Source organism: Macrotis lagotis, chromosome 7 (assembly GCF_037893015.1).
Source record: "Macrotis lagotis isolate mMagLag1 chromosome 7, bilby.v1.9.chrom.fasta, whole genome shotgun sequence".
NCBI classification, from domain to species: domain Eukaryota; kingdom Metazoa; phylum Chordata; class Mammalia; order Peramelemorphia; family Peramelidae; genus Macrotis; species Macrotis lagotis.
This window is the reverse complement of record NC_133664.1, coordinates 200,877,650-200,941,600: the sequence shown is the minus strand read 5'-3', so window position 1 is coordinate 200,941,600 and position 63,951 is coordinate 200,877,650. Positions and strand designations below refer to the sequence as shown.

The 63,951-nt window shown below is 40.8% G+C and overlaps 2 protein-coding genes across 3 annotated transcripts; one reads left to right on the top strand and one right to left on the bottom strand.

Moving 5' to 3' along the window:
* Nucleotides 1-12,011: 12,011 nt before the first annotated feature.
* On the top strand, nucleotides 12,012-29,200 carry VAMP1 (vesicle associated membrane protein 1). The gene is made up of 4 exons (XM_074194443.1): nucleotides 12,012-12,161; nucleotides 14,594-14,714; nucleotides 14,963-15,121; nucleotides 17,485-29,200. Coding segments are annotated over exons 1-4 (348 nt in total). The 5' UTR covers nucleotides 12,012-12,159; the 3' UTR covers nucleotides 17,551-29,200.
* CD27 (CD27 molecule) lies at nucleotides 21,422-25,887 on the bottom strand. Of its 2 annotated transcripts, XM_074194441.1 has the most exons (6): nucleotides 25,538-25,887; nucleotides 25,193-25,324; nucleotides 24,615-24,821; nucleotides 23,618-23,662; nucleotides 23,343-23,474; nucleotides 21,422-23,052 (listed from the first exon to the last, which is right to left on the bottom strand). In XM_074194441.1, exons 1-6 carry the CDS (start codon nucleotides 25,704-25,706, stop codon nucleotides 22,916-22,918), a joined length of 822 nt encoding a protein of 273 aa, XP_074050542.1. In that variant the 5' UTR covers nucleotides 25,707-25,887; the 3' UTR covers nucleotides 21,422-22,915. The 2 variants fall into 2 exon arrangements, with proteins under 2 accessions (XP_074050542.1, XP_074050543.1); XM_074194442.1 differs by lacking the exon at nucleotides 25,193-25,324.
* Nucleotides 29,201-63,951: the final 34,751 nt, after the last annotated feature.

Sequence of the window (63,951 nt, the reverse complement as noted above, 5' to 3'; positions counted from 1 at the left end):
TATCAAATTATAATTAAGGAAGTTACAGTTAATATGAGCTACATTTCTATCACCAATAACAATTTAGAATAGAATGCCTTTATCACTGGGGGGATTTATTTTTTACTTTTGTAAGGTGTTATGTGGGCTATAAAGAAGTTTAAGACCATGATTTCATGCCTTACTTTAGGGGATTTGCTATTCAGTCAAGAAAAAAATTTTCACTACAGAACATTGCATAGAATTTACCAAATAAGTATTATAGACAGGAAAAAGGAAGAAGGAAGGGAAGGTTTTTATGATGGAGGTAAAATACAAGCCAGTTTTTAAAGAGTTGAGCTGGAGAGGATTATAAAGAAGGAAAATAAGTGGGCAAAAGAGTGGAGACTAAGAATAGCAAATTTGTTAATTTCTTTCACCTGTATAATTCATTATTTTTTGTTACATGTCATAACTGAAAGACATGTTGCAGAATGAAAAGCCAGACTCCAGTCTGGAAGACATACTTGTTCTAATCCATTGTCATAACTGCCTTTGTGAACCTGGTCTGTCACCTACTGGCAGCTCTATAGCTTAAATTGTAAAAAGTGACATTTTAACATTAATAAAGGGGTTTTTCTCCTAGAGAGTTCTCTACTAATGAAAGCTAGGTTCCCAGTCAAAGAAACCAAACCAAAGACTTCTCCCAATTGGAAAGACTTCAGGTGCCACTAAATCTAGTTTTTTTCAGGTTTTTTTTTTTTGGCAAGGCAATAGGGTTAAGTGGCTTGCCCAAGGTCATAGTCCTCATGTCTGAGGTGGAATTTGAACTCAGGTCCTCCTGGCTTCAAGGCTGATGCTCTTTCCACTGCACCACCTAGATTCCCCACTAAATCTACTTTTACTTGAACAAGAATACCCTTCACAAAGTAAGAGACTAAATAAATTATCTCATGCTATCATCATGATAACCCATAAAGTAGACAAAATAGTTATTATTGCCCTTTGACGGGGCAGCTAGGTGGCATAGTGGATAAAACACTGGCCCTGGAGTCAGGAGTACCTGGGTTCAAATCTGGTCTCAGACTTAATAATTACCTAGCTGTGTGTCTAGTTCTGTGACCTTGGGCAAATCACTTAACCCCATTGCTTTAAATAAAAAAAAAAGAAAAAAATGTTGAGCAGGTTGATTTTAGAAAAACTTAGAAAGAGTTGTATGAAATAAGGAAGGGTGAAATGAACAGAACCATGAAATGTTAGGTACAATAACATTGATATCCTTCGAAAAATAACTGAAGAACTAAGTTTTTCTGAGTATTACAAATATTCAAATTGATTATAAAGGACACATGAAGGAAAGTGTTACAGAAAAGGAAAATACTTTCAGGGAAAGAATTAATGAAGTCTTTAACTGAACTGACTCTAACCTGGGTGTGACAAAGTAGATCAGAGATGAGAGTACCAGCAAATCAAGTAGCAGTTTATTAATTACTTTCTTGAAAGAAATAAATTTGTAAATCCTGGGATTACTCTATTCCTTGGAGTCCCATCTTGCTGTATGTCGAGTCAGCTGTTTTTATACATGCTCATGATTGGGAAAGAGGATCATAGAACAATCGGATTTGGGGCTTGGGTGCTCTTCCCAGGACAAGCCCATCATGCAGGAAAATACAACAGTTCTATCACTTGTGACCATGCAAGTAGGATCCCTGGGAGAGTAGCTGAGTTGATTGTATAGTTTTGGGTTAAAGAACAGAATATATATATAAAAATTGTGTTGTGTTGTGACTTCTGGACTCATCATGCTCTCATTAACAAATTTCCCCTCATATTAGACCTCTCACACTCCTATCTTGAGCTCAGTGAAATCTCACTTTCCCCAATTCTTTGCAGATCTGAAAGCAGTTTCATTTAAGAGCTGTTTGTCTATATACATATATATATATACATATATATATGTATATACACACACATGATTGACAAATGACTTCAGGCCCAAATCCTGCCTGGGAAAAGGGAGTTCTGAAAAATCCAAATTAATAGTATATTCATTACACATATGATATTGATCAACATGAAAATCACAATCCACTTGACATTGATAAATAGAAGTGTACATGGTATGGCTTTACATATTTATGAAATGATGGCTTTCTCAAGTGTGGGATGGGGAGGGAAAAAGGGAGAGAGCTTGGAAATTAAAATTAACAAAATTTAATTTAGTTTTAAAAAGAGAATAGTTGTAAAGACCTTTATATGTTTCATAAATACTACTTGTTATTTAAAGGAGGAATATATAACTGTAAATTAGACAATAGAATATTTATCATGACAGATCTTTGTATATTGGTTATTGAATCCCTCTTACTATTGATAAAAATGAAATGTGGTATAGTAGTAGAAAGACTAAGAAATCAGGAGTCAGACAAACATGGGTGCCAGGACTAGTTATGCCTTTAATTAGTGGAACTAGACAAAACATCTTTTTGTGCTTCAGGTTTCCTGATTTTTAAAATGAGATGGTATTTTTGCCTAGGATACTTCATTACAAGGCTGATTTCTAGTTACTTGTGTTTCCTAAGTGAAAATAGGTAAACTTCTTATCCCTTGTTTCCATTCATATCAACTCAATTCTTCATAGTCCCTAAATTACTCAGGGTTCCCCTTGTGTTGTGACTTCTGGACTCATCATGCTCTTATTAACAAATTTCCCCTCATTAGACCTCTCACACTCCTATCTTGAGCTCAGTGAAATCTCACTTTCCCCACTTCTTTGCAGATCTGAAAGCAGTTTCTTTCAAGAGCTGCTCTGATTTTTCCTTCTTTCCTAAATATACTAGGCTAGAAGGGGTGGTAGGCATACTCCTTGATTTGATATGACTATCCAGATCCTGGTTGCACACTTATTTTACCAAATTATTTTTTCTTAAGTTAAGTGGTTGATGAAGACCACAAGGCTTGCATTTATACCCTTCATCACCTTTGGTCTTTCCCTTCCTTTAGAAACCTTCCCTCAAAAGCTTCTTTTCACTTTCATAGCCTAACTTAGAAAAGGCCATTTACAAACATTTGCCTTTATTTCTCCACCTCATTCATTTCTCAACCCTTGTAATCTGTCTTCTGATTTCACTATGGGACTGAAACAGTTCTCTCCATTGCTAAATTTAATTACATTTTCTCAAAACTTCCTTCTTGACATCAGTTGCTTTTAATATTATTTTGTACTCTCTACCTCTAGATATTTTTTCTCCCTCAGTTTTTGTGGCTTTTCTCTCTCCTGATTTGCCAACAGTTAAGTACTGTTAACTCAATTGTGGATCTTCCCATAGGCAGTCTTATCTTCCCACTTTTGTTAAGTGATTTCATTAGCTTTCATGAATTCAATTATCATCTCTCTTCAAATGACTTCAAAGTCATATCTTTTTCTGAACTTTAGTTTTGTATCAGACAGCTAGGTGATTTAGTGGATAGAGTACTAATCCTGGAGTTAGAAAGTCTTGAGTTTACCTCTGTTTACCTGAATCTACTGGAGAAAGAAATGGCAAAACATTCTAGTTTCTTTGTCAAGAAAACCCCATTGATAAAATCCAGAGGTATTATGAAGAGTTGTACATATCTAAAAGACTAACAACCAAGTTATTTATCATCCACTGGTGTCCTTTATATATCTTTTTGGATATCTCAGTATATTTCATCTCAATTTATCTATAACAATTATCTTCCTAAACCCATTCCTCATAACTAACTTCTCAATGTCTAGGGCAGAGATTCTTGTCCCTCTCCCTCCCCCCCCCGCCCAAGTTCTCTAGAATTTAATTTATTTTTCCAATTACATGTAAAAATATTTTCAACATTCATTTTTATAAGGTTTTGAGTTGCAAATTTTTCTCCTTCCCTTTTTCCTCCCAAAGACAAAGTAATCTGATAAAACTTATACATATAGGATCATGTTAAATAAATTTCCTTATTAGTCACGTTGTGAAAAGGAATCAGAAAAACGAGAAAGAAAAAAAACCAAAAAAATTTAAGTGAAAATAGTATGCTTTGGTCTGCATTTGGTCTCCACAGTTCTTTCTCTGGATATGGTTGGCATCCTAAGTCTTTTGGAATTATCTTTGATCTTTAATGCTGATAAGAGCTATTACAAAATCTTGCTGTGTATACCATGTTCTCCTGGTTCTGCTCACTTCACTCAGCATTGGTTTATGTAAATCTTTCCAGGTTTTTCTGAAATTCATCTGGTGATGTTTTTTTTTTTTAGGTTTTTGCAAGGCAAATGGGGTTAAGTAGCTTGCCCAAGGCCACACAGCTAAGTAATTATTAAGTGTTTGAAGCTAGATTTGAACTCAGGTACTCCTGACTCCAGGGCCAGTGCTCTATCCACTGCGCCACCTAGCTGCCCCTGGTGATGATTTCTTATAGAACAATAGTATTCCATTACATTCATATAGTACAACTAGTTCAGACATTCTCCAGTTGGTGGACATTCCCTCATTTCCCAATTTTTTGCCATCACAAACAGAGCTGCTATAAATATTTTTGTACATGTGGATCCTTTCCCCTTTTTTTACAATCTCTTTGTTACAGACCTAGAAGTGGTATTGCTGGGTCAAAAGGTTCAGGAACTTTGGGCATAGTTCCAAATTGTTCACCAAAATGGTTAGATCAGTTCACAACTCCACCAATAGTGCATTAGTGTTAGGGAAGAGGTTCTTTTTTCTTTTTTTTTTAATTTTTAAAACCTTTTATTTTTTTCAGCTACATGCAATGGTGATTTTCAACAATCATTTTTTCCCCCAAGGTTTTCAGTTTTACATTTTTCTCCCTTCCTTCTTTCCTACCTTGCCCTGACAGAAAGCAATCTAATATAGGCCCTGCATGTATAACCATGCTAAACATATTAATCATGTTGTAAAAGAAGAATCAAATCCAAATGGAAGAAAAAAACCCCAAAATGACATAATTCCTAAGACAACTTTTAAAAATTGAAGATAGTAAGGCTTTGATCTGCATTTAAACTCCATAGTTCCTTCTCTGATATGAATGGTATTTTTCAACACTAGTCTTTTAGTATTTTCTTTGATAATTGTATTGCTGAAATGAACAAGTCCATCATAGTTGATCATCTCCCAATGTTGCTGTTAATGTGTACAATGTACTTCTGGTTCTGCTCACCTCACTCAGCATCAGTTCTCACAAATCTCCAGGCTAAAGTCCCATCCCTCATGATTTCTTATAGAGTATGTTCCATCACATTCACATAAGAGCTGCCATAAATAATTTTGTACATGTGTGTTTTTTACCCTTTTTCTTGATCTCTTTGGGATACAGACTTAGTAGTGGTATTGGATCAAGGAATATACATAGTTTTATGTAAGGCAGAGGTTCTTAACCTGGAACCTTTGAACTTTTTAATATTTTGATAACTATATGGCAATATAGTTGGGTTTTTTTTTTGTAATCCCACATATTTTATTCTGTGTATTTAAAAACATTGTTCTGAGAAAGTCCATAAGTTTTAGCAAACTACCAGAGTGATCTGTAACTCAAAAAAAGTTAAGAACTACTGGTCCAGGTACACCATTCTTCATAACTTCAAAGACAACCTTGACCCAATTCTGCCTCTGAAACATTTTCTTTTTATATCTGCCCCTCTTCATTCACAGAGCCACCACCCTGGTTAAAAGTCCTTATTTCCTCTCTCCTGGACTATTGCAGTTACCCCTTATTTGGTCTTCCTGCTTTCAGTATTTCCCCAGTCTATCTTCTATAAAGCTGCCAAATCCTCTTAAAGCACAGACTGCACTACGTGAATCTGACTCAAGAATTTTGATGGCTGCTACAACTTTTTCTTATTTAGCTTCCTCAATACCCTTTGAAGACATTAAGATTCTGAAGGGACACTTGTATCTTTTCCCCTTTCTCAGATCCTTCCAATTGCTCAGTTATATTCCCCTTTCTAGATTTCTCTCATGTCTGCATACCTTCCTGTAAGTTGTTTGCATTCTATCTCCCTTCTTTAGGCTGTGGACCTGAGAACAGGGACTTGTTTGTTTTCTTTTTTTTTTTTTTTTTTTGTATCCCCTTCACTTAGCACAAAGTCTGCAACATAAGTACTGGCTGACTTACTTTAGATTCTTAGGGGATTTCTCGAACATTATTAGATCTAGTGAAAATTTATAATTTTTTTAGAGATGAGCTATTGGGGAGTTGGGCAGCTGCTCCCATTCAGGCAGCTGTCTTGGCTAGAAACCTTTCCAGACTTGATAAAATATGTATTGTACAATTCCAGACAAACTGGCATACTTGCTGAGCCTCTAATTCAAAATTCTAGTTCCTACTTATGTACTCTTACTTGCTTACACTACTACTTAGTGCTTTTGACTGACCTTGCTACCTTTTGCAATCCCCAGTTTCCTTCAAATCGGAATCCAGGGAATATTGTCTGCATGAGGACTATCCCTCCTTGCCCATATTTGTATTTGTATCTGTGTGACAGTGGTGTAGGCTGACCATGCAATAGGTTGCTATCTCAAATGATCCTCTTGGTACTGTAGTAGCATTAAAAATCCAAGAGTTTGTGTGCTTGTTTTTGCAAGCCCTCAGAAAAGCAGGTTGTTCTTTCCAGTTCTAAATCTGTGATCTGACATTTTGCCCACCAGGAGGTGCTGCTCTCAAGCCACCAGCCAAGTAATTTATGCTGCTCCCCAAAGGCTGCCAGATCCCTACTGCCTACCAGATATTGCCCCTCCTACAAGTTCAACCTATTTCCCTAAGCCAACCTGAACTTTCTTGGCTCCCTTACCTATGGATTTAACAGTGAGTGATTCAGTGCTGCAACCTAGTGGTCTCCAAAGTGGGGCATGTACAAAATGATCCATGTAATTGGGGGAAGAAAACACATTATACACACACACACACACACACACACACACACACACACACACACAGATACAATCTAAAAAAAATTAGCTTTAATTGAATTTAATATATTAACACTTGGTCCATGTGTATCAGATGGCTGTTATGGAAGCTGAGGTATCCAGGAAACAAAGTTCACATCCAAAAGTACTCTTTGTATACCTCTAGTAAAGAGGTTGGTAGTGATTCCCTTACTCATTTGATTATTCAACATACTTTGTATTATAGTTTATGTACCTAACCAAAAAGATATATAGATCCCAACCATCACAAAATGGGGAGTTAACTTTAAAGAGATATCTGTAAAGAAAGAAACCTCAAATTGGTCATTTGAGCCCAGTTGAACAAGAAAAAATGGCAGAACTGACACTTTTTTCCTTCTACATTATGATGTAAAAAAAATTAAAAGAAATTAAATTAATTCAACATTATAAAAATCATTTGAAATTTGGATTTATGCCTCCTATAGTCGACAGTATGGGACAACTAGATGGTGAAATGGTTAGAGCAGTAGATCTGGTGCTCTAGGAAGATCTAACTTCAAATCTGACCTCAGACACTTAGCAACTCTATGGTACCCGGGCAAGTCACTCATCTCAATTTGCCTCAGTTTTCTCATTTGTAAAATGAGCTGAAGAAGGAAATGACAAAATCACTCTAGTATCTCTGCCAATAGAAATAGGATCATCTAAAAAATGACTAACAGTAGTAGTTTATAATTACCCTTGTCCTAAATGTATTTATATTTCCAGATATTAATTGATGACGTTATGCCACGATATTAGACATTTTTAAAGATTTTCATGCTTAAAATGTAGCCAGTATTAAAAACTCATAGGCCCACTAAAACTCTGTTAGAAAATTTTCTGAAATGTTTTGATATCTTCCAGATGAAGTTTCAGTGGGTTTTGAGCTTATTTGTTATATTATTAAAATAGAACAATTTTGATGAATTTGGCATTACAAACTGATTCAACATCAGGAAAGATGGAAATTTACTAGCCACATTTCAACCAAAAAATCTTTGCATAATTAGTAGATGGGATTGAAAAATTGAGTCATGATTTAGTGAGTACAGCCAAATGATGCATTTCTTCCATTTGGATCTAAGAATCTTTGTAATATGGTTTCTTTTTTAAACTAAGACAGTCATTAAAACGAATTACTGAAATAAGTATTGAAACAAGCTGAACTTACAAACAGATTTCTGAATGACCATATCACAGAATGTTAAACAAGAATTTTTAAAAAATATTTAATATTTATTTATTCTCATTTTGTACAAATAATGTTTTTTATACATTAATAAAATATTCTTGTTTAAGAGTAAACAAAATACCCCCTCCCCCCAAAAAATATAGACTCACTTGAGCAATAAAGTTAAGGAGAGAGAAAAAATTAAAATTAAAAAAATAATAGTAATAATTGTAGGTATGGCCAGGTGGTACAATGGATGGAGCACCAGTCCTGGAGCCAGGAGCACCTGAGCCCACATCCGGCCCCATGCACCCAACAATGACCCAGTCGTGTGACATGCAAGCCACCCCAACCCCACTGTCCTGCAAAAACCAAAAAAAGAAAAAAAAGAAAAAAAGACCCAAAATAAAATAAAATAGTAATAATAGTAGGGGTGGCTGGGTGGCAGACAGAGCACTGGCCCTTCAGCCTGGAGCACAACGGGTCCAAATCTGGCCTCAGACACCCAACAATCACCCTGCTATGCGGCCCCAGGCAGACCACCCAGCTCCATTTGCCCTGCACCCCCCCCCCAAAATAATAATAATAAAAAATGTGCTTCAGTCTTTGTTCCAACACCAACAACTCTGTCGCAGGTGGATCACATTCTTTATAAGTCCATCACAAAAGTTACTTCCATATTTTCCAACGTTGCCATTGCTGATCGCAACTCCCTCCTTTCGTACCTCTCTACTACCATGTACTATATTTTCTCTCTCCTTTCACTCTGACTCTGCTGTAGGGTAGCTGAGTGGCGCAGCAGACAGATCCCTGGTCCTGGGGCCAAGAGGCCCTGAGCCCCACTACCACCCCTTAGGCCCAGCATCCAACTGGACCTATGGTCCTGGACAGGCCATCCAATCCCAGCCCCTTGCAAGAGGTAAAAAAGAAAATGTGTTATATCTGACCACTCCCCCCCATCCATCCTCTCCTCCATCACTCACATTGCCCCCTTCCCCCTGTCCCCCCCTTCTTACTCCAGATGCCTATACCCCATTGAGTATATATGCTGTTTCCTCTCCTAGCCACCTCTGATGAGAGCAAAGATTCCCTCATTGCCCCTTGTCTTCCCCCTTCCATACCATTACAATAGCTCATTGTAATAAAGAAAAATCTTATTATATGAAATATCTTGGCCTATTCCCCCTCTCTTTTTTCTTTCTCCTATTACGTTTCCCTTTTTTCCTATTGACTCCATTTTTGCACCATATTTTATCTTCAAATTTTCTTTCTCCTGTGCTTCAACTATAAAAGCTCCTTCTACCTGCTCTGTTAACTGAGAAGGTTCATATGAGTATTATCAGTGTCATTTTTCTATACAGGAATACATGCAGTTCATCATCATTAAGTCTCTCATATTTTCCTCTTCTCCTCCACTCTCTATGCTTCACCTGAGTCCTGTATCTGAAGATCAAACCTTCTGTTTAGCTCTGGCCATTCCAACAGGAACATTTGAAATTCCCCTGGTTCATTGAAAGTCCATCTTTTTACCTGGAAGAGTACATTCAGTTTTGCTGGGTAGTTGATTCTTGGTTGCATTCTAAGCTCTTTTGCCTTTTGGTATATTATATTCCAAGCCCTACGAGCTTCCAATGTAGTTGTTGCTAAGTCCTGTGTGATCCTGACTGCAGCTCCATTATATTTGAACTGTGTCCTTCTGACTGCTTGTAATATTTTCTCTTTGACTTGGGAGTTCTGAAACTTGGCTATAATATTCCTAGGGGTTGTTTTTTTGGAATCTCTTTCTCGGGGGGATCGATGGGTTCTCTCCATTTCTATTTTGCCCTCTGCTTCTAGAATATCAGGGCAATTTTCCTGTAGTAATTCTTTGAAAATGATGTCAAGGCTCTTTTCCTGATCATGACTTTCAGGTATTCCAATTATTTTTAAATTATCTCTCCTAAATCTGTTTTCCATATCAGTTGTTTTTTTCAATGAGATGTTTCACATTTTCTTCTAATTTTTCATTTTTTGGGGTTTTGAAGTAATAAGTCCTGATGTCTGGTAAATTCATCAATCTCCCTGAGTTCTATTCTTTGTCTGAAGGATTTGTTCTCCTCAGAGAGTTTTCTTATCTCTTTTTCCATCTGGCCAATTTTGCTTTTTAAAGCATTCTTCTCCTCAATAACTTTTTGAACTGTTTTATCCATTTGACCTAAGCTGGTTTTTAGCATACTTTTTTCTTCAGAATTTTTTTTGGATTCCTTGACTAGGCTGCTGACTTCATTTTCATGTTTTTCCTGCATCTCTCTCATTTCTTTCCCCAGTTTTTCTTCTAACTCCCTCATTTGATTTTCAAAGTCTTTTTTGAGTTCTGTCATAGCCTGATCCCTATTTCTGTTTTTCTTGGAGTCTTTAAATGCAGGAGCTTGTGTTTCCTCATCTTCAGACTGAGTATATTGATCCTTCTTGGGATCACAGATCATGTATTTCTCAGTGGTGTTCTTCTTTTTTCTCTGCTTGCTCATTTTCGCAGCCTAATCCTGTTTTGGGGGTGTTTCCTGAGCTTTTGGGACACTCCCACAAGGGTTTCAGTGTGTGAGGCTCTGTCCTCCTTCCTGTGCCCCCCCTCTGCTATGGGGCTGAGGTGGAGGGCCCCCCCCCCCCGCTGTTCTATGGGGGGGCTAGACTGTGATCAGGGTCTGAATATGGTCAGAACCCCTGTTCCAGGGGCAGAGCACAGAGCTCAGCAGTCTCTCTCTTCACTCCCCTCCCTCAGCTCAATGGGCTCATGCCCTGGGGGCTCCTGCTTACGGGCTCTGCCTGCTTCTGTTTCCTGGATCTGGAATGCCGTGGCCATACTGCTTCCCCCTGAGGGCTGGACTTCATGTGCTCACTCTGGCAGAGGTCCCCCTCCCTTCCCCCAATTTGTTAAACCCAGAATTTTTAAAGAAATGATATTGCTCTCAACAAAAAACACTGTAATTTTTAGTGAACAAAAGTTTTTGTATGATTTATAAGTGAAATGTTATTTCAAAATATTATTTTATAAGTTATCTCATCTTCAATCCCTATTTTTGTTGTATACTTCATGGTAAGGGGCGGCTGGGTGGTGCAATGGATAAAGCACTGGCCTTGGAGTCAGGAGTACCTGGGTTCAAATCTGATCTCAGACACTTAATAATTACCTAGCTGTGTGGCCTTGGGCAAAATACTTGACCCTATTTGCCTTGGAAAAACCTAAAAAAAATAAAAAAAAAATAATAGTGTATATAAGACACAAAGTATCCTGGCTCCAAACTGTACTAAGATTTCTATGACACGTGCATTAACACTACAGAACCGCTGCTAGCGGGCCGGCATGCGGGCCAACACCTTCCCATGGGGACCGAGTATTAGCCCTCTGCACCCGGGTGGACTTGCGGCTGTCCTCCAAAACACTTGGCACTTCGCGGGGCCCTAGCTCACGGGAGCCCACCCTAGCATCCTTGTGCCGGGAGCCCACCCTAGCATCCTTGTGCCTTTTCATTGGCTGGCGGGCGCGGGGAGGGGTCTGAGGGGAGCAAGTACTTTTTTCGGTGACTGGTTGGCCGACTCCCGGGGGCCGTCCCATTGGTGGTCGAAACAAGCCGGCCTTCGGCTCTTTGAACTCTGGGGCCCATTGGTTATCGGCCTTTAACGAACCAGGAAACACGAGGGCTTGTTCCGCAGTCCGTGCGCTAATTGGCCGGGGACGGTGCGAGTCCCAAGCGTCGGGAGAAGAGGCCGGGGCGCAAAAAGAGCGGACGCCCGGGAAAGCGTTGCGATTGGCGGAGGCCGAGGGGCGGGGCCGGCAGCCTTTGGCGGGTCTCCGGGGCCGCGGGCCGCTGGGTCTCCGCCGGCCGCTGATTGGGCCCCTGCGCCTGCACGTCACCGGGGAAGGCGGGGCCCTCCCCCATAAATCCCGAAAGCCGGCGCTGAGGCTGCAGTAACTTCAGCTGCAGTTCGCGCTCGGCTCTCCGGAGAGCCGGAGGCCGCCCTCGCCGTCGCAGCGCCCCGCGCCCGCCGCCGCCGCCGCCGCCCCCAGGAGGACACGGACCCCTCCGCGCCCTCCCTACCGGAGAGATGTAAGTGGGGCCCGGGGAGGGGCGCGGAGCCCCTGGGCCGGTCCCACCCCCTCCCGGGCTCTGCAGGGGGTAAAATGGCGCATTGCAGCAGCGGCCTCGGGCCGCGCCGGCCGCCCTCGCCCCGTTAGCGCCCCCGGGCCCCCCCCGCCGGGGGGGCGGGTCTCGGGGGCCCCCGACGCCGGGCGTCCTCCCCTGGGGAGGAGGGGGCGCCCCAGGTGGGCAGGGGGCCGTGTGCAGCCGCCCGGCCCCGCCGGAGCCCGGTCTCCCCTCCGCTTCCTGCTGCCCCTCCATCCAGCGAGGGGGCGTGGGCCCTGCCTTGGCCCCGGGAGGGGTTGCCCCGCGGGGGGGGGGGGGCTGGCAGCGCCGCTGACAAATAGGCCTTGCCAGCGTCTCCCCGATCCTGCCTCCTCCCCGCCGCCCCGGGGCCGAGTCACCCCAGAGAATCTTAACCCCCCGCCTATCCGGTGGCCCCCACGTTACTAACTGTGCCCAGACAGACGGACTGGCAGGCAGGGCTCGGCAGCCTCCCCACTTACTGCCCCACGTTGTCAGGGATGGAAGCCTGCCTCGGCGCTAGCGTGCCCGCCGCTGACGGCCTCGGCCACTGGTGACGGGTCCACGCGGGGAAGCGTGTAAAACTCACCAGCAGTCAACCAGCCATTCATCCGCAGGGGAGGTGGGGGAGGAGTGTCCCAGCCTGGCAGGTCCCCACCTCAGTACTTCTCTTTATTGCATCTGGTTTCACTTGAATACAGGTCTTTAGATGATGCGGGATCATCTTAAACATTCCGACAGCCCTGGGATGCTCGTGATTTTTAGAGCCGGAGCGAGGGAACAGGGGCTTCTCTGATGAAACTTCCAGTTGGCAGAGCCATGTGGGACGTACTCAATGAGACGGGTCCTTGCTGGTGCAAAGCACAGAGCCATCTCTGACCTTAATGCTGTCATTGGTGCCACCATGCTGGCCCTCCTCCAAAACTAAAATGGCCAGCCTAGGATCCGTTGAATGTTTTAGTCTTATTTCATGGATCAGGTTACTTAGCCCAGGTAGCTTTCAAAACATGAGTCACTTTTTTACCTTTGCTTTAACTTCCCTTCTGCTTTAGGAGAAGGTGGATACAAACTTCCTTTGGAAATTTCTTTCCTTCTGTTCAGGAGATTCCTTAAATAGTAGGGGTGATTGGGAAGATATTTTTTTTTATCCTGCTGTGACTTGCTCCTAGAAGAACTTGGAAAAGAAGAATGGTTAGTTTTCAAAGGAGTTGTGCTGATTTCTAAAAGTTAACAAAGTAATCTGGTTTGAGGGACTCCTGTTTGAGGAGCTGATTGACCAAAGAATCTGGTTTGTAGTAGCTTTTTCATAGTCTGCTTTGCCTAATGAGATTTTTTTTTTGTCATAGTAGAATATAGGATTTCCCTTACATGTGAGGTATTGTAGGAATCTTACCCTTACATTTTGAAATAATAAAAACCATATTAGAAAGAATTTTTTTTCCTTTTATGAAAGAAACTTCATACCAGTTCTCTGATAATTTTTAAGGCAAATGACTTCATTTTGGTTGATATAAACAAAAGCCTGTTTAGAAGATTCTTGTGCTTGGGTCTCCAAATGTGTTTAAATTCATAGCATGAATTTGCCTTGGAATGATGGAAGATGTTGAAGGGAGCTTCCAAAGGCCCATACTTTTATCTAGAAAAGGGGCAACTAACCCATAATGCATGTGCTAGGACTGAGAATATGAGAGAGTCTGCAGTCTCATGACCCAGCAAGAAACACCTTCTTTTTACCTCTTCTACAAGGAAAGGTTCCTTCTGAACGAGCTTCCTCCATTTTGCCCATAGGCCTGTCTTTGGTAATTCTCCAAGTATTCTTACATTGAGCAGCCTCAGTGTTAGGAGCTACTGCGTAGAGCACAACCATGACAGGATCCTTTTGAACAGAGCCAGCTTGCTTTTTCCCCCTCCCTTTGTATTTGAAGAACATTGTCATCCACAAAAATACTTCTCTTTTCCCTCATCAAGACTTATACACCAAAAGACTAGTTTTTTCATTTCCTAGCCTAGAGTCATCTCCCCAATTCTAGGTGGTTTTTATAATTTAGCTAAAGTGTCAGAAAATAGTAACATCCTGGAAACATTTAAATTTGGTTCAGTATCAGAGAAAGAAATCCAGACCATCTTCCTTGATACTGCTCTTATTTTAGTATTTCCATGCTTTGGCCTGCCTATGAGGGCCTTACAAGTTCTAATATAGGGCCAATCTTTCTCCTTTTTGCTTCTTGTGAATTGCCTCCCTACTTTGAAGATTGTCTAGAAGTGGAGTAGCTTTTGAAAAGTGACAGCTTCTGCTTTGGGTTTGCTAAGCGGATAAGAAAATTCATATTTTGTTTCTTTTCATTTGCACTTGATTTATTTCCCTCCTATTTCAATAGGTCTGCTCCAGCACAGCCACCTACACCAGGGGCCCCAGAAGGGGGTGCCCCAGGTGGGGGGCCACCTCCCAACATGACCAGTAACAGGCGACTACAGCAAACACAGGCACAAGTGGAGGAGGTAGGTGAAGACTTTTTGGTCCCCCCCCCCCCCCCCCCCCCCCCCCCGCAAGTGATGCAAGTCATTGTCATTAATAAATTAAGATCTAGATTATGGGTTGAAGAGGCAATCTTCTTTAACACGTGATCAAACAAGAGTCTCAGAGTGCTTGTTTATCTATGCCATCAGTTAATGGCCGAACTAGAATGCAAATACTTTGACTTTTTAAAATCAGTGCTTCTTTCATTACATGTACTTTTCTTTCTCAGGTTGTAGATATCATGCGTGTGAATGTGGACAAGGTCCTGGAAAGGGATCAAAAGCTGTCTGAATTGGATGATCGTGCAGACGCCTTGCAGGCAGGGGCATCACAATTTGAGAGCAGTGCTGCCAAGCTAAAGAGGAAGTACTGGTGGAAAAATTGTAAGGTAAACTTTCTTGCTCATTCTCTTTCTTAATTTCTTGGGCCTATTATCAGTGTAATACTATGATTTAGGTTCTAACTTTTCACCTGTCTAGATGCAGGTTATATGCCCTTGAAGAACTGTTTTGAGAAAGTTTAGAAGAAGTTTTCAGAGCATCCCAATTTCTCCTATTGGTCCCAAAAAGTTACTGACTGACTCTATAGTAATCTCTTTGCTGTTCACTATGGTAATATAGTATATTCACTGGAATACAGTGAATTGAATTGGTGACTTGAGAATACATACTCTGAGGGAGATTTTGGGTGGTTGAAGTAGACATTTTGTTGTTGTTCAGTTGTTTTAAGTTCTAGCTAACACTTTTGACTCATTTGGGGTTTTCTTGCCAAAGATACTAGAGTGGTTTGCCATTCTCTTTTCCAGATCATTTTACAGATAAGGAAAACAGGGTTAGGACTCCCCCAGAGTCACACAGCTAGGAAGAGTCTGGGACCAGATTTGAACTCGGGAAAATGAGTCTTTCTGACTCCAGGCCTGGTATTTTTATGCACTTTGCCATATAACTTCTTGGGGGTGGGTAGATAGGGATAGGGAAGAGATACATCTCCCAAGGAGATTGGCTTTGGGGCTAATGGCCCCCACAGCTTTACTGGCAAATGCCATAAATAAGGCATCTCAGATTGGAATATATAGCCAACTTATTTCTTTCTTATTTCTTTTACTTACAGTGTGATTGATTGTTTAATTAACCCCTCTCTGGTCCTTGGTTTGCTTCTTTGCAAATGGTAGATAACTAATCCTTCTGTAAGAGCTCATTCTGTAATGCTTCAGAGTGCTTTGTTAATCTCAGTACTAGAGAATTATGAGCTCTTCCTGGTGCACTTCTGTATTGGGGCATTTTTGTTACTTTACTATGGCTTCTAAAAACTGTCCCTCAAATATTTTCATCAAATTATTCTAAATCATTCAACTTCCCCTTGAAAAAAACACTACCATCTTACATCCTCCCTGAAATTCCCAAGAAGACTCATTGAGGATCTCTTTTGTCTAAAATACTTTTTTTGTCTAAAATACTTTTGAAACAAAGGTCTACTTTATTTTTTTGTACTAGCTTACACCGTTGTTATTATTTTTATTTATTTTTAAATTTTTCTTTTTTTAGTTATAAAGATAGTTTTCAACATTCATTTTTTGTAAGATTGAATTTCACATTTTTCTTCCTTCCTCCCCTTCTCCTGTGACAGCCAGGTCATACATACAATCATATTAAACATTTTCATATTTATTTATACAATATATACATATTTATATTATTTTTAAAATATGCGTAGAAAGCTAGTCCAACTTTTACCCAAAAACTAATCCCCACTAGGACAAGAGAGAGCTATTCAGGGTGGCTAGGTGGTGCAGTGGATAAAGCATCGGCCCTGGAATCAGGAGTACCTGGGTTCAAATCCGGTCTCAGACATTTAATAATTACCTAGCTGTGTGGCCTTGGGCAAGCCACTTAACTCTGTTTGCCTTACAAAAAAACCCTAAAAAAAAAAGCTATTCTGATTATTGTCATATGCTTGCTTCATGAAACAAGACAGTTGGGGAGGGGGGAGAAAGGGAAGAGAGGTTAAGGTTTCATTTTCTTCTGTAGTGGACCAAGAAAGGAGAGATAGCAGTCACCCCTGGGACTTGATAAGCTGAAAGCTAGGAGAAATTGCCTTTCTGTTCATCAGGTTTTTGAAGGACTTTGATTGGTCGGTCAGTGGGATCCTGTTCTGGTTCTAGTACCTGCTACAGCAGGAGGTAAAGATGTGCTCTTGGACACATATCTTTATGAAAATATTCAGGCACCTGAGTTGTCTAAGTTGAGATCTAGATGCTTTCTCATGGAAACATTGTTATACATCATGGGTAGGGGAACATTTTCCCCTCAGAAACAAATTCCAAGTAAGTAGAGACTTAACAGTTTTAGGACTGCAACCTGATAGGGCCCTCCTGTATCAGTTACTTCAGAATGAACAAACTACCCCCAAATAACAATAAAAATGTACAAAGAAAAGTGAACCAGTATCACTGTTTGCAGTTGTAACCTCCATTTACAATTCTGTGGAGCCCAGAACCTCCATAGTTCAACCATAGTGTACAAAAGGGAAGGCATCCCAGGATCCAGCCTGGTCCAGTAGCTTCACCAAGCAGATATCCAAAGGAACCTTTATGTGACATAGTGAAGTCTTCTGGGAGTCCTGATGTTTCCACATTGCCTCAAAGAATGAATGGGGAATTCTTTCTGTTTGATGGTTTAAGAAAAGGCAATCCTGGATCCTTCTGTTATTCTGATCTAAGGGGCTTACCCCCCCTTACCTTTGTTTTCCCAGATGATGATCATGCTGGGAGCCATTTGTGCCATCATCGTGGTAATTATTGTAAGTAAGTATCATTGAAGTCACTGATGGGGGTGAACAGGTGGGAAAACCCCAGAATCTTCTCCTTTGTCTGCCTGGGGAACTGGAGGTACTCTGGGTGAGGTATGGACTCCTTTTGTGGGACAGAAAACCTGGTTTGGTGGGGTAGCAGTGGTGGGACCAAACAACAGGACATAGGCCCTCTTGGTGCTGGGAAAACCCTTCCTCAGGGAGGTTTTGGAGGGAGGCCAGTTCTCTTGTATTTGGAAGAAGGAGGGACCTTGATGCTGCTGTTAGAGGGAAACACTGGGGACAGGTCATCTGGGCCTGACAGACTTGAATGTCTAGTAACTGGGTTCACTTATCCTCTTGTTTCTCCTGTCTCTTTCTATCCGTGCTTTCCTGGTTCCCATCTGCAGTCTATTTTTTTACTTAACGTACCACCCCTTCTTCATTCCCTGCCCCCATCACAACTCATGTCCCTTTCCCACTGTTCACTCCCCCAGCAGACCCAGTCCATCCACCTTGTCCTTACCCAGGCGCCTTCATTTCCTCTTTAGTTGCTTTGGTTTGTACTTAAACCTCCCCACACTGGACATGCCGCTCATGGGGTGGCTGCATTCTCCCTCCAGGAAGCACAAGTAGCCATTGCTTGGCCCCTCCCCTTCAGAAAACACCTGTACCCAAAGAAGAGGAAAGGGAGTGAAGGTCAGCCAAGATCCAGAGAAAGCCCCCCCAGGTGGTAGCAGAGCCTAAAGGGGCTGAGGCAGCCTGGGGGAGGGCTTGGGGGAAGGGGGGGCAGGCTCTCCCCAGCCACTCCCCTTGCTCCTGCTGCAGCTAGCAGGGCAGAGAAGCCTGGCTGTTGTACAGCAGTATACCTTTATTGTGAAAAGAAGTTTTGGGGTAGGGGGCAATGTTAGGCGGGGTCTGGTCACACTTTTATAGTTAAACTCCCAGTGTGTTCCTGGGGCACAGTGCTTTTAGATGATTTCCCCTCCCTCCACTGCTGCTGCTGCTGCTGCTGCTGCTTGCAGTCCAACCCAGGATCTGCCGGTGCTTTCTGGTGCTACCATTCTGGTTACCACAGAATTGGTAGGTTTGGGAACTTTTTTTTGACTTAGAAAACATTGGGGTCTGTTTTTCTCCCTAAACGAACTGGTGCCTAGAGCCTGGTTAAGATGTCAGGTCAATTCTTGGTGGACAATGATAGTGTGTGAGCACCCATAACTATTTTTTTCAGTCAGAACTGGGGACTATTGGTTAATCTTAGTCATTTTAAAGAGACTGAAAAAAATGCTAGGAATTAGCTGAGGAGAAGGTGGGGTAAGGGGATGTCATTCAAGAGAAACAAGTCAGTCAAGCACTCCCATGTGTCTGACACTATGCTCTTGTCTTCTCAAGGAGTTCATTTCCTAATGGTGAAGCCAATAGATGAACAACTAAGTATCCATACAGTCTATACAAAATAGAAAGAAGGTAGTATCAGAGAGAAAGCACTGTAAGAGTGGAAGGAGAGGCAGAGGAGGGGGAGGAGAGAAGGAAGGAAGAAACGAATTAGGAGGAACAGGAAAACTTTCCTGATAAAGAAGGTCACAAGGTTTGGCTGGGATGAAATAGCATTTTTATAGAAGATGGTTCATTTCTCCTTTGCCTTTGATAGCAGGAAGATGTGGATTAGGAACTGGAAGGTCCTTGATATCTTGGGAAAGTGGTTTTTCAGCTCTGCCCCATTGTCATACCAAAGACGGGTGTGGCGAGAGGCCCAGTCTGGAACTGAGACTATTAGACTTTTCAGGGAAGTCTATTGTAGATGCCAAACCAGTGTCTTCCTGTTGTGCACGTCTGCTATAGCTATTAGCTGTGTGGCTGTGCTGAAATTTAGGTTTTCTTCCTCCAGAACTATCAATTTTGCCACCCTGACTACCATTCACTACTACTTCTCTCCAAAGTCCACACTTTTCTTGCCCCTTCATGCTAATTTTAACTCTTCTTCTGTAGTGCTGGGTTTATTGGCCCAGGCAGAGGGCTCATAACCATGTCCAGTTTTTTGACTGTACTATAGGGATTTCCTTCTAGCTTTATGACAGGATGCCAAATGAAACTCCTCCTGGGCAGGTGCAACAGTGACCTCTTCTCCTACCCCTATATATAGTCAAGCAAAGGGAGTATAGGGCTTGGGGCTGCATGTTCACCTTCCATGCACCATTTTATTTGCAAAAAAACCAAACAAACCACCTTTCCCCAATCCCCTGCCTACTTCCATATTCCCTTTGTCCTGCCCTATGGTGGGACTGAAGAGCTGGAAGGAAGCAATGAGTGTACCCTCCCAACATCTCCCCCGAGAAAGTCTCCACTATCTTCTGGGCGCCTTCCTCTCGGGGAGACACCGCTGGAGAAGAAGCACCACTGTCCTCGCTGCCTCTAGAGCCAGGAACAAACCAGCCCCCTGGGCTCACTCAGCCCCAGCCTCCTCATCACTTTAAGCGCTTTGTCAAAGGATCTTGTACTCTGGGTTTCTGTGGCTCAGAGCTCCCTTCAGTGCCAGAATAGATTCTCCAAGGTTGGCTCTCTTGGGGGCGGGGCGGGGGGAAGGAGAGGATCTCTTCCCTCCTACTTTTTTGCCCCATGACCTGATTCTGTCTCTTTGCTTTCACCCCCATGCATGGGCAAAAATGCTGTTTTACCCCCAGGACTTTGCAGCCAAATGAAGCTGATTTCCTCATGTTCCCTATCCCTTCCGGTTTGTCAAGAGCCGTTGTGGGGTTTTCACTGTGTCTGTTGTCCCTTTTCTGTCTTTCTTTCCTTCTGATCTCCTCCTTGTATAAAATAATAATTGTACTCCAAATAAGGCATGTAGCACATTTACCAATTTCGTGTACTCTGAAAAAAAAGAAACAATACAAATTCCTACCACCAACTGGATGGCTTCCAGGTGACTTGGCCTGAATTGGGGGCGGGACACAACTGTGGGACAGATTTCTCCATAGCTTAAAGCACTGGTGCTTCTGTACTGTTTGCTCTTCTGATTGAGATTAAAGATACCCTTGTATGTTGGCAATGGAACTGGTTTCCATTCTTGTGATCTCTCATTGTGAAATGCATGGCTGTCCAGCTTGAAGCAGGTGCCAGCTGGTGGAAGTGATAACAGGAAACTTGGCTTCCTTGACACTACCGAAACCACCTGCCATCTCTGTGAGGCCTGTGTTGTCTTCATTCCTGGACAGAAGCTTTTCCAGAACAAACTGGAAGGTGTACTCTGAAGAACACCCTCTATTCCATCATGCAGTTACCTAGTGCTTAACAAGTTACAGTCAAATAGATTAAAAACCTTTGGAAACAAGTGGAGAAATAGCTGCAAATGGGGAGGGGGAAACCAAGGAGGAGGGCAGCAGTGTTTCTAATCTATGGCTAGCTGAAAAATGCATTGTTGAGTTCTGAGAAAATCCTAACGTTAACACTGAATGGTCTTAAGCCTGAATTGAACTAAAAACCAAGCAGAAGGGGTTGTGGGCATTACATATGATGAACTGATGGGTAGATTTTAAGCGGCACATTAGGAGTCCTCTTCTAGCTCTAAAACTGACCTTAGGACTCTTCTGTGCTCTATGGTTTCTGGAAAGAAGTTGGACAAGATAGAAGAGACCTGTCTCCTGGAACTCTGAAGATGGTAAATGTGACATCTCCAGTACTTAACACTTTATTGTTTGCATTTGACCTTGGGGGAGTGTGTGGGTTGGGGCAAATTTAGTTTGTACTGTGAAATAGCCCCTTCAAGGGTGTCCCTAAGGATTCCCATATACCAAGTTCTGTTATATAGACGGATGAATTTTCCTGGTGATTCAAACTCCACCCTCACCAATAGTCATCCCTCTGGCCTATAAGGAGAACAGGAAATTTCTCAGATCACCTACTTTCTGTAGTTGGCAAGATGGCTAAGTAGCACTTCCCGGCATGGAGTGATATCAGGGAACTGGAAGACCCAAGTTCATATCCTAGTTCAGACACTTTTTAGTTGAAAAACATAGTCTTTGGGCCTCAACTAAAATAAAGGGATTAGACTTCATCACCTCTAACTACATTAATGATTCAAAAGTAATCACAAGAAGGAATGTTAGAAACTTGAGATTTGGATTTTATCAAAGTGTGGCTTAAGATTGGATATGGATATGGAAGGTAAACAATTTGATATAGGTTATACATATATAGTCATGCAAAATGTTTCCATAAGTTATGAAAGAAAAGTGTAGGACCCCACCCACCAATTCAGAAAGACTGTATAGAGAAGAATGTGGAGAACTGGATGGCAGTTGTGAACTTTTAGGGCTTTTGAAAGGGATTCTCAGCAGGGAGAGTTTTCAGGAAGGGGATTGGGTTTAAGATCACCTGATGAGTGGTCTTGAGTTTCTATCTTTGTTGGGGATGGGAATGAAGGGAGAAATCAATGGAACCATCTAGTGTGCCTGACCTGAGCAGGAGAAAGCCAACTTTACTGATGTCCTTTCCCAAGTCTGAGAATTTAAATAATACTCTTGCAGTTCACTTTGACTTGGGCAGTGATGCTACTTCCAATGCCTGTTTTCTTTCTCTGTCCTCCCCACCCCAAGTTTATTAGTGACTGCAGGGCATAGAAATTCAATAAATTGAAATTCAACAAATCTAGGCACTTTTTTTAGGGCTGTTAAATGTTTGACCAAATACAGCCCTCAAATGAGGTTATAAATATTCAAATAATGCTTGGCAGAAAAAAACTTCCCCACCCCTGGACTGAGAGAAATAAGGAATAGGCTCTACTAATACTGAAGGTCATAGTCCTAGGCTGTGATCTTAGGTGTTTTCCCCATTATCTCTGGGATACTTACATTATTAGATTTAGTTGTACATGTTCTACAGTCAGAACATGAATAAATTTCTACTCCGTTTTGGAGAAAGTGGCTTTGAGGAATGGTGGAAAGCAGCCTAGGAATTGATTCAGCTTTTCGTTTTGAAAGACTGGAGGCTGTGCATATTTATGTTGCTTTCTTAATTGGATGATTTTCTAGCTTGGAGAGAACAACAGTTGGGGCTTGCTTTTTTTCCTCAGCCAGTTTTATTTGAATATCACCCTCCACCTTACTAGGAAGGAACCCATCACAACTCCCAGGTGCAACAAGTGCTCTCTGCTTCTCACCACAATCTTCCTTTAGTCTTGCTACACCCTGACATCTGTTCTCATCCTTTTTCCTTGCCACCCTTCCCCATTGTTGGTAAAGTCTAATGAAGTTTCTAGGAAGGGTTTTTAGGGTAGGGATGATGGTGAGGTCTCCTAGGTAGGTCCTCAAATCTATACCCGTAGTAGTCATGCTAGGAGCCAGGCCAGGATAGAGAAGTATGCTGTCCTCTCAGAAACACCTTGGCTAAGTCTGACTTAGGGGTAAGAGGCAGGGTCTGGCTTTCGGTAATCTTCTTGGATAGGTACAGTGCTCCCCTCTTCCTGCTTTGGACAGCAGGGGCCTGGGTCTGTTCTTGATCCCGTTAGGCACACCTTGACTGGCTCTTTCTTGTCTGCAGATGGGAGACAGGACAGAAACAGAGTGATAACAAAAGGAAATACATGGACAAGAAGAGGGAAAGGGGAAGTGGGCAGATGAGAGAAAGAATGATAACTAAAAGATACGAGAAGACAAGAACTGGAAAACCCGAAAAGCTAAAAGGGGAGGGTGGCAGCAGGGTTTGGGTGGAAGGCAGAGGACATGGTGGGTAAAGCATTATTGAGTTGGAAATGAGGCAGGAACAGTACTATGGGAAAGAAACTGGACTGGAGACAGGCTTAGTACCTACTAGATGTTAAGTACCTTGTTCCTTTTTGAATTGGCAGTTTCTTTGTTTCAGGTTGAGCCAAGTCCCATAAATGAGGATAGTCAGAATCAGTCCACAGAAAATGAAGAGGATATAAATGCCGACCTGGTTGGATGAGGCTTTTTCTTCTGTAATAGGCAAAAGACTGAGGAGGTCCGTTGAAGGTCTCCCCCTCCAATGTTACTTCCCCTTGGTCCCCTACATTTTCAGATCAGATATCCAACTCCCCACCCAGGAATGGGGCATCTTTATGACTAGTGATGAAACTTACCTGGCCTTCGGGCACATCCTGTTGGGGCCCTAGTGTCAGCCTTCACTAGTGAGAAGAGACAAGAATGAAGAGCATCTGATGCCCAGTCCTGGATCCTGGCTCAATATCTTTTTTATCAGGTGGTTATTTTTTAAGGGGAAAGAGGATAGATGGGATGATGAAAGGGATTCTCTTCCCTTAATTTTCTTCCTCTCTAGATTTGACTTTTTTTTTTTTTAGGTTTTTGCAAGGCAAATGGGGTTAAGTGGCTTGCCCAAGGCCACACAGCTAGGTAATTATTAAGTGTCTGAGACCGGATTTGAACCCAGGTACTCCTGACTCCAGGGCCAGTGCTTTATCCACTGCACCACCTAGCCGCCCCTAGATTTGACTTTTGAGTCCAAAATTTATGGTCCTGTTTTGAAATATTTCTTAATTTTACTCATCCCACCCAAAAACCCCGCTTTGAGGAAATCTTCCTTCTGAGGCCCTCTTGAATTATGTACACACACATTTTTAAGCTCAGCTATGCACCCCCCTCACCATTTGACTCTTCCAACCCAATGTTCTTTCAACCAAAATTTATGTAAATATATAACATCAAAAAAGTAAAGTTTTCTTATTAGAATGTAAGCATGAAAAAGATTAGTGTATAAACAAAAAGGGACAAAAATACAAATGTAGATGTCACATCCTTATTGAAAACACAATTTTCTACTCTCCCTACCACTGATTCTTCCCTTCTAACACATTACAAGAAATACTTAAGCAAAATGACCAACAAGGTATTTTTAAATGAAGATATATGCAACATTCCTTTCTCTCCCCCTCCACCAGCCTCTCCCCCCTACCCCCAACACTAGTCTCCCAGTCTGTTCTCTTCTGGATCAACAAGATTAAAGGTAAGAATTTGAGTGGAGAAGGCTTTCAGGAAGAAGATGCTCCCACAGCATATGGCCCCTCCCATGCCTGCCCCATCTGGGAAACAATTGAGTCTCAGGATCAGGATGATACCTACCTGTGTAGTAAGCCGAGTAGGTGTTAGTAGGGTGTTGGTGAATGGTTGCAGGAGGTTGACGTGGATTTCTGATGGGATACTGGGGTGTGCTCAGCAGGTATAAAGGTTGGGGATCGCAGTTCGTACATTCCTTGTCTTGACACTGTTGCCCCTTGGGACAAGCACACTTTGTATTGCTTGTGATGTTGCATTTCTGAATTGAAAAGCCTAGGGAAGAATGAGCGTAAAGTAAGAGAGGGAGGGAAGGAGGGAGACCTCCCTTTCATAACATCCACTAATCTTTGCTAGAGCCCTAGGGACAGCTGAGATGAGATTCCAGTCTCAGAATCCCTGTTCCTATCATCCTGAATAGGTCTTAGAGCTCCATCCCACCAAACTTTCAAGTTCTTCCCCTTAACTGTTTCCTTCCCTCTCTAAATTTGTCTTCCAGCTGCTTCCTCAAAGTCCACCTGGGATTTCCAGGGTCTCCCTCCTCTCCATAGTCCCCCCACCTCCCATGCTTGTCAGAAGCCTCCTCCCCACTTCCTCATTCACTCTGCTTCTCCACATCCCCAACCCCATGCCCCTTTCAACCTCACCATTATTACAGATTCGACAGCTCTCACATTGACGCTGGGCATGGTGATCTGGGGTAAAGGAGACTCCAGGGATACAGGATTTACAGCGAGGGTCCTTCCCTTCACCATCACAGTCCCTTACTAGGTATGTGCCTGTGGAGGAGTCTGATGAGCTCTTAACACTATTCCCTACCCAGTTTGGGGTGGAACTGTCTCACTGATCCCAGGATCCCTCAATTAATCTGTTGAATTTTTTTTCTCTCTAAAATTTATGTTTTCTCACTGCAATTCTCTGCCCCCCCCCATTACCCTCATGTTCCTATTTATTTCTCTCTCCCCTCCTTCCCCTTTCTGGTTCCTTCTTACCTGGATTACACAGTCGGCAGCACCATGATCCTTGTTCCACTTGGTACTGTCCTTGTGGGCAGTGATGATTGGATATTACACCTGGTGAAAGTGCTACCAGGGTTCCCAGAACCCATAGCCACCAAGAAATGCCAGGAGCCATGCTTTCCATTCTTGGATACTCTGTCATCTCCAGGCTTAAACTGGTCGGTTAGCACCTCTAAGCTTTTTATCTGCCTGGGCTAAGGAGGAACTTGTCTGTTGCCCTTGCCTGAGCTCTCTTCAGCTTAGAGCCGGACTCCTGATGTGACTCACTTCTTTCTCATGCCCCCCGGAGCCCCCAACAGCCCTGGGCCCTGCAGAGTCTCCTCACCCCCTCCTTCCCCTTTTTCATGTGCTAACCAAAGTACTAACGGGCAGATCTGACATAAACACCTTGTGAGCTACTTCTTCTAAGACACTCCCTTCCTCTGCCACTAACACACACCCCCCTCATCCCCTTCTGTCTGAGTCTTAGACATATTCACTTGCATTTCTCACTTACAGAATTGCACATGGTTCCAGAATTATGGAGTTGGAAGAGGCCTTTTAACTAGAGACCATTCAGTGCAACCCATACCTTTACAGGTATCCCTTCTATTGTAACTGCAAGTGATCATTCAGCTTTCACTAGAAGGGTTTTCCTTCTTTAGAGATCACTGAGTCTTGAGGCAACCCGAGGAACTTTGGATACTTCCAAATGTCAGGAAATTTTCCCTCATAACAAAAATAATACAATCTTAGATTTAAAACAAGGAAGGACCTCAGACATTATCCAATACAACCTCCGTCATTTTACAGATGAGGAAACAAGCCCAAAGAAATTGTGATTTAACTAGAATTCACATGGCACTCTAAGGATTTGATAACCCTTGGTTATCCATTCTCTGTATTGCCTAAGACCACTGGGGCTTCTCAACCCCTTTTACAGACGGTGCCCTTCTAAAGAGAGTTTGTATTACTCACTCATGTCCCCCACCTAGGGCTTAGGTCATGGAAATAAATGAATTGGTCTCATTTCTACTCCCTCAGCCCTATTTAGTGTCCCTGAGCTTCCAATTCATGTATGGACATAGAACAAATTGAATTTAGTCCTTTGGCCCTATTACAAGGAATGTGAAAGAAAAAAATGGACTCATATTAAATTGGATAAATTGATTATTAAGGCACTAATGCAGTTGCTGTTCTAAATCCCCCCAGAAGAATCAGTCCTTGCCTCTAAAGAAACAAATGATGGCACTGTTATGAGAAGCCTATCTTCAGTAGTGATGAGAACCTTTGTGAAAGCAGATCCTTCTTTAGCCCCTTGTCTACTTCTCCTCTTATATGTACGTGCCTGTGCTCACACATACTCATTCTATTAGGTGTATATTTTATTATCTCTATATTAACATTGATTAATAGTGCCTTGAATATATATACTAAACATTTAATGCTGTTTGAAGTAAGGGAAATGTCTCTTTCCCCAGATCCACCATCTTCCATGCCTATTCATGGGCTGTTGAATGAAACTGGAGAAAATCATGAAACTCTGCTAAATAGGTCTAAATTTTTGTTACATGATCTCAATGGGTCCTCACTGTGGCAAGGCAATCCTTTATGTCTCCCTAAATCGATTCATTTTCAATTCCCCCCCAGGGTTCCAAACCTTTTAACTCCCCTTTGATCTTCTTCTGGCTCCCTCCCCAATCCTCTCTGAGAATCTTGCCTCATGGTTTACTGAAAGAAATTTTGGACTGTTCATGGAGAGCTCCCTCTTTGTCCCTCTTCCCAGTTCTTCATCTCACATTTCTCAGATGCCTTTCAGGACTATCTCCTCCTTCACCTGTGACTCACATGAAGAGGTAGCTCTTCTTCCGAAAGAGATCTCCATGTGCACAAGTGACCTTATTCTACCTTCTCCCTCTCAGCCTTACTCTTTCACTAATATTTAATATTTGTCTAATTACCTACAGCTTTCCTATCTTCTACAAACATGCTTGTTTCTCTCCCATCCTCAAAAAACCCCTACCTGGAAAAAGGAAGTTAGAACTGTGGATGGAGCAGCAGAGGAATCTGGACTCAGACACTGTGTGACCCTGGACAAGTCACTTAATCATGGCTATCTCAAAAAAAAAAAGGAAGAAAAAGAGAAAAAAAAAGAAATCCTTAACTTGGCTTGTCAGTTCCTCCAGAGTATCTTTGGCAAAATCTTCCTTTTCCCCACTGAACTCTGTAACTAGGTCATCTACAGGTAATCATTCCACTACTTCCTTTTCCTCTGTTCTCTTATAAACTATCTACTGTCTAGTAAAAGGGAAGAGAAAAGAATGAGCATTTATTTAGTGCCCCTTTAAAAATATTATCTCATTTGTCATAATGGTGGTATTATCCTCCATTTTACAGTTGAGGAAACTGAGATAAGGCAGAGGTTAAGTGACTTGCCCAAGGTCACACAACAAGACTAAGACTAGATTTGAATTTAGTTCTTCATGATTCCAGACTCATTATATTCCACCATTTAGCTTTAGTCTTATTCACCTGAAACTACTCCTTCCAGATTAAAAAAAAAAATCTTAGTCCCCAAATATAATGACTTTTTCTCAATCTTTATTCTTCTTGAATTTTTTGTAGCCTTTGATACACGATCATTCCTTTCTCCTAAATACTCCTTTTTTTGCAAAATTTTTTATGATACCACTTTTTTCCTGGTTCAACTACCTATATGCTCCTTCTTAGCCTCCTTAACCCAGTCTTCACCCAAGTTGTACTCAATAATTCTGGTGTCCCCCCTCCAGTTCTGTCCTGGGCTCTCTTCTTACTCTATATTATTTTGTTTTATAAGCTTATCAGCCCCCATGGATTCAATGATCATCTCTATGCATGTGATTCTAACCCCAGCCTCTTTCTCTTGACCTCTAGTCCTATCTCCAACTGAACTAGATGTCCCATAGACATATTAAATTCAACTTGTCTAAAACTAAAGTCATTGTCTTTCCTTCCAAACCCACCCTTCTTTCTGACTTACCCATTTTGTCTAGGGCAACACTATTTTTTCCAGGCACCCAGGTTCCCAATATAGTTGTCATCTTCACTTCTCACCCTCTCTTGCCCTCCCTCCATCCAATATTTGCCAAGTTGACAATTCTGCCCATGAAAGTATATGCCTCTTTCTTTTCTGGGCAATTGCAATAGCTATTCCTCCTCTACTCAGCAGTCAAATTGATCTTCCTAAAGTAGGATCTGATAGTGTCACTTGTCTCCTCCCTCCATTCAGTAAACTCCAGTGGCTCCCTATTGCTTCTAGGATCAAGTATAAAATCTTCTGCTTGGCTTTTAAAACCCTTTATAATGTGATCCCTTTCCTGCTTTTTTCATTCTTCTTATATCTTATTCTCTCCACTTACTCCAAGGTTCAGCGACATGTCCTTTTTGCTGTTCCTGGAACAAGATATTTCATTTCCTGACTCAGAGCATTTTTCACTAGCTGTTCTCTGAGCCTGAAATTCCTTCCCCCATGGATACTTGGAGATCATTCCCCCATCATGAGTCATTATATTCTTTTCTTACCTTTTTCTAATTCCCAAGGATAAAATTTGTTATTGGAGAGGTTTGGAGAAAAGAGCATGGGTCACTGTGGGTGCTGAGAGCAGTCTGCTCTCAATTGGAAATTTCAGCTAGCTCCCCAGCCAGATCTCTCTCTCTCTCTCTCTCTCTCTCTCTCTCTCTCTCTCTCTCTCTCTCTCTCTCTCTCCTCTCTCTCTCTCTCTCTCTCTCTCTCCCTCTGCTACTAGGGTCTATGGAAACCCCTATTCCCCCCCCCCCCCAAGGAAGGCATAGGGAACCTTCCTACTCCTATGCTTTGCAGTATAAAGACCTTGAAACTATTTCCCTACTTCTCTTAAAATGAGTCTATATTTCCATTCCCCCTCTCCAACCTATCAAGTCATATCCCCTGTGGTCTCAATATATCTGCTATATGTTTTTGTATCTTTTTTTTTTTGCTTGCTTTTTGCCTCTGTTCTTTTTATCCTTTTGCCTCTACCCACTGTGGCCCCTCATTAGTTCTGGCTTCCTTGAGTAGGCGGAGTTGGTGGTCACCTCTGTGAAATGATTTCAGAAGGTACTCAACCAATATTTCACTCAAAAAATTCTCCACAGCCCAAAGTGGTGCCTGAAAATCCATCATTAGTGATTCATATCTTGGGTCTTCAACTTGATTCAACTCAAAAAAAAAAACTCTTGCTTTGTATGTACTTGGTACTGAAAAACAAAGATGAATAATATTTCACATTATATATATGGCACTTTTTAACCTACGATCTGTGAACTTGAATTGGGAAAAATGCATCTTTATTTCAATATATTTGATTTCCTTTATAATCCCATGTCCTTTTGAATTTATTTAAAAAAAATTTTCTAAGGAGGGATTCATGGGTTTCAAAAGGCACCTAAAAGGGATCTATGATACTAAAAAGGTTAGGAATCCATACTCCTAGTGGTGTAGACTCTAGAGAGTCTACTAGGACTTTGCAGCTGGGAAGATCTGAGTTCAATAATCATTTAACTTTTTAGAGCTTTTAGCAATTCTGATGAAGGTACAATCTATAGTAGAGAGGAATCTCCTCATCCACAAGTTTTTTTTATGCCAAAGAAATCAGTGTTAACCCCTATCCCTAATCCTGTGAATTAGAAAGTGAGATTATTGTTATTTTACAGATGAGAAACTGGAGTAGTAGAATAATTTTTTTAAGTCACTTAAGTCACAGCCAGTAATTGTACAAACAAAGGATTCTTCTTCTTCAAGACCAGTGTCTTTTCTATTATATTAGTGCAATGTGGGTCTTTCTCAAGAAATGTAGAATCTTAAAGGGAAAACCCAAAGTATACATAAATATGTGCAATACAAAATAGAGTCAAGAGAAGATAAGAAAGGTAAAAAGTAGAGTATGGTGGGAACTTAAAGGATGAATCAGTTACTCCTGACTTGGGGGATCAATGGAATAAGTGTTGTTTAAGTCAAACTCTTTGTTGGGCACTATGGAGAATGCATATATAAATAAGGGTCCTAAATTTGAACATAAGTAGCAATGAGAAAATGTATGTATCATAGGTCTCTTGAGAGGTAGACAGATTCTGATTTTCATGGAAAATTTAATTTGGAAGGAATTGGGCTAGATTTGGTGACTGGTGTATAGGACTAGAGGAGGATCATGACTCAGACTGGGAAAAGCATATAGTTGAAGGAGAGCTCGGGAAAGCTGCTGAGAGGAAGGTGTGTTAGAGGGGTGGTGTGATAGGTCTGGGTGAACGGTATGGTCAAAAGCTTCATCCTGGTTCTCTTACCCTTCAGTATGGTGATGGCAGCAGCAGTAGGAGGTACTAGACCTAGGACTAGTCATATACATTGATGACTATGGGATCTAGATAGGGAGTAAACTACTTTCTCTCCTATCTACTATCTGACTCTGCCCAGTCTTTCAGTTTTCATGATATGTCCCTTAAAGAGTAGACCCTTCCCTTTTGTGCAGATGTTATCTTTGACTGTAATTAGAGTGTGCAGAGAGGGCTATTCTGAAGAGATTTTATGTTGCCCAAAATATATAAACTAAGATCTCACATTCTGGCTTAAGTGGTCAGGGAGAGCAAATTTTATTACATTTTGAACCCTTTGAACCAGAAGCAGGAGTATATTCAGTATGGCTCTGGGCCATTTACTTTCCAAAGCCCTAAAATTCTAATATATCCCTTCTCATGGAAATCATTAAGAGAGGGCATCTGTGGACTCCTAAAGTAAGGTCTTTCCCCTACCCTTACTAATCCTGGGAGAAGGAGAAAAAGGGAAAGGAAAGTAAGTGGTGATTAGAAGACAAAATTTTACCTCCAAACTGGCTCAGATGGTGGAGAGCTAAGTGATCTTTGACGATTCTGATCCCCACCCCCTTTTTGGTTGAAAAATGGAAGAAGAGATGGGTCTTCTCATGAAAAATTTCTTTAGTCATGTCCACTCTTTGTTGATTTTCTTGATTTTCTTGGCAAAGATACTGGAGGGATATGCCAATTTCTTCTCCACTGAATTAAGGTAAACAGAACTAGTAAGTATATGATGCTGGCTTTGAACTCAAGTCTTCCTGACTCCAGACTCAGCACCCTATCCACTGAGCTACCTCACTTCTCCTAAGTCTTCTCATTTTCTACCTAGATGCCTAATAATACAAATGGCAAAAATACAAAGTGTTACAAAAACTTCATAGAAAGAGAAGTCATTGCTGTTAGAATCTTGTTCTTCCCTCATCCTTTAATATAGTTTTGGATTTGTAGAATATAGTATAGTACAGTATAGGGTGGAGGATTTTAGTTCCACTCTTCTATCACATTTCAATATCTATTCTAACCCCACCTTCACTTTTTTTCATTCCTTGTGGTTTAGTCTTTATGTATTTTTAGTGTGGTGCTGAATCCTATTTGAATGGTGGAAACATCATATCTGTGTGTATTTACTCATCTTTTCCTTGGTTCAGAGAGGGAAGTTAGATAGTGATTAAGAGATGTGGGTAGAACTTTCAAAAATTTATCATTATCAGGAAAACTTGTGCTTCGCCAGCCTTTGAAAATCTTTGTAATAAGAGTAGGGGATCTCATACCAAACATGATCACATCACTAGATTTGGAAGGATCTTAGGAAATAGACTTATGAGTAAAATGTAGGCCTTGTTCACTCATGTATAGAGGGACTAAAAAAGACCCACACTGTAGTCCTGAAAATCCTACTTGGGGAGGAGAGTTGGAGTAATTGAGAGTCTGAAGAAGCATGTAGTGGCTTATAAGATACCCTAAGTAATTATTAACTCTTTCAGTCCTGTATCCACTATTATAAATTATAAATTATCAATTATCAATTATCCACTATTATGGAAAGAGGCATTCACCTTCACTTTCTTTTTAGTCTCATTCCATTCCATGACAACCCTTCTTTTAACCAAATTGGACATAATCATATCATGTTTACATATTGCACACATGTTTACAGTTTACATTTCCTTGTCTCAATTTTTCACTGGCATTTGTGAAGTCCTGTTTAGTTACAATCCACTCTATCCTATCTGAGTCTGTCTGGTAACTAACAATCCACTCATTAATAATGGGAAAGAGTGTTTTGCATAATTTGGGCATTAGGTCCACAATGGTAGAGGGTTGGGTGTTTACCACATGTGTCAGATGGTGGGGCCTCAAGTTCGTTTCTATGCAAAATGGTATGAACTTAATGCTTCTTGTGCATATGCAAGTAGGAAAAGAGGTGTTGATGAAGAAAAAATGGGGTAAGACCTTTGAAAGAGACTTGACTTTAAGTCTTTTTTTAAATATGTCAGCATAGGTTAGTTAAGCCTAGTCTAGGGCTTGAACATTCTCCCAAATAATTCATAATTTACTTGACTTGTTTTGGTGCTATTAATTCAGGATTTTGATCTTCCCAATTTTATGTGAACTAAAAAGATCATTCCTATTTAGAGCACATTTTTAAGAATGAAATCAAAGTAAATGGTATAGTATTAACTCTCCCAAATTCTCCCACTTCTAATGATCTGAAACTTCTACTTAGCAGGCTTTTTACTACAATAAAAACAAAATCAGCAATATTAGCTTTATTGCCATGCTTAGGAAGCTCTGAAATACTCTATCTTCTGTATTTTGCCAGAGGAACAGATATGCTCAGAGATCATTGCATAAATATATTGTCAGTAATTCTTGGACTCAAAAGTTAAAGGGGACTTTGGAAGTTTTGATTTGCTACAATCATCTCACAGTCTTACTTTATGGCAGGTGGCTACCTTCCCCACTGAGTCCTGTAGAGATGGCTTTGCTTCCTGGCCATCCTCCAAGTGAAAGTCTGATGAGTCAGAGGAATAATCAGTGGATGTTCTAAGGTCAGGAGCAGTCTTCTGGAAGTGACCATATCTCCACACCCTTCTTTTTTTTTTTAAGAAAGATTTTATTTATTTTGAGTTTTATAATTTTTTCCCCCATTCTTGCTTCCCTCCCCCCACCCCCACAGAAGGCAGTCTGTTAGTCTTTACATTGTTTCCATGGTATACATTAATCTCAGTTGAATGTGATGAGAGAGAAATTATATCCTTAAGGAAGAAAAATAAAGTATGAGATAGTAAAATTACATAATAAGATAACAGGTTTTTTTTTTCTAATTTGAAGGTAATAGTCTTTGGTTTTTGTTCAAAGTCCATAATTCTTTCTCTGGATACAGATGGTATTCTCCATTGTACCTAGCCCAAAATTTTCCCTGGTTGTTGCACTGATGGAATGAGCAAGTCCATCAAGGTTGATCATCACCCCTATGTTGCTGTTAGGATGTACAATGTTTTTCTGGTTCTACTCATCTTGCTCAGCATCAGTTCATGCAAATCCTTCCAGGCTTCCCTGAATTCCCATCCCTCCTGGTTTCTAATAGAACAACAGTGTTCCATGACCACAGTTCATTAAGCCATTCCCCAATTGAAGGACATTTACTTAATTTCCGATTCTTTGCCACCACAAACAGGGTTGCTATAAATATTTTTGTACAAGTGATGTTTTTACCCTTTTTCATAATCTCTTCAGGTCCATACTCTTTGTTTTTTCTTAAGGTTTTTGCAAGGCAAATGGGGTTAAGTGGCTTGCCCAAGACCACACAGCTAGGTAATTATTAAGTGTCTGAGACCGGATTTGACCCCAGGTACTCCTGACTCCAGGGCTGGTGCTTTATCCACTACGCCACCTAGCTGCCCCTCCATACTCTTCTTAACTTCCTCTCTTCCCTTAACTCCTCCATCAAACCTAAGAGGACAGATTGAAGGGAAAAGAGGGTGAAGGTAGTAAGACCTATGAGGAGGCTATTGTTATTGTATAAATAAGTAGCTGTCTGCCTCTCTATGATGAGGGAGTGGTAATAGGAAGAGAGAAAGCAGAAGATCTAAAAAGTTGCAGGGGTGGAATCAATAGGACCTAGTGGCGACTGATACAAAGAGGAATGAAGGACAGATGTAGAGTGAATATAGACAAAGATGGCAAAGTTAGATGGTTTAGAGGGAAAGACACACAGTGCTGGACATAGTGAATGGACATCCAGGTGGAGATGTGACCTGGAGCTAAGAGGAGAGTCTAGAGATATAAATTTGATAGTTATCTGAATGGTGGGAACCACAAAAGTGAATGGGATTGTAAAAAGGAGAAAGTATAGTGAGAGAAAAGAAAGGGTCCAAGGACAAACCCTTAGGGAATATGCACTTTTCTGGAAAAGAATTAGGAGCCAAAGAAAGAGAGAAGAAGTAGTTAAGAAAGGTCAGAGAAGAGCTTTGAGAAGTAGAGATGTCAGTAGAGAGTCAATCACCTTACCTTGTCTAGGGGACTATGCCTAGTTCACCTAGTCCCTGCCAAAAAAAAAAAAAAAAAAAAGCTCCTCTGCTTGGGGATTCCAAATGACTTTGGGGAGAAAAGAGAGAAAGAGACTTCCTTAAAACAGCTACCCTTCATCCAGTATTAATCCTTTCCATCCTGAGAAATGGATCCAATGGGGAGATTGAATGGTAAAATGTGTTAGATAGTATTCATTCTGTACTGAAAGATTGCTTAGCAGGAACAGGTAGACTTTGATGTTCAGGGTCTTTTGATGGATATTTTAATAAAGGTAGGAATATGGACCAAGAAGATGGAGGATCATAATCTTACATTCTTCACTTAGCCTTGTTGTTGCTGACCAGAGTTGAGAGGATCTTAGAAATAAAATAGGCTTTGTTCTAGCCTTCACATGGCTTTCATTGGGTTTTGTTGTCTATGCTCCCTGGAATTGGTTTGGGGGACACTGAATCAACAGGGTAAATGATTGTTACATGGAATTTCCACTCCCAAAATCTTATAGTTGTCTGAGACTACAAATTTCAAATAAGCTCCAAATACAGACACTGCATTTTAATCTCCTAATGCCTCAGGGCACTCTGCTTTTGTTTGCCATTTGCCAGTTTGGTGGTTTATGATCTTAGTTATGGCTAAAGAGTGGCAAGCCTGCTATTATGAAGATTTTTAGTCACTGAATCAGCAGACCCAAGCTGAACCGACCCTAAAGAGATTAAAGTTTAGAAATTGGTAGAAGAGAGAAGAAACTCATTGTCAGCAAGATCAGCAGACCTCCCAGCAGAGAGAACATAATTCTCAGGGTAACAACAGAGAGGATGCCTAGAGGAATGCCATGATAGCATCACTGGAGGACATTGACGTGAGGTGTGAGTTTTTCTGACTTTATGTGTTTTTTAATGTGAGCAGACAGGTTCCCAAGGTATGCTTTTTTATCCATGTTGTCTGGGAATATGTGTTCTCTGTCACTCTATAGCTGGTACTTGAGGGCAGTTAGGTGGTACAATGAATGGAGCACTAACCCTGGAGTCAGGAGGATCTGAGTTCAAATCCAATCTCAGACACTTGAAACTTACTAGCTGTATGACCTTGGGCAAGTCACTTAATCCTGATTGCCTCATATCCAAGTCCATCTTCAGTCATCCTGATTCATATCTGGCCACTGGATCTAGATGGTTCTGGAGGAGAAAGTGAGGCTGGTGACTTAGCACAGCATCTCTCACTCAAATCTAATTCATGTGCTTGTCATAGCATCACCTCCCTGATGTCATGGTCTTCTTCAAGAATATAGACAAACAGCAGCAGCTAGTACTTATCCACACATTCATCAATAAATCAATCAACATGGAAGTCTGAGGAAGTCTAGATAGAGATAGAGAAAGGCATAAAATGGAATTTGGGGTAATAGTATTTAAATTATACCAAAACTAAGCTGCCACTAAAAAAATCAGCAAACATTTATTAAGAGCTTATGAGGAGTCAGACATGGTTCTGAGTATACAAAGAGGAAAGTCAAATGGTTCTTGCTTGCTCCCAAGTAACTTGTATTTTATATATATATATATATATATATATATATATATATATATATATGTGTGTGTGTGTGTGTGTGTGTGTATACATATATATAATATAATATAATATATATTATATATGTAGCAACACATATGAAGTATTCAAAGAATAAATATGTACAGAATAAATATGAAAGAAATATAAGGCAGTTAAGAAAAATATAACTAATGAGAGAAAGCACTGGCAGTTAGGGAGAACAGAAAAGGTTTCCAGAAAATGATGCCTGAGTTATGTCTTGAGGGAAGTGAGTTCTATGAATTAGGATAGAGGCAGGAGGGAGCACATTCCAGACATGCTAGATAAGCCATACAAATAAATGTATGAAGACAGGAGGGAAAGTGTCCTAGTTGAGAAGCAGAGGGGGGAAGAGGAAGAGTGATATAAAATGAGATTGGAAAGATGGGTGGGGGCCAAATTGTCAAGGACTTTAGCAACCAGAAGTCTTTATAGTTGATCTTAGAGCCACTGGGAGTGTATTGAATAGGGAAGTGATGGATTTGTGCTTAAGTAAAATTGCTTTGGTAGGGGGCGGCTAGGTGGCGGAGTGGATAAAGCACCGGCCCTGGAGTCAGGAGTACCTGGGTTCAAATCTGGTCTCAGACACTTAATAATTAACTAGCTGTGTGACCTTGGGCAAGCCACTTAACCCCGTTTGCCTTGCAAAAAAAACCCCTAAAAAAATTGCTTTGGTAGGAGTATTCATTAGAATCAGGAGAGACTTGAACCTATTAAGGAGTCAGGAAGACCTAAAGAAGGGAGGGGAGGGCTTGGATGCAATAGATGGAGTAGAGGAGAAATTGTTTGAAAACTGAGAGGATATGCAGCATTGGGGAAAGAGTTCACAATGAGCCCCTCTATGCATGTACCCTTCTCTTGGTATATGTCCTTCCCCACTGATATACATGTGTGAGACAGCATAGCCCATGGAAGTTGACAGTAGGTTATCTGTTCTTATCTCTTTATTTACTTTTTTGTATGATCGGATATTATCCATTATAACTAATATGTCTTCTGACTTGTTTTAGTATAAGGCTGGTAGAGTCTCATGAGACATGGCTTTGAGTGAGTGCTGATCCATGGAGTATATCAAACTGAGGGTAGATTTTCTGGGGGCCTTCATGACAGCGAGGTCACCTTCTGTACTACAAAATAATTTCCACTGAGAATTGTGTATGACATATCTTTAGACATCCTGAAAGAACAGGATGTTGATGACACCAAACCAGAGTCAGCTAAATGCCAACGTTCTCATAAATGTGACACAGAGGAAGACCTTAGCAAACTGTTCAAAACATCCCTTCTCCCCAGGGCCCCCCTACCTGGTTTTTGGTTTTCAGATGTTTAGATCTCTCTTTTGCCCATTACCCACTCTTCCTTTTTGCTAGACTTATCTCTCGACATGTCATATCCGCCCAAAAAGATTAAGAACTCTTCAAGAACTGTTGCTAGGTAGTTTTTCATCTTTATTTCCCCAGCACCAAACAATGTTTATATGTAATGTGTAGTGTGTATAATGCATAGCATGTATGTAACATGTGGTGTGTAATGTGTAGACTGGTGAATATTTAGCACTGAAGTGTCTGTATGTAATGTGTACTGTGTATATAACATATAGTAAGTATGTAACATAATGTGTATAAAATATACAGCTTGACAAATATTTGCTGAACCTTTGATTTGAAATGGTCTTTGAAGTCAAAAGAAGAGAGATGTCATGATCAACAGTGTTATAGAATCATGGATCACCTATGAAGCACTGTGCTAAGCACTGGAATTCAAAGAAAGGCAAAAGACAGTTCCCATCTTCAAGAAGTTCACAATCTAATGGGAGAAAATATGCAAATAATTATTTACCATCAAGCTATAAACTGGATTCAATGGAATCATCACGGGATCATGCAGTAGTGTACAAATTATTAGGAACAAGCAGTAATGTTGATTCAGTTTTAGTTTCTGCTGATATTGGGCCTACTCCAGTATGATGTTGATCAGATGACATTGGACTGAGCTGGTACATACACATTTCATTGTTCTTTTTTGCTGTATTTTTAATTCTGTGGTTTTAAAGAATGGATATAACTCCAAGGAAATAATCAAATATAATTCTAAAGGAGCACATTTTTAGGGATTTTTAGTAATATTGCAGTAGTTGTTGGTGTGGAAAAATCAAGCCCCCCAAAGAAACAGAATTGGTTGTGCCAAAGCACAGAGACGGATAGAATTAACGTCAAACAATAATGTCAAGAACTGAAAAATTATTTCTATGAAATAGTTTATTTAGTTCTTGATATCAAGTAGAGACCTCTGAAAAGAACATGACAGCTGGAGGGGTTGTAATTGATTCCTTTGAAGTGCAGCATTGGTTTGAAATTGGAAGAATAATAACATAAGTTTTAAAAAGCTATTAACTATTGCTGGTGCAATGAGCAAGATGATAACACTATGCTGAAGATTGGAAAAAAATATTCATCCAGCTACATACTACATAAAAGACCCAGAGATGAAAAACTGCTTAGTGCTTGCTTTCAAGGAGTTTTTTTTTTTTAAGGTTTTTACAAGGCAATGAGGTTAAGTAGCTTGCCCAAGGCCACACAACTAGGTAATTATTAAGTGTCTGATGTTGGGTTTGAGCTCAGGTACTTCTGACTCCAGGGCTGGTGCTCTATCTACTGTGCCACCTAGCCACCACTTTCAAGGAGTTTTTAATCTATTTGGGAGGATATGACACTTTTGCATTCAAGGCTTGGATCCTTGAACTGGATCATTATTGGAATAATAATAATAATAATAATAATAATAATAATAGCTAATATTTGTAGAGCACTTACCATGGGCCTGGCACTGTGCTAAACATATTGCAATTCTAATCTCATTTAATCCTCACAACAACCTTAGGCGTTAGGTGTCATTATTATTATCTTCATTTTATAGTTGAGGAAACTGAGGCCAATAGAGGTGAAGTGACTTGCCCAGAGTTATGTAGTATCTGAGTTGAGATTTGAACTCAGATCTTTTTGACTCCAGACCTGGTGTGTACCATCCATTGAACTACCTTGCTGCCCAAAAGAGTTCAGATAGACCTACATATAGGGAATTTAGAGCTTTAAGGGACCTTAGAGGTAATGTATTTCCCAGTCCCTTCATTTTACAGATACCTAAACTGAAGTCCATATGAGATATATGACTTGTCCAAGATCATGCTGGTACTAAGTGGCAGAGATAGGATTCAAATTCAGGTTTTAGACTCCTAGAGTATAGCTCTTTTTCCATGGTACTATGCTGGCTCCCACCCAGATGAATAATGCTGTAATGTTAACAAATAAACTTTTAAATATGTCTTTGATTTGGTGATTAATTAGTAGGACTTTGTTGGGACCTGAGCATGTTCATAGGTAGCTAGGAAAAAACAATTAGCAAAGTAGATTAAAGATTAATGAGAGAAGGGATAACTGGACTAAGATCACAGAAGAAGGCTGGGGTGGGTTGGGGATAAGATGTCTTGGGAAGAACCTAAGAGCCATTAAAGCAAGGTGATATTTTTATCCCTGCAACCAGTAGAACGTAAGAACTTCAGATTAGAAAGACAGATTTGGGAAGTGTTAAGAAGTTGTTAAGGGTTAAGTTGGTTAAGAAAATGCAATCTAAGAACATGATTTCTATTTCTTGACCTTCTCTTAAGTGTAGAAAGGAAGGTTCTTCATCATGGGTTGAATGCAGCTAACAAGGCCTGGTAAGATTGTATTTAATTGATGATGTCATTAACATTCAGTTATCATCTCTGTGCTTATGATTCTCAAATCTACTTACTTAGCCCTAATCTCTCCTCTGACTTCCAGTCTCACTTCTCCCTTCTACCTGTTAGACATCTCAAACTGGATGTCCAGCAGATATCTTATTCAACATGGCCAAAAACGAACTCATTACCCTTTTCCTCAAACCCTCCCCCCTCCCCAACTTCCCTTTTGTTTAGGGCATCACCATCCTCCCAGTCTCCTAGATTCCTAGACTAGGAGTTACTCTAAACACCTCATTCTTTCTCACTGTTCCTGGGGCACCCCACCCCATAGCCAATCTGTGGCAATGTAGCCTTTAAAACATCTCTCTGATTCCGTCATTATCCTGGTGTAGACCCTTTATACCTGGACTATTGGAATAACTTGCTGGTGGGTCTTTCTCAGGCCATCTTCCACTCAGCTATCACAGTGATCTTCCTAAACTCTAATTTGATCGTGTCACTACCCTCTCCCCCCAGACCCTTATCTCAAGTCAAAGTCCCTATCCAGAATTCAGATAAAATCTTCAAGGCATTCAGAGCTCTTCATAACCTGAGCCCACCTTCACATACATTTTCAGTCTTCTTCCACAATGACATTGACTGTTTTATGAAGACACTATCTTTTGGTTTGAAACATTTCTACTCACTGGCTCCATCTCTTCCATGGAATGCTCTCCTTGCTCATCTCCACATCCTGATCCCCCGACTTCCTTCCAGTCCCAACTTCTACTACTGGAAACCTTTCTTGATCCTTCTGAATTCCAAAACCTTTCTTGTGTTGATTGTTCTCTAGTTTATACTGTATATCTTTTTTGTTCATAATTATTTGCATGGTTTCCTCTTTGAGGGCAGGAATTATCTTTTACTTTTCTTTGTGTCTCAAGTGCTAATACATAACTTGGGACATAGAAGGTGATTAATAGAAAAGATTTATGCTGAAAAGAAAGAAGATAGGAAAAAAACTTCCTATTTATAGCAACCAAAATAGATGCCGTAGAAAGGAATGACAATGTAAAAGAAAGAAGAGGCAATCAATTAACAAGTATTTATTAAGTTCTTGCCATGTCCCTAGCACCTTGCTAGGTAGGCTCTGAGGATAGAAGTACAAAGAAGGAAATCACCTTTCCTCACAATGTGCTTACCTTCTAATGAAGGACTAACAAGTACATATAAAAATACACACAGCAGTGTACACACATTCAGCATAAATGTAAAGTGAATAGATACAAAAATACAAAAATAGTAAATGCATGGTAGTTTAGAAAGGTCTTAGCAGATGGGGGGATCAGGGAATGATTCATGTGGAAGATGGCATCTAAGTTCTTTTTTAAAAAAAAATTTATTTAAGGCAATGGGGTTAAGAGTGATTTGCCCAAGGCCACACAGCTAGGCAGTTATTAAGTGTCTGAGGCTGGATTTGAATTTCAGGTCCTCCTGTCTCCAGGACCAGTGCTCTATTCACTGTGCCACCTAGCTGCCCCCACCTAAGTTACTTCTTTTTTTTCTGTTATTTATTTTATATTATTACAATTATCTTGTTATGAAAATAAACATAACCTCCCCCCCCCCAAGTAGATGAGAAACCTCAAGAATAGTGAGAGAGAAAAAAAATGTACCTCATTCTGTTTTCAGATTCCAATGGCTCTGTCTCTTGGATGAGTTGCCTTCTTTATCGTAAGTCCAAAGAAGTTGCTTCATAATTTTTCCAACAGTTGCTATTACTAGCTGTATTTCCCTCCATTCTATTCCTTCCCACTCTGATTTATTTTATTCTCTCTCTCTCCTTTCACCTTGTCCCTGTTCAAAAGTGTGTTGTATCTGAATACCCTCTCCCTTCCCTTTCTTCTATCACCTACTTCCTCCTTTTCTCCCCTGTTCTGCCTTACCCCATCCTTTTCCTCTCATTTTTCTCTAGGGTAAGATAGATTTCTATACCCTATTAAGTGTGTATGTTATTTCCTCTTTGAGCCATTTCTGATGAGAATGAAGGCTTACTCATTCCCCTTCACCTTCCCCTGTGTTCCACTCGATTGAAAAAAGCTTTTTCTTGACTCTTATGTGGAATAACTTAGCTCCATCTTCCTCTCCTTTCTCTTCCTCCCAGTACTTTCCTTTATCACCCATTGACTCCATTTTTTACTGTATTATACCATTATATTCAGCTCCTTTCTGTGTCTTGTCCATATATATATGTTCTTCTAACTGCTCTTATAAATGAGAAAGTTCATATGAGTTATCAATGTCTTCTTCCCATGCAGGTATACAGCAGTTCAACATCATTAAGTTCCTCATAGTTGGTCCTTCTCGGCCACCCCCTCTACCTAAGTTACTTCTTTTTTTTTTTTAGGTTTTTTTTTTTTTCAAGGCAAACGGGGTTAAGTGGCTTGCCCAAGGCTACACAGCTAGGTAATTATTAAGTGTCTGAGACCGGATTTGAACCCAGGTGCTCAAGGCCGGTGCTTTATCCACTATGCCACCTAGCTGCCCCCTAAGTTACTTCTTTTTTTTTTTTAAGGTTTTTTCCAAGGCAAACGGGGTTAAGTGGCTTGCCCAAGGCCACACAGCTAGGTAATTATTAAGTGTCTGAGACCAGATTTGAACCCAGGTACTCCTGACTCCAAGGCCGGTGCTTTATTCACTACACCACCTAGCTGCCCCCTAAGTTACTTCTTAAAGAAAAGGAGAGGCACTCTCTGAAGTGGAAGGTAGAGGGAATGCATTCTGGACATGGAAGATGGTCATTGCAAAGGCAAAGAGGTGGGATGTGGAGGAACAAAGAGACCATTTTGACTGGACTGCTGATGAATTTGGAATCAGAGGAACTGGGCTCAAAATGTCAACTCTGCTCCTTACAAACTGTGAACTCTCTAAATTCCATTTTGTAAAGGATGGGATAATATAATATCTAATTTCCTCCCCCCTCTGAATAGCACAGTCATAGACTTTCATCTCCCACTGGACAGCTGACACTAACTTAGGAACCCAGGAATTCTTGAATTATGAGGCAGCCACCAAGACTGGCAATATCCATTTCTCAGGATATTTCTCAGGCTTGTTGGTTGCTGGTTGCCAATTGTTGCTCAGGGAAGAAACAGAAAGGCAGAAGAGGGCAAACTCAGGCTCACCTAGACAAGTACAAGCTCAATGTGGACCACCATTGTTACTAAGTGGGGAGGGGAAAGGGAAGAACAGGGAATATCCTATTCTTTTTCTTGAAGTCCAAACTGATAGAGAAGAGAAAGAGGCAGGTATTTCTCTTCTGTTCCTTTGAGAGCCTGCTGAGTGGATGGTTCTTCCTAATTCAGTCCCCAGTCATCTTGAACACAACCCTAGTCACAAGGTCCTGGGGACCCATCAAGATAACCCTCTTTATCAAGAAGGATAGAGCACATATCCCACCACAGGGGGACAGAATGTTTGCCTAGCTCCTGGTCTACTCTTTTTTTTTTCTTTCTTTCTTTTATTTTATTTTTTTATTCTCATTTTGTACAATTTTTTTTACATTAATAAAATATTCTTGTTTAAGAGTAAATGAAATACCCCTCCCCCTGTGAATATAGACTTGCTTGAGCGATAAAGTAAAGGGGAGAGAAAAAAATTAAAATTAAAAAATTAGTAATAATTGTAGGTATGGCCAGATGGCGCAATGGACGAAGCACCAGCCCTGGAGCCATGAGCACCCGAGCCCACATCCAGCCCCATAGACCCAACAATCACCTAGCCATGTGACATGCAAGCCACCTGATCCCCACTGCCTTGCAAAAACCAAAAAGAAGAAAAAAAAGAGACCCAAAATAAAATAAAATAGTAATAATAATAGTAGGGATGGCTGGGTGGCGGACAGAGCATTGGCCCTTGAGCCAGGAGCACCCGGGTCCAAATCCGGCCTCAGACACCCAAAGATCACCACCCAAAGATCACCCTGCTATGTTCCTGGTCTACTCTTTCAACATTCTTCTCCCCAGTTAAATAGTTGATATCCCCAGGAAATTGGCTGGGGTTACATGTAGCACATTCAATGACATCTCTAAAGTTTTAGTATTGTGAGGAGCAGCAGAGACTCAAACAAACAATTTCTTTTCAAATTTCTTCCCCCATGCTTTATACTTTTCAGCCAAGTCCAAATGGCACTGTACTTAATGGGCTTCTGAATGTCATTCAAATTTTTCCAACAGTACATTCAGTACAGTTCTTTGACAATCTCAACATGAGTAATCTTTTGTGAGGGCACAGACCCAACATAAGTGGTGGGCCTGTAGATTTCACTCAAATACATATACAAATTTAACAAATTCAACAAGTAAACAACCTGTTGGCTCTTAGAAGGACCCAACTCAATCCTAAACAATAAAGAACAAAATTTAAATTAAAGAAGCAAAAACAAAAAAACAAAGAAAACCTCCTGCTAGAGGGAGTCTAATCCTAAGGGACTAATAAGGAAATGAGGACTTGTAGTTAATAAGAAGTTGCCCTCCCCTCTTCAGATGATAACCCAAATTATCCTACATAAAAATCTTCCCCTGGGACACATAGGACAACCCACAAATTTCTCCAGTGTACCCCCTGCAAAACCAGTGGGGCATTTAAATTGGAAATCTGAATTCATCTAATGATAGAATAAAGCAGGATAGTTTTAAAAAAAATTAAAACTCAGAAGAACATCTGATGTGGGGTTCCTGAAAAGGTATCAGTTACTTGGACTTGATTTGTGATCAATCCCAAATTCCAAGATCAGTCCCCAAGATGTTATCCATTGCCAGTGAGCCTCCACAAAGGGTCCTTCTGGATGGAGCCTTGAAACCATTTCAGAGACAACCTGTTCTGAGCTGAGCCAGACTTAAATTAATTCCTTGATGGCTCAGATTCAATATTGCAACAAAATGAGACACTTGGAGATCATTCAACAATAAACACAAGGAAGATATATTTACTTTGCCATAGCTGCAAGGAATTCCAACAAAGAAAGACATTGAATGAATTTAGTTTTTTGCCTGAGATCTATCAACTTACCCACTGATTAGTGTCAGAGGATGCTCCCACTTTGTACTGAGGTAATCAGAAAATTATGTCAACAGTCTGAACCTTATCCCCTGAGACATCTAGGACTGGGGATTAGTTTTAATACCTTTTAAGGAAAAATTAACCTAACTTGCATGGGGGGGGGAGAAATAGGATTGTAAGAAATAATTCATTTGAACCCCTACTCTATTCAATCAGAATTAATCAGTTTGCTATGATTCTAAAGGGAGTAGTGGTTATAAATTCTGTATGTTAGGCTCCAGAGCTTTGAACTGCAGATTGTAAGTTTACTTGTTTAATCATAGGACCTCTACCCTTATTTTTTCTTGTTATGGTGGAAGTGTCTTAATTACCATGGAAAGTCCCTTACTTATTTTTGTACTTTTTGGATCTACCTTGTCCAATATGAGCAAATAACCATTTTATGACCACTTAGTCAGTGGAGATTCTACGCCCAGCCCAAGACCCTCCTGCTGACAATACTGTTTCTTGCTGATGCACCATTTTTGACTCTCAAAGCAGAGTCGCTATCAACTCATGGGAGTCTGTATTTTGTGTAACCCCTTTAGAGTGTTCAGGTATCAAATCTTATAAAAATAAGGCCCTGGAAGAAGAAAACATCTCAGATCATGAGGAAGATCTGAAGTCTACTTCATTAGATGGGTCCAGAAACCCTTTTAATAAAATGTCATTGACTCAGAACTCTGCCTCAGTCTCTTTTATTAAATCCCCACATTATGGAGATATGTAGTTCCAGCCACACAATCTGACCCTAAAGAGAGGGGAGTCAGCCTCTCCTGAACTCTGTCTCATTATATTTCCTATGGTGAGAGTCTCTATAAAATGTGCTAGGAGGGAAGTAGTCTAAAATTTGTAGAATCAGCCTCCTCTTGTGGTCAATTGGCAAATTGCAGTTTTTTAGGAAAGCTGTTAATGTTTGGTCGTTTTTCAGGAGTGTCTCATTCTTTGCGACTCCATTTGAGTTGTTCTTGCCAAAGAGACTAGAATGGCTTGCCATTTTCTTTTCCAGCTCATTTTACAGATGTGGGAATTGAGGCAAACAGATTTAAGTGATACGTCTAATATCACCCACCTAGGAATTGTCTGAGGACAAATTTGAACTCAGGAAGATGAGTCTTCCTGACTCTAGGTTCAGCACACTGCCCAGAAGAAACCAAAGCAATTCTTACAAGACCTATGACTGATACTTTTGCCCATCGATACACCTGGTGGACAGCTCTTGTTTTGTACTTCCTTTTTGGATAATTTATAGTCACATCCTTCCTGGAGTTATGTTACATGCAACCTACAACCTGTGTCACAGCAATAGTTTATAACACAGTAGTTTATTAAAATAATCACTCCCAATCCTTAGAAATTCCTTTTCTTGCTCTCCTTTATAGATTTTAAAAATTCTTAAAAGTCTATATTTACTTTTGATCAAATAAACCACAGACCCCTCCTCCTCCTACCTGAGGTTTCTTCATTAGTATACAATTAGATATTGGAAAGTTGAGCATTAGAATAAAGTGAATAAAACATGAGTGTGAGTATAGGGTGTGTTCAAGGAAGATTAGTACATCTGGTAAGAGGGCTGCTTTCCATCTTTGATCTGAACCACCTAACTCTCATCTGTGACTCCAAGGAGCTGAGGTATACACTGTGGCCACACCCCAATAATCATTTGGACAGACAGGTTAAACAATGTTGAGGTTAACCAAGGGGGTCTCAGACCTGTTGGTGAGTTAGGATGGTGTCTACCCCAAGCATATAGTCTTCTACTGATGAAATGGGCAGATAAGAACAAATTGTTCCAAAGGCCATTAAGTCAGTCAAAGCAAGTGTTGAGGAGTGATTAGAACTTGGTTAGATACCAAAGACACCAAGGTCATCCAATGCATCTAGAGCCATACCAGTTGTCTTGACTTTGTTTTGCCGCTGGGCCATGATGACTTTGGGAGAGAGAATGAGACTGAGGGCTTTGTGAAATTCTGCCTTACTTAAATCCAATTTATGCACAAAAAAGACATCAGCCAAACCATTTTACTATTCCTATCTCAAAGTCCTGTGGTGATAGTCAGGTGCAGATACATTGTGATCTATAGTCCTCAGTACCTTGGCAGGCAGGGATCCCACCCTCCTGCTGAAACACAAAAAAGGTACAAAAACTAACTTGAAGAAGATTCTATTCATGGAATGAGCGCACACTCTTAGACAGCACAAGATCCAATAGAACCGAAAGATAACGTCTCATGTTGCAAAAGAACTCAGCAGGAGTCATATCCATATAACAGCCCTGAGTAAAAATAAGTCTGGGAAATGATGGCCAGTTTATTAAAGTCAAAGCTGGATACACATTTTCTGGAGTGGTCTCAGTAAAGGGGAGAGCTGTGAAGCTGGGGTGGATTTTGGAAAGTGTGGGAGAGAAGAGATATCAGACTTAATGCCAAACTGAAGGTCTACAGAGTTGGTGTGCTGTATTCATTTCCATATACCTGTGAAACCTGAACAGTACACCAGTGTCATGTCAGGAAAATGAATCACTTCCATTTAAATTGTCTTAGGAAGATTCTGAAGTTCATCTTGTAGAATAAGATACCAGACACTGAGATCCATTCTTTTTTTTTTTTTTTTTGTAAGGCAAACGGGGTTAAGTGGCTTGCCCAAGGCCACACGGCTAGGTAATTATTAAGTGTCTGAGACTGGATTTGAACCCAGGTACTCCTGACTCCAGGGCTGGTGCTTTATCCATTATGACACCTAGCCGCCCCTATGCCACCTAGCCACCCCTTGAGATCCATTCTTAAGGTAAACCAAGCATCCAAATGTTATAGAGTGCAACTCTGAATGCCAAACTTGCCAGAAGGATTATTTTATATTCATAGCAGCTCTTTTTTGTAGTGGCAGGGAACTGAAAATTGAGGGGATGCCCATCAATTGGGGAATGACTGAACAATTTATGGTATATGAATGTTATGGAGTACTCTTGTTCTGTAAGAATCTATAAGTACTCAGACTTTAGAGAAGCATGGAAAGAATTATATAACTGATGCTGAGCAAAGGGAGCAGAACCAAGAGAACATTGTACACTTTAACAACAACATTGTTGTTGTTGGATGCAGCTCCTCTCAGCAGTTCAGAGATCAAGAACAACCCTGGGAGACCTGTTGTGGACAATGCCATTCACATCCAGAAGAAAAAAAACACAGAATCTGAATGTATGCTATGTTTACTTTTCCAAAACTACTCATATGTTTCCTTCTTATCTCATGGTTTTCTTTCTTTTCCTTTAATCTTAATTCTTCTTACACAAAATGACTAATATGTAAATATGTTAACCACAAATATACAGGTACAACTTCTACCACAGTATTCATCATTAGGAGGAAGTGTGAGGGAAGGGAGGTTGGAAGAAAAACGTGTGACTTATAAATTTGCAAACAGATGAATACTGGAAAACTACCATAACATGTAATTAGAAAAGTAAAATAATATACCAAGAAAAGAAAAGAAGGACTATTTTATGGAGAGCTCACATAGGGCAAGGGCTCACAGGGGTATCAGAAGAAGCAATACAAGTACACTCTCAAGATCTCTTAGCAACTTTGGAATTGATTGTGCAGCTTGGGAGGCATTGGCACAGGACTGCCCAGCATGGTGTGCCCTCATCAGAGAGGGTACTGTGCTCTATAAGCAAGGCAAAATTGAAGCAGCTCAAAAGAAATGTGAGATGCAAGTTTAGAGAAACCACCAGGTGATCACACGGATCATTTGTGCCTAACCTGTGGAAGAGCATTCTAAGTTCCTATTGGTCTGATTGGCTAGAGTTGGACACACTATAACTTGTCTCTATCATAATTGTTTTGGTCTTCTCAGATAACAATGGACAAGAGCCAACCGGCCCACCAATCAGCACACAATTGCATATTGGAAAGGTGGGCATTAGAATGTAGTGAGAAAAACCAGGAGAGCCATTTTTGCCGTAACAACCACATTATAGAGAAAAATAACTTTGAAAGACATGAGAACTCTGACTCATATAATGAACAACTACAATTCCAGAAGACTGATGACAAAGCATGGCACTCACCTTTCACAAAAGTAATTGATTCAAGATGCAGAGTAAGACATAAACTTTGAGACAGTCAATGTGGGAGTTTCTTTTTTTTTTTTCTTTTTTTGACTATCTATTCCTATTTGTTACAATTTTTTTTTCCTGATAAATTGTCTGGGGGGGGGGAGGCAAGATAAGGACACAAGAGATAAGGACAGAAAGTAAAGGTGGAAAAGAGGATTACTGAGACATTTTTTAAATGGGGAAAAGAGAAGGAAGATAAAAAAGAAGCCCAAAGGGCAGCTAGGTGGTGCAGTGGATAGAGCACTGGCCCTGGACTCAGGAGGACCTGAGTTCAAATTTGGTCTCAGACATAATAATTGCCTAGTGTGACCTTGAGCAAGTCACTTAACCCCATTGCCTTAAATAAATAAAATTAACCAAAAAAAGAAGCCCAGACAAATAGGACAGCTTTGAAAGCTACAAGTTGAACTTATCATATACTTAAAGAGAAAAGCAAGAAGTGTACAATAAAGATCTGAAGTTTCATATATAATCCTCTTTTTCTATTCTACAACGCATAGGAAAATGCCTCATTTTTATGAATGAAAAGTCTAGAATAAAAATAAACAAAGAAGGAAAAAACTTTGGGAGAATTTTTTTTTTAAAAGAGAGACATTTTGCATAAAAGCTGAGAGCAATACCCTGTAGTATGGAAGTGTTGCCATGGCATATCCTGCAGATTTAGACCTGGCTCCGGTTCTCATGGAATTTTCCTGTCAGACCTGCAGAAATCTAGATTCATTCAAGCTAGGAAAAATTGCCTTATTCATCTATTAGTGAATTAGCCTGATCCTCAGGGATCATTATATTTCTCTCTGAGCTCCCTCATGAGAGTCACTACCAGAGGAGGGGAGCCTCATGAACTTACTTGAGCATATAAACCACATATTTCACTCAACATAGCTCATGGAGTGGTAGCATTTGAACATTAAGCATCTTATTCCTAGTCCCATTTCCCATTTCTCTCTAAACCTATGTTAGCTGTTATATCCCTAGTCCTCCATTCTGCAGTTTTTTGATGAGGAGAGGTCAAGTACATGGAAATGATAGTGACTTTTTTCTCCTCTGACTCTTGAGGGGTCATGTTACCTTCTGGGAATCCTGTAAGTGCCTCAGGATATATAGACTTCATTAGGTGGATGATTTCATAACTCAAGTTTAGGCACCAGTCAAAAAGTAGAGTTATAAGATACTGCTTCTTTCATTTTTAGATGCTGAAAGGGTCAGAAAAATAACATTTATTTAAGGAAAATGGATAAAAGTCATCTTATGAAGAAACACACCCTTTTAGATAAAATGTCCAAACTTGACTTTTAAAGTATTGAATCTTCAGTTTGTTCTGAAGACCCCAGAGGGAGTAACTGATAAAGAAAAATGTCCTGAGAGACCCTGTTTGAAAATAGGTAATGATGATCACAGAATATTGCAGTCTGTCAGTTCATTTGCATGTGACTTTCTGGAGTGTCGAAGGATATAAATGATAAATTATAAATCAAATAGCATCTCATTTGAAGACTAAGGACTATTAGGGAAGGTAAAAAAAGGGAGCAAAAATTTATTATGCATTCACTATTTCTTATTACATGCTAAGTACTTATTACAAATATTATTTCATTTGGTCTTCACAACAATCCTGTGAGGTCAGTGCTATTATTATCTGCCCTTTACACTTGAGGAAACTGAGGCATGTAGTGATTAAGTGACAGTCATTTGGCTACTGTCATAGGCTGGATTTGAACTCAGATCTTCCTGACTCTAGGCTTAGTACTACTTTCACTGTATTATCTAGCTGCTTGAAAGAAAGGCAGATTTTTTTTTGTTGTTTTTTTATCATGTTAAATTTGTGTTATGACTTTGATTTTAGGAATGTCAGAGAGGAATATCAAAGGGGTAGAAAATAATTGGATGAAAGTAGACTTTGGAGAGGAAGCTAGAGCACAGAAACTGGGGAGAGAGGGTGCAGTGAATGATAAAAGAATCCTCAGAAGACACAGAAGACAAACTACAAGGAGCCACCCAAAAGTTGGTGGTGGAAATCTGCAGCTGTTGTCTGGGAACTGTGCTGATTGGAAGATAGGCATTATTGAGAGTTGATTGACTTGTCTTCTCCTGATCTACAGCCTGATAGAGGGGAAAACTCTCAGGAATTTTCCTGGGTCATTTTTTTCTGGTTTTGAGAGGAACAACCAGAAGGGGAAAGACAGGTTTTTCATCTGCTTTACTAAGAGGTTTTGACTGATTGGATAAAGCAGAATCTTTTCTTATTTGAAGAACTGATTGAGGAAAAGCTTCATTACTCTATTACTATTGTCTAATCTGTTATTCTTTAAGTTGAAATTAATTTCTGACCTATATATTTCAGATCAGAAGTTAGTCTCTTAACCTTTCACTAATAGTTATAAAATGTCAATCTGCTATATAAAGCCTGTCTCCTACAATGTTGACTTGGCCTGTGTCAATACTATCTGGTCATCTCATTATAGCACCAATAAATTCTTTACCTGATCAACAAACCTCAAGATAAGAGACATCTTGGATGAGGAGAGAAAATCCAATTGTTATTTGTAAACATTTACTCCTCAGCATAAGTGGAATTCTTGTCCATAGGAATTTTGAGCAAATATTCTAAGATTTGAGAGAATCATTGTAAAACCATGTCATCTATGTGAAATCTCATTGGTTATTTAACTCAGTTTTTATGATTCTTTGTCCTTTCTGTATAAAATGCCCCCCAAATTTTGTATCTGCATTGGCATTTATAAGGATGCCATCTACCCATGTGTTTTGTAAGATCCTAGAGAATAAAAATTTACTTATAGGACTAACTTTTTTTTAAATTTATTTTTTATACTCATTTTCTACAAATTTTTTTTACATTAATAAAATATGCTTGTTTACAAGTAAACAAAATACCCCTCCCACCATGAATATAGATAGACTTGCTTGGGCAAAAAAGTAAAGGGGAGAGAAAAAAAATTAAAATTAAAAAAATAATAGTAATAATTGTAGGTATGGCCAGGTGGCACAATGGACGAAGCACCAGCCCTGGAGCCACGAGCACCCGAGTCCATATCCAGCCTCGTAAACCCAATAATCACCCAGCCATGTGACATGCAAGCCACCTGATCCCCACTGCCCTGCAAAAACCAAAAAGAAGAAAAAAAAAGACCCAAAATAAAATAAAATAGTAATAATAGTAGGGGTGGCTGGGTGGCAGACAGAGCATTGGCCCTTGAGCCAGGAGCACCTGGGTCCAAATCCGGCCTCAGACACCCAAAGATCACCCTGCTATGTGGCCCCAGGCAGACCACCCAGCCCCACTTGCCCTGCACCCTCCCCCAAATAATAATAACAAAAATTGTGCTTCAGTCTTTGTTCCAACGCCAACAACTCTGTCATGGGTGGATCACATTCTTTATGATAAGTCCATCACAAAAGTTACTTCCATATTTTTCCACCATTGCCATTGCTGATCGCAACTCTCTCCTTTCTTATTTCTCCACTACCATGTACTATATTTTCTCTCTCCTTTCACTCTGACTCTGCTGTAGGGTCGCTGAGTGGCGCAGCAGACAGATCCCTGGTCCTGGGGCCAAGAAGCCCTGAGCCCCCATACCACCCCTTAGGCCCAGAATCCACCTGGCCCTATGGTCCTGGGCAGGCCATCCAATCCCAGCCCCTTGCAAGAAGTAAGAAAGAAAATGTGTTATATCTGACCACTGTGCCCCCATGGTCCATCCTCTCCTCCTTTATTCACATCTCCACTCCTTTCCCCTGCTCCCCCCTCCTTCTTACTCCAGATGTCTATACCCAATTGAGTATATATGCTGTTTCCTCTCCTAGCCATCTCTGATGAGAGCAAAGATTCCCTCATTCCCCCTTGCCTCCCCCCTTCCATATCATTGCAATAACTCATTGTAATAAAAAAATATCTTATTATGTGAAATATCTTGGACTATCCCCCCTCTCCTTTTTCTTTCTCCCATTCTGTTTCCCTTTTTTTTACCTATTGACTCCATTTTTACACCATATTTTATCTTCGAATTCAGCTTTCTCCTGTGCTTCAACTATAAAAGCTCCCTCTACCTGCTCTATTAACTGAGATGGTTCATATGAATATTATCAGTATCATTTTTCTATACATGCAGTTCATCCTCATTAAGTCCTTCATATTTCCCCCCTCTCCTCCAATCTCTATGCTTCACCTGAGTCCTGTATCTGAAGATCAAACCTGTTCAGCTCTGGCCATTCCAAAAGGAACTTTTGAAATTCCCCTGGTTCGTTGAAAGTCCATCTTTATCCCTGGAAGAGGACATCCAGCCTTGCTGGGTAGTTCATTCTTGGCTGCAATCTAAGCTCTTTTGCCTTCCGGTATATTGTATTCCAAGCCCTATGAGCTTCCACTGTAGTTGCTGCTAAGTCCTGTGTGATCCTGATTGCAGCTCCACGATATTTGAACTGTGTCCTTCTGGCTGCTTATAATATTTTCTCTTTGACTTGGGAGTTCTGGAACTTGGCTATAATATTCCTGGGGGTTGGTTTTTTGGGATCTCTTTCTCTGGGGGATCGGTGGATTCTCTCCATTTCTATTTTGCCCTCTGCTTCTAGAATATCAGGGCAATTTTCCTGTAGTAATTCTTTGAAAATGATGTCAAGGCTCTTTTCCTGATCATGACTTTCAGGTATTCCAATAATTTTCAAATTATCTTTCCTAAGTCTGTTTCAATATCGGTTGTTTTTTCAATGAGATATTTCACATTTTCTTCTAATTTTTCATTTTTTTGGTTTTGAAGTATTGATTCCTGATTTCTGGTAAATTCATCAATCTCCCTGAATTCTATTCTTTGTCTGAAGGATTTGTTCTCCTCAGAGAGTTTTCTTATCTCTTTTTCCATCTGGCCGATTTTGCTTTTTAAAGCATTCTTCTCCTTAATAACTTTTTGAAGTGTTTTACCCATTTGACCTAAGCTGGTTTTTAGCATGCTATTTTCTTCAGCATTTTTTTGGATTTCCTTGACTAAGCTGCTGACTTCATTTTCATGTTTTTCCTGCATCTCTCTCCTTTCTTTTCCCAGTTTTTCTTCCAACTCCCTCATTTGATTTTCAAAGTCTTTTTTGAGCTCTGCCATAGCCTGAGCCCAATTTCTGTTTTTCTTGGAGTCTTTAGATGCAGGAGCTTGTGCTTCCTCATCTTCAGACTGAGTATTTTGATCCTTCTTGGGCTCATTTGCAAAATATTTCTCTATGGTCTTCTTCTTGTTTCTTTGCTTGTTCATTTTCCCAGCCTAAGCCTGTTTTGGGGGGTGCTTCCTGAGCTTTTGGGACACTCCCACAAGGGTCTCAGTGTGTGAGGTTCTGTCCTCCCTCCTGGTCTGTGAATGAACATAAGCACCCCACTCTGCCACTGGGCCAAGGTGGAGGGCCCTGTTGTTCTATTGGGGGGGCCTAGACTAGGATCAGGATCTGAATGTGGTCAGAGACCCAGAGTCCTGTTCCAGGGGCAGAGGACAGAGCTCTGCAGTATCTCTCTTCACTCCCCTCCCTCAACTCAATGGCTCATGTCCTGGGGGCTCCTGCTTACCGGCTACACCTGTTTCTGTTTCTGGGTCTGGTCTGGGGAAAGACCAAGCTGCTGGCTGTGTGCCCTGAGGGCTGGGCTCCACGTGCTAGCTCTGGCAGAGGTCCCCTGCTGTTCCCCCACTTTGTGCCGGTGCTCCCCGGGGGTGCAGCTCAGGAGACTCCCCGCCTTGGCTCCCAGCGCCCTGGGGCTGCCTCTGGGAGGCTGAAGTTCTTTGGCTCTGGCGGGCCACCCTTCTGGTGGGCTGCCCCTCCGACCCTGGGGAGCAGAGCCTTTCTGCTCTTTTCCAGGTTACCTTGAGTAGGAGAACTGCCTCACTGGGTCCCTTTGTGGGTTCTGTCTCTCGAAAGTTTAGTTAGAGTCCTTAGTTTATGAGTTTTTATCAGAGAGCTCCTAAGACTGGATCCCTTCATGTCGCCATCTTGGCTCCGCCCCCAAGAACTAACCTTAGAAAATTATGGTTGACACTATCTATAACTTGACAGGGAGAAACTCCTTAGAGCCCCAGAGCAGATCTGAGGAGTTTAGCTGTTCTCTGACTCAAAAGGAACTACTTTTCACTGAAGAAAAGGTACCACTTTCCCCAAAGGTGACTATGTTCTAAAACAGCTTTCCCCAAAGGGGACTATGTTCTAAAACAGTTTTCCTCTGCTTCAAAATCCTGAGAATAGCTGGGAAGGTGCTGTGGGGTTAGGAACCCTTGAGTTCAAATATGGCCCAACTGTGTGACACTGGGAAAATATGTAACCTTATTTGCCTCAGTTTCTCATCTGTAAAATGAACTGGAGAAGGAAATGGTAAACAACTCTGGTGTGAGAGCTTTCTGATCTCTTTTTGTGGCTGCTTGTCTACTTTCAGTGGCCAGCTGGTCATCTACCCCTCACCTGTAGCTCCATGAAGCTTAACATTGCTGCAGTTATACCCACTAAAATCATCTCGGCAGATTGGTTTAAACCAGGTTGAGGATAGCTGATAGGCCTGTTGGTGAGTTTGGGAGATGTCTAACCCAAGCAGATATCTCCTGGCAAAATGGGCGGATGAGAACATTTGTTCTAACAGCCGTGAAGGTGGCTGAGCAGGCACTGTGGAACACTTTGAGATTGGACCGAGAGCCAAGGTCATCAAAGGCATAAGTCCACGGTCATCCACTGCATCCTAGGCCTTTTCCAGTCATCTTTACTTCTGTTTTGCTAGTGGACTTTAATGATTCTTTTTTTTTAATTGTGAAAAGTTTATGTAGAAGATGATATACTCAAATTTAAAAGAAAAATCTTGGGGGCGGAGCCAAGATGGCGACATGAAGGGATCCAGTCTTAGGAGCTCTCTGATAAAAACTCATAAACTAAGGACTCTAACTAAACTTTTGAGAGACAGAATCCACAAAGGGACCCAGTGAGGCAGTTCTCCTACTCAAGGTAACCTGGAAAAGAGCAGAAAGGCTCTGCTCCCCAGGGTCGGAGGGGCAGCCCACCAGAAGGGTGGCCCACCAGAGCCAAAGAACTTCAGCCTCTCGGAGGCAGCCCCAGGGCGCTGGGAGCTGCAGCTCACAGCATTGAGGGAGTCTCCTGAGCTGCACCCCGGGGAGCACTGGCACAAAGTGGGGGAACAGCAGGGGACCTTTGCCAGAAACCCCAGGGCATGAGCCCATTGAGCTGAGGGAGGGGAGTGAAGAGAGAGAGAGACTGCAGAGCTCTGTCCTCTGCCTCTGGAACAGGAATCTGGGGCTCTGACCACATTCAGATCCTGATCCTAGTCTAGGCCCCCCCCATAGAACAACAGGGCCCTCCACCTCGGCCCAGTGGCAGAGTGGGGTGCTTATGTTCATTCACAGACCAGGAGGGAGGACAGAACCTCACACACTGAGACCCTTGTGGGAGTGTCCCAAAAGCTCAGGAAGCACCCCCCAAAACAGGCTTAGGCTGGGAAAATGAACAAGCAAAGAAACAAGAAGAAGACCATAGAGAAATATTTTGCAAATGAGCCCAAGAAGGATCAAAATACTCAGTCTGAAGATGAGGAAGCACAAGCTCCTGCATCTAAAGACTCCAAGAAAAACAGAAATTGGGCTCAGGCTATGGCAGAGCTCAAAAAAGACTTTGAAAATCAAATGAGGGAGTTGGAAGAAAAACTGGGAAAAGAAAGGAGAGAGATGCAGGAAAAACATGAAAATGAAGTCAGCAGCTTAGTCAAGGAAATCCAAAAAAATGCTGAAGAAAATAGCATGCTAAAAACCAGCTTAGGTCAAATGGGTAAAACACTTCAAAAAGTTATTAAGGAGAAGAATGCTTTAAAAAGCAAAATCGGCCAGATGGAAAAAGAGATAAGAAAACTCTCTGAGGAGAACAAATCCTTCAGACAAAGAATAGAATTCAGGGAGATTGATGAATTTACCAGAAATCAGGAATCAATACTTCAAAACCAAAAAAATGAAAAATTAGAAGAAAATGTGAAATATCTCATTGAAAAAACAACCGATATTGAAACAGACTTAGGAAAGATAATTTGAAAATTATTGGAATACCTGAAGTCATGATCAGGAAAAGAGCCTTGACATCATTTTCAAAGAATTACTACAGGAAAATTGCCCTGATATTCTAGAAGCAGAGGGCAAAATAGAAATGGAGAGAATCCACCGATCCCCCAGAGAAAGAGATCCCAAAAAACCAACCCCCAGGAATATTATAGCCAAGTTCCAGAACTCCCAAGTCAAAGAGAAAATATTACAAGCAGCCAGAAGGACACAGTTCAGATATTGTGGAGCTGCAGTCAGGATCACTCAGGACTTAGCAGCATCTACATTGGAAGCTCATAGGGCTTGGAATACAATATACCGGAAGGCAAAAGAGCTTAGAATACAGCCAAGAATGAACTACCCAGCAAGGCTGAATGTCCTCTTCCAGGGAAAAAGATGGACTTTCAATGAACCAGGGGAATTTCAAAGGTTCCTTTTGGAATGGTCAGAGCTGAACAGAAGGTTTGATCTTCAGATACAGGACTCAGGTGAAGCATGGAGATTGGAGGAGAGGGGGGAAATATAAGGGACTTAATGAGGATGAACTGCATGTATAGAAAAATGATACTGATAATATTCATATGAACCATCTCAGTTAATAGAGCAGGTAGAGGGAGCTTTTATAGTTGAAGCACAGGAGAAAGCTGAATTTGAAGATAAAATATGGTGTAAAAATGGAGTCAATAGAAAAAAGGGAAATGGAAAGTGAGAAAGAAAAAGGAGAGGGGGAATAGATCAAGATATTTCACATAATAAGATATTTTTTTATTACAATGAGTTATTGCAATGATATGGAAGGGGGGAGGCAAGGGGGAATGAGGGAATCTTTGCTCTCATCAGAGATGGCTAGGAGAGGAAACAGCATATATACTCAATTGGGTATAGACATCTGGAGTAAGAAGGAGGGGGGAGCAGGGGGAAGGGGTGAGGATGTGAATAAAGGAGGAGAGGATGGACCATGGGGGCACAGTGGTCAGATATAACACATTTTCTTTCTTACTTCTTGCAAGGGGCTGGGATTGGATGGCCTGCCCAGGACCATAGGGCCAGGTGGATTCTGGGCCTAAGGGGTGGTATGGGGGCTCAGGGCTTCGTGGCCCCAGGACCAGGGATCTGTCTGCTGCGCCACTCAGCGACCCTACAGCAGAGTCAGAGTGAAAGGAGAGAGAAAATATAGTACATGGTAGTGGAGAAATAAGAAAGCAGAGAGTTGCGATCAGCAATGGCAATGGTGGAAAAATATGGAAGTAACTTTTGTGATGGACTTATCATAAAGAATGTGATCCACCCGTGACAGAGTTGTTGGCGTTGGAACAAAGACTGAAGCACATTTTTTGTTATTATTATTTGGGGGAGGGTGCAGGGCAAGTGGGGCTGGGTGGCCTGCCTGGGGCCACATAGCAGGGTGATCTTTGGGTGTCTGAGGCCGGATTTGGACCCAGGTGCTCCTGGCTCAAGGGCCAATGCTCTGTCTGCCACCCAGCCACCCCTACTATTATTACTATTTTATTTTATTTTGGATCTTTTTTTTTCTTCTTTTTGGTTTTTGCAGGGCAGTGGGGATCAGGTGGCTTGCATGTCACATGGCTGGGTGATTATTGGGTTTACGAGGCTGGATATGGACTCGGGTGCTCGTGGCTCCAGGGCTGGTGCTTCGTCCATTGCGCCACCTGGCCATACCTACAATTATTACTATTATTTTTTTAATTTTAATTTTTTTTCTCTCCCCTTTACTTTTTTGCCCAAGCAAGTCTATCTATATTCATGGTGGGAGGGGTATTTTGTTTACTTGTAAACAAGTATATTTTATTAATGTAAAAAAAAACCATTTGTACGAAATGAGAATAAAAAAATTAGAAAAAAAAAGGAAAATCTTATCAAAACAAGACAGGAAAAATCTTAAATAGGAAAACAGAATAGTCTTGAATTATTTAATGTAGTTTTTCAAGCCAATTTTTTTTTTTTAGATTTTTCAAGGCAATGGGGTTAAGTGGCTTGCCCAAGGCTACACAGCTAGGTAATTATTAAGTGTCTGAGGTCGTATTTGAACCCAGGTACTCCTTACTCCAAGGCCGGTGCTCTGTTCACTGCTCCACCTAGCTGCCCCTTCAAGCCAATTTTCAAACTTCATTGGCTGACAAATATCAAACTTCTCTCCCACCTCATCTCCTGTCACTCCTTGATTTGATTTGTGAAATTCAACTGATTGCTCAGTTATTGCATTTAAGAAGTGTAAAGAAATATGCTTAGAATTACAGTTGTTAAGCTCCCTACTTCTTAATTAATAATTCCCATTGCATATCACATTTTGAAGATACTATTTCTGTTTTCCATTTAGAAAATTGTGGAAATCCCCAAATCTCCACACCATGCTTTTGGACTAGAACCCAACTGGTTATAATATGTGGCCTTGTGAATTCTCTGTGGGTACAGCTGCAGGTCGTATTCTGTGCCTCTGGCGTTTCCTATGGGTGCCATTAGGTCATGGCTTCTTTATTCAGCTTTCTGCCATTTTGTCAAGAATCAGGAGAGGAGCGAGGATTCTAGATTTGTTGGTTTCTGCAATGCAGCCATTCAGCACCATCTCATCCAAAATTATGTGTACTTTATCCAAGTTAAACATTATATCTAATTCACTCATTCGGCTGAAATACATATCCAAAACTTCCACAAAATTATGGACGAATTCATATACAGCCATTTCATTCTCAGTTTCATTGATTCCAACCACAATGAAGAGAGCTGCATACTGCCAATATATAAGCTTAAAATCCTTATATTCGATAAAAGAGCATTGTTCTTTGGACCGTGATAAGCATGTTTTGATGACATCAGTTTCTAGAATGGTTCTCTTATTGATTTCCACATGTTCATAATATCTAGAAAGTCTGGTCTGTCCTTGTTTATTTTTAATTTTTTTTAGGTTTTTGCAAGGCAAATGGGGTTAAGTGGCTTGCCCAAGGCCACACAGCTAGGTAATTATTAAGTATCTGAGACCGGATTTGAACCCAAGTACTCCTGACTCCAAGGCTGGTGCTTTATCCACTACGCCACCTAGCTGCCCCTTCTGTCCTTGTTTATTGACCATGAGGAAAAATTTTATCATTTTTTCCTGGATAGTATTTTATGTTGATATAGCACAACTGGAACAGTATATCTCAGGGGCTGGGGTGGAGAGGTGGTGGCGGCCGCAGGGCCGGTGGGGGTCCCCTCCTCCCGACTTTAATGATTCTTGAAGAAAGAGTGGGGCTGAGACTGCAAATCAGCTTCACTTGAATCCAATTCATGTTCAAGTCAAGATATCATCCTTGATGTCATTGGTGCCCTTGGAAAATGCAAAACAAAGAACAATAACCATAATATACTCTAATCCTGACTCTATAAACACAGTCAGAAATGATCTGTGAAAGTGGAATGTGCTACCAGGTTAGCTATAGACAGCAGATTTCATATTATAATATTTTGAGTAATGTTTTATTTCTTCTTCAGATTAAATTGGAACCTGGTCCCGGAGAAGTCAGTCAAAGTTATTTTGGGACAGTTGCTGCCACTTGGGTTTGGCAGTAGGTGAAAGCATAGCAACCAAGGTATTTGCAACCTGGGTACTCTTGTGGTCATAGCACAGTCTTTTAGGAATGGGTCACCCCTTGAATATCCCCCAGACTAGATGTATCAAACACCCAGAGGCTGAAATGTCCTCTACCCTTCAAAAACCCAGAACTCAATTAAAATACAATTGGGAGTGGGCAAATAGGTTGCACAATGGTTAGAACACCCCTGAAGTCAGGAGGTCCTGAGTTCAAATTTGACCTGAGACACTTAATAATTACCTAGCTGTGTGATCTTGGGCTAGTCACTTAACCCCATTGCTTTGAAAAAACAAACAAAAGACTCAGACAGAGACTTGAACTTCAGAAAATATAAGACTCAGAAAAATACAATTGGGAAATATTTAACAATTAAAATAAAAATACAAATAAATTGGCAATGTTTTTTATTTAGTAGGCAATAAAGGTTAAGAGACTTACTCAGGGTCACACAGCTAGTATCACAGGTCAGATTTGAATTCAGGTTCTCTTCTCTAGAGCTGGTGCTCTATTCACTGTACCACCTAGTTTCCATAATATATAGTTCTTTTTGTCAACATATGTTAGTAGAGTCCTCTATACATAGTTTAGTGGCTCTAGTTTCTGAGTTTGACTGTAAGACCTGTGTTTGAATACAATGCCACCTGCTGGATAAATCAGATATTGTACCTTTCTAGTTTTACATTTTTTGCTGGATAATTAACAGAGACACATTTTGATTCTTCTAAAAATTTAGGAAAGACTACATTCAAGCCACACACCAAAGAATCCCATGCAATACCTATGTCACAAATGGAACATTTGCAGCCTCCAAAAGATAGAAAACTAATGCCACCCAAAGGGCAATGGAAAGCTGTGCAAATGGATATGAGTTGACTACAGTGTTTAAACAAAAAATTATAGACAAGCTCTGGAGTCAAGGGTTATCAAGGGAAAGGATGCTCAGAGTGAAGGATAACTGTTATACAGCTTGAGTAATCCATTTGTATTCTTGTGATGACATGAACAAGCAAAGATTCCTGGCATTGGACCCTCTACGTCATACCAATGGGGAACATTCATAAGGATCAAATAGGGGAGAAATGCATAGATAGGCAACATGGGCAAGAATACCCACATCAACAAGATTACGGATATATTTGAATATTTGAGAAAAGAAATAGCTTATAATTCTATTGTGATCTACATATTATTTCATTTTTTTTATAATAACCCTATTATGTAGGTAGGCCAAGAATTTTATTCCCATTTTATAGAAGAGGAAACCAAGTCTAGGAGAAGCTAGGATAGGTAACAAATCCTAGGGTTGGATTAGAATTTTATTAAATTGTGTTCTTTTCCTTTGTCCCATGGAGTTGGCTACTAATTGTAGAGTAGGTAATTATGGCTAGTAATTTGAGACTTGCAGAGCACTTTAAAAATATTTTCTCTTTTTATCTTCAAAACGACCCTGGGAAATAGGTGCTATCATTATCCTCATTTTACAGAAGAGGAAACTGAAGAACATCTTCACACAGTTACTAAATGTCGGAGTTGGATTTGAACTCATGATTCCAGTTCTACTGTTCTATCTACTGCATGGCTCAGCTGTTTCCAGAAAGCATTTGTTAAAAATGTCTACTGTATATTTGATGCTGTCTTTGGTGCTTGTGATTCGAAGACAAAAAGAAAAGAATCTCTGTCCTCAAGGAACTTACAATCTTGATGAGGGAAAGGAATACATCCAAAAAAGAGAATGCAAAATTTTTCAAAACAGATTCCAAATATAAGATAAAGAATGCATACCAGAAGAAGTTCTGCTTCTATACATATTGTGAAATAAAGGAAAACTACTGGGTCAGCAAAGATTAGCACATCCTACTTTGTGAGATTAATGGTCTTGGTCTTCTAGCTTCAGGGAACAAGAGGAACAGAACTCTAAACCAGCCCAAACTGGTAGTTGGTCATGTCCACAGCATGGTGCTCTGGTTACTGCACCTGCTCAATTACTCTCATGCATATTAACTGACCTCAGGGGGGAGTTTTTCCATCATTTTTGATCATGGGATGAATGATGGAGGGAGGGGGAACATATCAAAGAGTATATGTAGTGGGAGTGTAAAGAAGAGTTGTAACCCAGAAGAGTCTGGACCATTCCTGACTCTGATGTGAGTAGAGCTTAATTAATGGAATAAAGCTTGTCTGGCTTCTGTAATTGTTTGTGTGTGAGTCTCCTTACGGGGTATCATACACTTGCTTCATGGGAGAACTGTAATAAATACTTCTTTCATTCACTTTACTTTCAAACCCCTGAACTCTGTTTCTTCACAATTTAGGGGCTCTTTTGGGATATGAGGAAACCCTGAGGTGGTTGTACAGAAAGGAACTCATGGAAGAGAGCTCCTGTTCTGCTTGAGTAGTCCTTTCCTTCTTCTCTGACCACCCCTTGGTGTCCAGAAAGTTCCCAAGACCTGGGGTTTCTCAGAGAAGTGAGCGAATGCTTATGAAAAAGGAGAAAGTGAAACCAGTGATCACTGAAGACCTTGCAGAGTCCATATATAAAATAAAGTAAGATAACACTGGGGCTAAAGGAGCACCTTATTGGTCTGGAGTCTTAAAGGGGGCAGTCCTTAATGAAAAGGACCTTCTGAGGAAAACTCTAAGATAGTCTTAGGTAGACCCATCCTTACTGGGACTTTTGGAAAAAAGTCCTAAGATGGGAAATAAGGAAATGGCACTTGAGGAAGGAGAGGTTCCTCCAGAGATTCCTACAGTTAGCTCACTGTGGGATAGCCAGTTGACCTGGGAAAATGATAAAATAAAAATGATTAATTATAGTTATTTTGAATGGCCAGAAGAACCCCTGTTTGGAT

Coding starts and splice junctions, on each gene's coding strand:
- CD27 (XM_074194441.1), bottom strand. CDS start 25,706: ATGACAGAGTATCCAAGAATGGAAAGCATGGCTCCTGGCATTTCTTGG. Junction 23,475..23,617: donor AGGATGTGCCCGAAGGCCAG/GTAAGTTTCATC, acceptor TGCCTATTACAG/AAGAAAAAGCCTCATCCAAC. Junction 23,053..23,342: donor CCAATTCAAAAAGGAACAAG/GTACTTAACATC, acceptor TCCCATCTGCAG/ACAAGAAAGAGCCAGTCAAG.
- VAMP1 (XM_074194443.1), top strand. Junction 14,715..14,962: donor CACAGGCACAAGTGGAGGAG/GTAGGTGAAGAC, acceptor TTTCTTTCTCAG/GTTGTAGATATCATGCGTGT. Junction 15,122..17,484: donor ACTGGTGGAAAAATTGTAAG/GTAAACTTTCTT, acceptor TTGTTTTCCCAG/ATGATGATCATGCTGGGAGC.